This window comes from Saccostrea cucullata, unplaced genomic scaffold (assembly GCF_032062105.1).
Source record: "Saccostrea cucullata isolate Sc308-1 unplaced genomic scaffold, CSIRO_AGI_Scuc_v1 ctg2810, whole genome shotgun sequence".
Classification (NCBI taxonomy): domain Eukaryota; kingdom Metazoa; phylum Mollusca; class Bivalvia; order Ostreida; family Ostreidae; genus Saccostrea; species Saccostrea cuccullata.
The window spans coordinates 1-62804 of record NW_026935324.1 but is presented as its reverse complement, the minus strand read 5'-3'; the positions used below and the strand labels follow the sequence as shown (position 1 = coordinate 62804).

Genomic DNA, 62804 nt, shown 5'->3' with positions numbered 1-62804 from the left:
GGGGGGGGGTTCCAAACACAAAAACAAAACGATCCAAAACTACGAACTTTACAAGCGATATCTGCATGATATTTTGAATGCCCGGGCTCCATCTCCAATCCGTGCCCTGTCCAGTCCATAATGTTTTGCTTATCAATTCCACTCTGGTATAATGCAGTCTTTTCCCATAATGATTGGTGAAATTCCCCTTTAGTCCCGCACGACCATATTATATCATATTATGTTCATTATAGATTTCAGTTTGTTAACGCCGACAGTCTGAATGCCGTACCGTGGTGGTGTTCCAGCTAGCGACCGTCTGTAGAACAGACCTTTATTTCCAAGGGCCACTACGTAAAGTTTGAAGAAATTCACCATTTAACGCTTCCCTACAACATTAAAATTCCAAATAAAATATCTAATTTAAATTATGAAATGCGATAGACATATTTTGCATGTGATCTCTGATTAATAATTATACCAGGGAGTCATCAAGTCTAAGTATACATTTAAGTAAATAACGAGATGAAAAGGGGACATTACATAAACAAAGGGGGCATAACGAGATGAAGGGGGGCGGATCTAATAATCTCTATACAGTAAAAAAAAGACAATATACTTGTAAGCAATAATTTTATAATTAGAATTTAACTTACCAGGCTGGCAGTAATGTCTTATTATTTTGTAGTAGAGCTCCTTATGCGCCAATCCTCCCTTGAAAGTTTTGGTAGATCTTCCAGTGAACTCGATGAATTGTATTTTCCGGTTTCACCATCATTACGCGCGTCCATATCTTGTGACTGTCAGTCGCGCTATGCACGGGCAACGGGAAATTTTTTTCACGTAATTGGAATATTGAATTTCATTGGAGTTTGGCTGTTTAATAATGAATAATCATTTTAGAAAATCACGTGTTCAAATGTAAACTTTTTAATTGGACCATGATACAAGACAGTTATTGAATATTTATTTTGGTGTATCCTGAGTTATTTGGGCGAAGGGCGGAGACTCTTGCTTCGCACTCGTCACCGCCCTTCGCCCAAATAACTCAGGATACACCAAAATAAATATACAATAACTATTACTTACAATAGTTTAATATTTTGTAATATATGGCTAACAACACATTCCTGTATATAAATATGTGCTTTAGTGCCAATACAGAATTGAATTGAATTGAATTAAAACAAATCATTGATCGCAATGTGACGTCGTTTTGTAAAACTTGATGCAGTTTAGAAGCAAATCAACTTATACATGCATTCAGTTATACATTGTTATTATTATATCATCAACGTCCTCTCTTAAATTTTTTTTTGTAGGAAAATTCTTTTAAAATTGATTCCTAATGTTAATTAAAACCAGAAGTCTCTGTCGAGACTGAAGCTCTACTGGTTTGTTCTTATAGCAAAGGAAGAGAAAAATACTTAAGCAGTTGGGAATTGAAACTTTATAACAGCAATAAATAGAATAATAATCCTTGATTAAGTCTTTCTATGTTCTTAGTGTAGTCTACTTGCATGCCACATTATATTATAATCAGACTAAAACTGTATTTGAGTGGTATTTTGAAAGTATTAAACAGAAATTTCTATTTTTAGTAATCAAGGCAATGATGTTCATCGAAGTCTAAATCAGATAAACAGAATTGTGTATCTTAGTGTAGTCTACTTGTGTGCCAACTTACATTGAAATCAGACCAAAACTGTAGGAGACGTAGCATTTTAAAAGAATTTCACAGAAATTTCTATTTTTAGTAACCACAGAAACACTGTTCACGGAAATCCAAAACCGATATACAGAATTGTGTATCTTAGTGAAGGCTACTTGTGTGCCAAGTTATATTGAAATCAGTCCAAAACTGTAGGAGGAGTAGCATTTTGAAAGAATTTCACAGAAATTTCTATTTTTAAGTAACCAAGGCAACAACATTCATCGAAATCAAAAACCGATATACAGAATTATGTATCTTAGTGTAGTCTACTTGTGCGCCAAGTTATACTGAAATCAGTCCAAAACTGTAGGAGGAGTAGCATTTTGAAAGAATTTCACAGAAATTTCTATTTCTAGTAACTATGGCAACACCGTTCATCAAAATCAAAAACCGATATACAGAATTATGTATCTTAGTGTAGTCTACTTATGTGCCAAGTTATATTGAAATCAGTCAAAAACTGTAGGAGGAGTAGCATTTTGAAAGAATTTCACAGAAATTTCTATTTTTAGTAACCACGGCAACACCGTTCATCGAAATCAAAAACCGATACACAGAATTATGTATCTTAGTGTAGTCTACTTGTGTGCCAAGTTATATTGAAATTAGACCAAAACTGTAGGAGGAGTAGCATTTTGAAAAATTGTTTACAGACAGACAGACAGACGGACGGACGCCGGACGCATTACTATCGCATAAGCTCTTCTGGTCTCTGACCAGTAGAGCTAAAAAAAGACCATGTTGACAATGTGGCAAGTGTTCAAGGTAAATGTATAGCTTTTGTTTTATCACTCGAAGCTGCGAAATTTTCGGTCATCTTTTAATTGTTGTTCGGTTGTTTGACAAATGTTCACTGACTTAGTCATTCATGTAGACATGGCACGAAAACGAAACGTCTATTTACATGTACTTGAAATTGAAACAACCACAATTAAGGGGTGAGTCTCCTGCTCCCCACCCCCTCTGAAGCCGCCAGGGCAGCGAAAAGCGATAGACCAAGACTGAACACGTTTCTTTCTGAACTTGTTGTTCCCGGGTCCTTCGGATGAGACCTTAAAAACCGAGGCCCCGTGTCAGCAGCAGGCGTTGGCACGATAAAGATCCCTCACTGCTCAATGGCCCTGAGTGCCGAGTAAAGGTCAAAAATTTGAAGCCCTTCACCGGCATACGGTGACGTCTCCATATGAGTGAAAAATTCTCGAGAGGGACGTTAAACAATATACAATCAATCAATCAATCCCTGCCTTTTGCGTTCTCAATGATTCATCTATTTTTTCATTCTCTTTGTTCTTCCTATCATCGTGTTTAATTTACATTCAAATTTTCTGTTTTACAAAATTTATTTTAACTCATATTTTAACAGTGAACATACAAAACCACAATTTACTTATGATGATTAGTGTTATTAACCTAGGTCCTACTAGTATTTAACAAACATCCCAAAAATAAAATTTTGGATCTACATGTATGCGATGTTGAGTGATATTGAAATCGTTGATTAGGCCCCCCACCTTTGAAAAACGAAGATTCATATACAATTTTTAAGTAGAGACATTCATTTTCTTTAATTCATGAAAGGAATAGAGGAATATTATAACATCAAAATTCAATTTTTTATAGTTTTAAGTATGTGTATAAAAAAGTTAAGACATACTTAAGTCACCTCTACCGACCGCCTTTAGTTTTGCTAAGATTGTCAAATCTAAGCATGCTTCTTGTTAAGGTCTTCAGTTTAAGACTGAACTTAAGTCCTACATAAGCATGGTCTTCGACTTAAGTACCCTTTATGTTAGACCCTCTGGTCTCTGATTAGTACAGCTAAAATCAACTCTAGAAGTATTAAGGTTTCTGAAAAGTGCTGCGATCCTGATGAAATCTTGAAAATAATTTATATTTAGATATATCAGTATTGCATCCCGTGGACCAGCAAAAAATACAACATTCGGTCATATAAATGTTTTTAACAATGAAATTGCAGAATCAAAGCTAAAGTAAGCATGCTAAGTGAATAGTTATGATGAGCACTGGTGCTTCTTTCCAAATTATGAATGTCTTGGCCTCTGGTTTCAAAAGTGAACCAACTTCTATGGTTGGATGTCGCCCGCGTGGCGCATTAGTTTATTGAGCGGATGCTCTAGAGTAACGAACGTCTCCATTTGAGTGAAAAATTCTCGAGGGGACGTTACACAATATACAATCAATCTAGACTAGCGAAGTAAGGAGTTGATCCTTATGTCGCGGGTTCGAATCCCACTGTGGAAACCGGTTTTTCGAATATGACCGTATAAACCGAGGTCCCGTGTCGCAGTAGGTGCTGGCACGAAAAAGATCCCTCCTTGCTCAATGGCCCTTAGTGCAGAGTATAGTACAAAATATGCAGCTCTCCACCCGTGACCGGCAAGTGTTGTTTCCAAACTAGTGAAAAATTCTCGAGAAGGACTCTAAACAACATTCGAAATCAATGGTTTGGAAGTTGTTACAGGATGCTCAGGTTATACTTAAAATATAGTTCTTTAATTGATATTTAGTTTTCTATATATTCCGATTTGACCTTGTTACTCATAATCAAGAAGAGTCATCTTTTCTTTACGATGAACCGATATTTGTCAAGCAAATGATTTTCAGGATATTGAACTGTGACCTTTTACCTTGTTACCCCCAAAATCAATGTAGGAGATCTTCTCCTCTGGGGATACGAGTTAATTAAATGATTGCAAAAGTCAGCGCTACTCGTAAAAGTCCAATACCGAACAATAATGCGCACACATAAGTCTTATTCAAGTTCCAAAACAGTCCATCAAACAAGAGGCCCGCGGGCCTTATAGGTCACCTGAGTATCATGTAACAACTTTCCATCAGTATTGATTGAATTTGCTTCGTGTCTTAAACCAGAGGCTATGAAATTCACAATTTTGAAAGAGGCACCAGTGCTTATCATAATAATATACTTAGCATGCTTACTACAGTTAACTAAATACCCAGAGATAGGAGTAACAAAGAGACCAGAAGTCTCTGATGAGACTGTAGCTCAACTGGTATATACGTGTATAAAAGAAAAAGTAGCACTTGGATTTGACTTTTCAACAGGCAGAAATAAATAGAATTATATATCTCTGTGTAGTCTACTTTTGTGCCAAATTGTACTGAAATCAGACAAAAACTGTAATAAGAGTTCAATTTAAAGGAATATTACAGAAATTTCTTCATTTAGTAACCATGGCAACTGCATTCATCGAAATCAAAGACAGATGCACTAAAGAGTTCGTTTTAAAGGAATATTACAGAAATTTCTTCATTTAGTAACCATGGCAACTGCATTCATCGAAATCAAAGACCGATGCACTAAATCAAGTATCTTAGTGTAGTCTACTTATGTGCCAAGGTATATTGAAATCGGACCAAAACTGTAGGAGGAGTATTATTTTACAGGAATTTCACAGAAATTTTTATTTTTAGTAACCATGGCAACACCCATCTAGCAATCAAAAACCGAGACACTAGATTATGAATCTTAAGTGTAGGCTACTTGTGTGCCAAATTATATTGAAATCAGACCAAAACTGTAGGAGGAGTAGCATTTTAAAGGAATTTCACAGAAATCTCTATTTTTAGTAGCCATTGCAAGACCGTTCATCGAATTCAAAACCGATGCATTAATTTATGAATCTTAGTGTAGTCTACTTGTGTGCCAAGTTATATTGAAATCAGACCAAAACTGTAGGAGGAGTAGCATTTAAAAGGAATTTCACAGATATTTCTATTTTTAGTAACCATGACAACACCATTCATCGAAATCAAAAACAAATGCAACAAATTATGAATTATGGTGTAATCTACTTATCTGCCAAGTAATACTGAAATCAGACTAAAACTGTAGGAGGAGTAACATTTTATATGAATTTCACAGATATTTCTATTTTTAGTCACCATGGCAACACCATTCATCGAAATCAAAAACAAATGCACCAAATTATGAATCATGGTGTAGTTTACTTGTCTGTTAAGTAATATTGAAATCAGACCAAAACCGTAGGAAGAGTAGCATTTTGAAAAATTGTTTACAGACAGACGGACAAACAGCTAGACGGACGGACGGACGACGGACACCTTACTATCGCATAAGCTCTTCTGGTCTCTGACCAGTAGAGCTAAAAATGCACTTCCACTTTCTAACCAGTTGTGCACCCTACCCTACGGGAACCACTGACCCTTGGGCAACAAATTTCGAAATTTTATAATAAATTTCATTTCATCATAAATATTTAATGGTTGAATTATACGAAAGAGCAGATTTCAAAGCATTAATTGAATTTTAATTCACTTTCAGACTATGTACCCCCCTATGCCGTGACCCAGGGGGCATGAAATTAACCATTTTGCTAGATGCACCATTCTTCGACATAAATATAGAAACCTAAATTAATGGCATAATACCAAGGAGCAAAGGAAAAGATTTTTATTAATTTTAGTGGTTTTGCCCCCCCCCCCCCCCCGGGTGGAGGGGGGGGGGGGCTGGGACCATAAAATTCACAATTTTTGTTCCCCTTTACCCATAGATGCTGTATACCAAAATTGGTTGAAACTGGTTCAGTGGTTTCGGAGAAGCTGAAAATGTTCAAATGTTAACAGACGACGCACGACGACGGACAAAAACGGATAGCAAAAGGTTACCTGAGTGACTCAGGTGACCTAATTACACATAATTAAATAACAATTCTGCAATAAAATAACATTTAAGTATCAATTATTAGCATCTGATGACTCGGACAGTGTTATTTTGATCTTACAAGTTGTAAAACGTCTCGTGTCTCTGCTACTTCTCTCTCCATCTCTTCCTCTGCGATTATAATCCCTTATGTTGATGGGCTTCCCAGTGGTGTTAAATGGGGTCTTCTCTGAAGTATAAGCCAATCGAGGTTTCTTCCTTTTCCAAAAATCTGACTCCGCCTTCATTACTGCCTAAAGCAACTTTCCTTCCACCCCTAACTTCGTGTCAGTTGTTAGTATATCTGAGTTAAGGTCAACCTTCTTGAATGATACTGTAAAACGATAAAATTTGGCGCATACGTATTTTAGCGCAAACGCAAGTGGGAATGCATTGGCGCAAATAAATTTTAGCGCTTGCACTTGTCAGTAAAATATATAAATGTGATATTTTGTTTTCTTTTAACCACACCCGTATTTAACTTTTTGGTTAGTCAAGCACGGAAACACATTATTCGTATATCAGTAAACATTCGTTAACTTTACCGCGGTACGTGTTGCTACCACAGGGACGTGGTACAATGTTAAAATTTATTTCATTTCTATTTTCAAGTAAAAGAAATGGAGTATTACTCATTTGAATTAAGACATTGCATGCATCGACAATTTATTACTTAGATAAAACGGTAATCCTAATCAGGTATTGTCTGCAAGCCCGATTGTCTGCCATGCTTGATTGCATTGTTTACCTCGAGGCGATAGATGATTGACACGCCGAGAAGCCAAACTTTGAAGCTGCTAATGATAATAATCGGGTAACAACTACCGAGGTAACAATAGTTTAATTAAATTATAATTTGGTAGAACTTTCTGTCTTCCGAACATGTGCAGTGCTTAGTGTGTATATATAAAATCCAATGACCCTTCGACATTACGTAATCGCGCTTTCCAGTTTACATGTACTTATATAAAGGCTTTGAACACACACAAAAAAAATGATATTTAGAAATCCTTTAGCGCACAATAAATTTTAGCGCTCAGGGGCTCTTGCGCCAAAAGCGCTAAAATTAGTAGTGCGCCAAATATTCTCGTTTTACAGTATATCATCTGGCTTGCAGCTGGTATCAGTGCCATGCGCCTGAGGAGATTGTCCGTTGACCGCTTGTCACGCAACACATCATCTGAAAGCCCTGCTTTGTAGCATATAGCTATGTCACCCACAATTCTAGTTTGAGGTATGCCGTATTGGATCCTGTACTGCGCCAATGTTTATCTCTGCAAGATCTAAATCCTCCAAGACACTCGGGCGGCTGGGGCTGTACAGTCTTTTCCTATGTGATTGAACCCTGGTAGGTCTCTTCTTCCAACCTTCTTCCCATTCCTTGGCTGTTTTTGAAGGTCTCCTCAGGGACTGGACGGCTGCCAGCACCCCTATCCTGGCCTTGATCGCTTCCACCGAGTCCTCTGGAGTTGGGGCTATGACCTCGCAGTATAATTCTGGTGGTATGCCAGCCAATATCCATTGTTCTCACTAAGAAGTTACTTGGCATGAGTTCCAACCTTGGCCTGTGATCGAAGAAATGTGTTCCTTCAAATCCACCATACGGCAATATGCCTTCTCTGTTGGACACCAAACACACACCATCAATAACTTTCCTGTGGAGCTGCAGCCATATGGTTTTTCAGTGTTCTCCGGTTGTTGAAACTGTTATGGCACAGCTTACAAGACACCTCTCCCTCTGATGGTCTCGCGTTGCATATAGAACAGAGATAAGAAATACGCACGCTAACTCTCCATTCCCGCCTACATTTTGCAACCTTTTAATTCAATATAAATGGCAATTTGGCCATAAAATCTTTGGTTAATACAAAGAACAGTTCAATGGAAATTGATGAATTGTCTTAATACCAGCGTTAAATAGTAAAATATTTTGAAATAGTTTTGGATATGATTAAATGTTTCTTATATCTTTTCTTATGTTTTAGTCACATAAAAGAAAACATAAATATATATTAATAAAATATATTGTTGCAGTTGTTAATCGCTTTGAAATTGGTGGAAAATAAGCATTTTGTTGATTTTTGTCAATAAACATACCCCCCCCCCCCCGTGACACATAAAAAGCTTTGGTATGTAGTCCATATTACCTGTAAAAAATAATTTTTGTGTCGAGAGGGGATGTTTTAAAAATATTTTCCGTTTTCCGTTGATTTCTATAGTGAAAACACAAGTTTTACCAAATTTAGAGTATCTCTCGTTGTTTTCCCAAATAAGTAATGTTTTATGAAAATCAATATAATTATCTATAAAAATATTAAGAATTCATCGAATATGTTAACTTTTGAAATTTAATTTGGAATTAGTCGGGAGAACAATACTACCGTTCGCATTTCTTTTTTTAACTGATACATGTATTTGTATATATGAACTTGTCAGAAATTGCCTTGCCTGGGATTTGTATTATTTAGCCAAGAAATTTTAAAAGTCAACCATCCATCCCAAGTATACGGTATACAGCCACCCTATGCATATTAAGCTAGTACAAGATTTGGAAATTCTTTTTAGAATTAATTGTAGTTAGTTGATACAGGTAGGTTCCCAAGGGAATCAGTCAGTCAATCAGTCAGGTCCAATCCTTCATTGTTTTTGTAGAATCCTCCCAGGATCAGGAAGTCACATTTATTATTAGCTGACATTTATAATTTTATTCCAGTAGTTGATTGAAACCAATAAAAGTATACAGTCCGGTCCAGCCCTTGACAACTGTTTTCCACTTACAGTCCGGGCTAGCCCTTGACAACTGTTTTCCACATACAGTTCGGCCCAGCCCTAGACAGCTGTTTCCACATACAGTCTCTTATATTTAATTTAGCTAACATTTGAAAAAATTTTCAAGTCTTTGATTGTGTAAAAATTATAACTAAATTTGATCTATAATTATTTTGAGAGGCAGAAAAGAAGATATTTTCTTACGCCACTATCCCGCCAAAAATATAGTCCTAGCTAGTTTTCGAACACAATTTACCATTACTATTTAAAGTTGAACAATTCTTTTTTTACAAACAAATTTCACATCAACAGAGACAGACATGAGTTGAACGACAGTGCCACGTAAGCCAATCACTAAAGAATCACTTAAATTTCAGACAAGCATCACTGGACAACCTTCTTTAAGTTCTAAATTTTTGGAGGCTAAAAAAATTGCTTAAAGAGTGGTTTCATCCTACATCGGTTTGCTTTGTACAGTTTGAGTTCTCCTGGTCAATTTTGTAATTTGTTATAATTGAAAATGTCTACATCACAATATCATGCAGAGATGAGTACATTCTTTGTCATTGGGAAGTGGTCGGTCTAAAGACTTCAGGAAAGCTACACTTTCATCCGACGGATCTCCTATCGGAGTTTTGCGAAGACACTTGACTTTTACGGCTTTTTTTTTTTTTTTTTTTTTTTTTGAAATTTATTTTAACTTTCACACGAATTACACAAATATGAAACAGACGTATATATACATACATATACAAAAAGGTTTATAATAAAGCAAAAACAAAAAAAAGAAAGAATAAAAACTAGTGTGAAAGTTTATGTGGAAAGAGAGAGGTAGGAAAGAAAGGGGGAAAGAACGAGAAAGTGAGCGAGAGAAAGATGAGAGGGCACACACTTTATTGAACAGGTAACAGTAAGAAAATTTTAAAGTTTTTTAACTATTTCCTGCCAGTGTCTTTCAAATTCATCATATTTACAATTTCTTAACAAAAGAAATTTTTCTACTTTTACGGCTTACTGGAACATTTAAACCTGCGTCATGTACGGAGGTACGGACTTGAAAATAGATAAGAAAACATCCATTGAGGTGAAAGTTATTGTATTCGGGGCTTTGAAATAATTTATCAAACAAAAAGAAAATATTTTGTGGTAGAATAAAATTTGTTAAGATACTTTATTCACGAGAAATTAATATATCCTTTTATTTTCAATAACTAAAGAAATGAGATTTAGAAGAAAACTTCGGTAGGAAAACCCGGCAGGAGCTAGTCAAGACTGGAATGGAGGGTGTTGAGGGTAGGAATGTTACCGTTTCCTTCCTAGACAACGTACAGTGTAGTATGATCTTTGAAATAGCCCATTATTTTCGTTTTGTTAAATGTTAAGATCAATATTTTTTCACAAAGAGCCCCCGTATATATTCCTGGTGTAAAAGTAAGCCGTCAACTGTAAAAGTCAGTGTCTTCGCAATTTTTAAAAGTCCATCTCTAGCTCATTTATACATTTGATAAGAATGGAGTCACTCTGTCTATGCACAGGAGTCTGAAGTTTTTATCGAAAAAAAAAAAATTCCCACACTTAACTAAAATAAAACACCAGGATGACCATGTGTTTTGCGGGGGACCCACCTAAACAAATAGACCTGGGCATGGCCAGAAAAAAATCCCGAGTAATTCATTATCCGTAGTGTTTGTGTTATTTATTCAAGTTAAAAATCCAATCTGCTTGACGACTACGGGCCGTTTCTGGCCCTTTTTCCACATTGACAGCTCATCCTGGATTCCATGCCACTAAACCGGAAGTGAAATTGCAGTGTATATTTGACTTCTATAAAAGGTTGTTCAAATAAAATAGATTAAATAATTGTTCAACGTAATTTGATTCAGTTATTTTAAACATATTTAAAAGAACTTTATAAAGTTATAAATTCTTTTCCTTAGTTATATGACGATATGTACCAGGGACAGATAATTCAGTTTTTACAAGGCGCCAAATTTAAATCACTAAATAGCCAAGTTGACAAAGAGCCAAACAGAAGACTTAGCGACCTTTTCAGGCATTATTTTGTATCCAAAAATTGTTTTTTTTAATTGATCAGATATGGTAACATAATATTACTGTACATGAATTTTTACATGCAATTATTTTTGTTTCTTTTCTTCAATTATGTCAAATATTGAATGCGGAGTTCACTTCCGGTTTAGTGGCACGGAGTCGAGGATGAGCTGTCAAAGTGGAAAAATGGCCAGAAACGGTCCGTAGTCGCCGAGCAGACTGGATTTTTCAACTTGATTGATTGATTGATTGTATACTGTTTAACGTCCCTCTCCAGAATATTTCACTGACAATGGAGACGTCACCATTGTCGGTGAAGGGCTGCAAATTTAGTCCTATGCTCGGCACTTACGGCCTTTGAGCAGGGAGGGATTTTTATCATGCCACACCTGCTGTGACAAGGGGCCTCGGTTTATACGGTCTCAACCGAAGGACCGCCCCATTTAGTCGCCTTTTACGACAAGCAAGGGGGTACTGAGGACCTATTCTAACCCGGATCCCCACGGGGCTTTTCAACTTGAATAAATAACACAAACGCTCCAGATATTGAATTAGTCGGGGGATTTTTTCTGGCCAAGCCCAGATCTAATTGTTTAGGTGCCCCCCCCCCCAAAAAAAAATGTTGCCATCCTGGTGGGGTTTTTTTTAGTTAAGGGTGGGAATTTTTTTTCCGGATTTTTTTTTGTTTTGTTTTTTTTTTTCCGTTTTTTTTTTTTTTTTTTGTTTTTTTTGACGGTGAAAACTTTAGACTCCTGTGGTCTATGTATTATGTTTAATTTTACTTGGGAAGCAGTTATTAAACCATGGTAGTTTATAACAATAGTTACCTGGATCACCAATAATTTCATTAGCGACAGGGGGTACTGATAAAAGTCAACGGCAAGAGTAACTTGCATTCCCCCAAAATATCTCTCATTGTTTCTGATATTTCTACACAGCATTTCTAACTGATCAAATGCTTTGGCTCTAATCATTGATATTTCGTCAATCACAAGAAGTTCTGTGATTTTTTCAATATTATTTTTACCTTTCACAAAACGTTCATCTGTCAAAACAAGGTCGATAAGTTCCTCTGTGACATGCTTTCAATCCTCTATTCCCGACCATTTGCGTAAAGAAACAGCCCCCAGGTCACCATAATGAGTGGCAGCTATTCCTGTGGAACACACGATGGCGACACTTTTTTCTTTTCTATATTTTTTTTTTATAATACTCTTAACAAGAATGTGTTTCCTGTACTTGCTTGGCTACTTATAATCAAGTTATGGCCATTGGAAAGACGGAATGCCAATTCCTGGTCTTCGTCAAACATTGTGAACTCTAACAAAGCTACTTTTACGGGCATTCTGTTTCCATATTTCGTAATTCTCCTACCTTTTCGTTGTTTCTATGTACATTCGGAACTTCTCAAATTAGCAGCAGAATTATTACCGGCCGCCAGGAGGCGGTCGGTTATATGATATGAAAGTTTTAAGTCGCTGTGCGTTTCTGCGGAGTTAACAATTTAAATAAAAATATTCAACATTCATATCGCCGGCGAATCAATATAAAACAAAGATTGTCTAAATGTTTAGGAAAAAGCACAATAATCGTAAAATTAAATTTTATAAATACTGGGGTGAATATATATTTCATCCAATCCTGATTGATAAACTCTGATATAACTGAAGTGCGGAGAAAATTAGTAGGAGTGTTAGGCATAGTCTAAAACAAAGACCGCGTTGTAAATCAACAATTTTACTTTCTCTTTTTAAAACAGGATCTGCTGTATATGTTTGAAATGAAGTGTATATTTAAACATTTCCTATGAATGTTTCTCAAAAAATATGATGAAATATTGATTTCTTAAAAGCAAAGAATATTACGACATGTTAGTCCAGGAGATTAGGATAGAGCGCGTTTTACAATGTGCCAAACATTTTCCCTCCACATCTCAACACCAAAACAAAGAGATTGAAAGAGAAGAAATGTAGTGGTGGATCTAGAAGGAGTTGGGGAGGGTGGTTAACATCCTCTAAGAGAGAGCGAGGAGCCCCACATATTATATATTTGTTGCGTTTTTCTTAAGGTAAAACTATAGCTAAGTTTAAACTTTAGTTTTGTACGTTTTATGTAAAAACTAATTAAACAGCAAATTCACCAGAGTTCGTTAAGTTGTACCAAACTGAGTGCAGAGACGCAGAGGACTATGCACAGTTTATATTGCCTATACATGTAATATTGTACATGCATTATGCATGAAGAAAATCGGCATTGTCGCATGCATTTTTTTTCCGTGTCACGAGGATATTTTAACAGATATATAAAAGAAATTTAAAAAAAACCCAACAAATTTCAGTTTCTGAAATAATTTCAACAGTTAAATAAACTGGTTTGCGGCCGATTTTTGACGCTTGCGTCAATATGTTTCTTGTCTTCCTTGTGATATGTGGCGTGATTTCCTCACTTCCGTTCATTAAGCTATGGGCAGTTCAAAAACGGATAACTTGTCGGTGAAAATCATGTCATTTGACCCAATAAATTAACTTGTATTATTGTGACATGCAGAATTTTAGTGAAGGAAATATTCAAGGCACGGCGTGATATCACCGTTTTTAGTGGTAAGTACCGTTTTATAGGACTTTAGAAAAAACAAGAGGCCCACGGGCCTTATAGGTCACCTGAGTAACATGTAACAACTTTCCAACAACTGAATTTGGTTTGACTATTTTAAACCAAACGCCTTGAAATTCACAATTTTGAAAGAGGCACCATTGTTTATCATAACTATACACTTAGCATGCTTATTTTGGTTACTTAATACCAAAAGCAGATCAGATTAACAGAGAGAAAATGCATTTCCACTTTCTAACCACTAGTTGTGCACACCAACCCAGAGGAACCACTGACCCTGGGGCCACATATTTCAAAATTTTGGAAACTTTATAAATTTCATTTCATCAAAAATGGGTGATTAATATCAAAGAGCAGATTTCAAAGTATTACTTTATTTTCAGACTATGTACCCCTCCCCCCCCCCCCCCGGCGCGTCTGCAGTACCCCTAATGCAGGGGCCCTGAAATTAACCATTTTGGAAGAGGCATCTTTCTTCATCATAAATATATACTTAAATCATTGGCATTATACCAAGGAGCAAAGGAAAAGACTTCCAAAGAATTCATGCGTTTTCACAATATAATCATTATAGAGGTCTAAAGACTTCAGGAAAGCTACACTTTCATCCGACGGATCTCCTATCGGAGTTTTGCGAAGACACTTGACTTTTACGGCTTTTTTTTTTTTTTTTTTTTTTGAAATTTATTTTAACTTTCACACGAATTACACAAATATGAAACAGACGTATATATACATACATATACAAAAAGGTTTATAATAAAGCAAAAACAAAAAAAAGAAAGAATAAAAACTAGTGTGAAAGTTTATGTGGAAAGAGAGAGGGGGAGAGAAAGGGGGAAAAAAACGAGAAAGTGAGCGAGAGAAAGATGAGAGGGCACACACTTTATTGAACAAGTAACGGTAAGAAAATTTAAAGTTTTTCAACTATTTCCTGCCAGTGTCTTTCAAATTCATCATATTTACAATTTCTTAACAAAAGAAATTTTTCTACTTTTACGGCTTACTGGAACATTTAAACCTGCGTCATGTACGGAGGTACGGACTTGAAAATAGATAAGAAAACATCCATTGAGGTGAAAGTTATTGTATTCGGGGCTTTGAAATAATTTATCAAACAAAAAGAAAATATTTTGTGGTAGAATAAAATTTGTTAAGATACTTTATTCACGAGAAATTAATATATCCTTTTATTTTCAATAACTAAAGAAATGAGATTTAGAAGAAAACTTCGGTAGGAAAACCCGGCAGGAGCTAGTCAAGACTGGAATGGAGGGTGTTGAGGGTAGGAATGTTACCGTTTCCTTCCTAGACAACGTACAGTGTAGTATGATCTTTGAAATAGCCCATTATTTTCGTTTTGTTAAATGTTAAGATCAATATTTTTTCACAAAAGAGCCCCCGTATATATTCCTGGTGTAAAAGTAAGCCGTCAACTGTAAAAGTCAGTGTCTTCGCAATTTTTAAAAGTCCATCTCTAGCTCATTTATACATTTGATAAGAATGGAGTCACTCTGTCTATGCACAGGAGTCTGAAGTTTTTATCGAAAAAAAAAAATTCCCACACTTAACTAAAATAAAACACCAGGATGACCATGTGTTTTGGGGGGGACCCACCTAAACAAATAGACCTGGGCATGGCCAGAAAAAAATCCCGAGTAATTCATTATCCGTAGTGTTTGTGTTATTTATTCAAGTTAAAAATCCAATCTGCTTGACGACTACGGGCCGTTTCTGGCCCTTTTTCCACATTGACAGCTCATCCTGGATTCCATGCCACTAAACCGGAAGTGAAATTGCAGTGTATATTTGACTTCTATAAAAGGTTGTTCAAATAAAATAGATTAAATAATTGTTCAACGTAATTTGATTCAGTTATTTTAAACATATTTAAAAGAACTTTATAAAGTTATAAATTCTTTTCCTTAGTTATATGACGATATGTACCAGGGACAGATAATTCAGTTTTTACAAGGCGCCAAATTTAAATCACTAAATAGCCAAGTTGACAAAGAGCCAAACAGAAGACTTAGCGACCTTTTCAGGCATTATTTTGTATCCAAAAATTGTTTTTTTTAATTGATCAGATATGGTAACATAATATTACTGTACATGAATTTTTACATGCAATTATTTTTGTTTCTTTTCTTCAATTATGTCAAATATTGAATGCGGAGTTCACTTCCGGTTTAGTGGCACGGAGTCGAGGATGAGCTGTCAAAGTGGAAAAATGGCCAGAAACGGTCCGTAGTCGCCGAGCAGACTGGATTTTTCAACTTGATTGATTGATTGATTGTATACTGTTTAACGTCCCTCTCCAGAATATTTCACTGACAATGGAGACGTCACCATTGTCGGTGAAGGGCTGCAAATTTAGTCCTATGCTCGGCACTTACGGCCTTTGAGCAGGGAGGGATTTTTATCATGCCACACCTGCTGTGACAAGGGGCCTCGGTTTATACGGTCTCAACCGAAGGACCGCCCCATTTAGTCGCCTTTTACGACAAGCAAGGGGGTACTGAGGACCTATTCTAACCCGGATCCCCACGGGGCTTTTCAACTTGAATAAATAACACAAACGCTCCAGATATTGAATTAGTCGGGGGATTTTTTCTGGCCAAGCCCAGATCTAATTGTTTAGGTGCCCCCCCCCCCCCCCCCCAAAAAAAAATGTTGCCATCCTGGTGGGGTTTTTTTTTTTTAAGGGTGGGAATTTTTTTTCCGGATTTTTTTTTGTTTTGTTTTTTTTTTTCCGTTTTTTTTTTTTTTTTTTTTTTTTTTTGACGGTGAAAACTTTAGACTCCTGTGGTCTATGTATTATGTTTAATTTTACTTGGGAAGCAGTTATTAAACCATGGTAGTTTATAACAATAGTTACCTGGATCACCAATAATTTCATTAGCGACAGGGGGTACTGATAAAAGTCAACGGCAAGAGTAACTTGCATTCCCCCAAAATATCTCTCATTGTTTCTGATATTTCTACACAGCATTTCTAACTGATCAAATGCTTTGGCTCTAATCATTGATATTTCGTCAATCACAAGAAGTTCTGTGATTTTTTCAATATTATTTTTACCTTTCACAAAACGTTCATCTGTCAAAACAAGGTCGATAAGTTCCTCTGTGACATGCTTTCAATCCTCTATTCCCGACCATTTGCGTAAAGAAACAGCCCCCAGGTCACCATAATGAGTGGCAGCTATTCCTGTGGAACACACGATGGCGACACTTTTTTCTTTTCTATATTTTTTTTTTATAATACTCTTAACAAGAATGTGTTTCCTGTACTTGCTTGGCTACTTATAATCAAGTTATGGCCATTGGAAAGACGGAATGCCAATTCCTGGTCTTCGTCAAACATTGTGAACTCTAACAAAGCTACTTTTACGGGCTTTCTGTTTCCATATTTCGTAATTCTCCTACCTTTTCGTTGTTTCTATGTACATTCGGAACTTCTCAAATTAGCAGCAGAATTATTACCGGCCGCCAGGAGGCGGTCGGTTATATGATATGAAAGTTTTAAGTCGCTGTGCGTTTCTGCGGAGTTAACAATTTAAATAAAAATATTCAACATTCATATCGCCGGCGAATCAATATAAAACAAAGATTGTCTAAATGTTTAGGAAAAAGCACAATAATCGTAAAATTAAATTTTATAAATACTGGGGTGAATATATATTTCATCCAATCCTGATTGATAAACTCTGATATAACTGAAGTGCGGAGAAAATTAGTAGGAGTGTTAGGCATAGTCTAAAACAAAGACCGCGTTGTAAATCAACAATTTTACTTTCTCTTTTTAAAACAGGATCTGCTGTATATGTTTGAAATGAAGTGTATATTTAAACATTTCCTATGAATGTTTCTCAAAAAATATGATGAAATATTGATTTCTTAAAAGCAAAGAATATTACGACATGTTAGTCCAGGAGATTAGGATAGAGCGCGTTTTACAATGTGCCAAACATTTTCCCTCCACATCTCAACACCAAAACAAAGAGATTGAAAGAGAAGAAATGTAGTGGTGGATCTAGAAGGAGTTGGGGAGGGTGGTTAACATCCTCTAAGAGAGAGCGAGGAGCCCCACATATTATATATTTGTTGCGTTTTTCTTAAGGTAAAACTATAGCTAAGTTTAAACTTTAGTTTTGTACGTTTTATGTAAAAACTAATTAAACAGCAAATTCACCAGAGTTCGTTAAGTTGTACCAAACTGAGTGCAGAGACGCAGAGGACTATGCACAGTTTATATTGCCTATACATGTAATATTGTACATGCATTATGCATGAAGAAAATCGGCATTGTCGCATGCATTTTTTTTCCGTGTCACGAGGATATTTTAACAGATATATAAAAGAAATTTAAAAAAAAACCAACAAATTTCAGTTTCTGAAATAATTTCAACAGTTAAATAAACTGGTTTGCGGCCGATTTTTGACGCTTGCGTCAATATGTTTCTTGTCTTCCTTGTGATATGTGGCGTGATTTCCTCACTTCCGTTCATTAAGCTATGGGCAGTTCAAAAACGGATAACTTGTCGGTGAAAATCATGTCATTTGACCCAATAAATTAACTTGTATTATTGTGACATGCAGAATTTTAGTGAAGGAAATATTCAAGGCACGGCGTGATATCACCGTTTTTAGTGGTAAGTACCGTTTTATAGGACTTTAGAAAAAACAAGAGGCCCACGGGCCTTATAGGTCACCTGAGTAACATGTAACAACTTTCCAACAACTGAATTTGGTTTGACTATTTTAAACCAAACGCCTTGAAATTCACAATTTTGAAAGAGGCACCATTGTTTATCATAACTATACACTTAGCATGCTTATTTTGGTTACTTAATACCAAAAGCAGATCAGATTAACAGAGAGAAAATGCATTTCCACTTTCTAACCACTAGTTGTGCACACCAACCCAGAGGAACCACTGACCCTGGGGCCACATATTTCAAAATTTTGGAAACTTTATAAATTTCATTTCATCAAAAATGGGTGATTAATATCAAAGAGCAGATTTCAAAGTATTACTTTATTTTCAGACTATGTACCCCCCCCCCCCCCCCGGCGCGTCTGCAGTACCCCTAATGCAGGGGCCCTGAAATTAACCATTTTGGAAGAGGCATCTTAATTCATCATATGTACTTAAATCATTGGCATTATACCAAGGAGCAAAGGAAAAGACTTCCAAAGAATTCATGCGTTTTCACAATATAATCATTATAGAGCCCCACCCTAACACCAGAAACCCTGACGAAGGGGTCATGAAATTCACAAATTAAGAAGAAACATCCTTCCTCATCATAACTATGTACATAGTTCATTGGTTTTATACCCAGGAGCATAGGAGAAGATTTTAAAAGAATTTATGCTTTTATACTATATAATCAACAGAGCCCCGCCCTAACACCAGAACCCCTGACCCTGGGGCCATGAAATTCATAATTTTGGAAGAGGCAGACCTATTCAATATAACCATGTACTTGGTTAGTCTATTTCATACCCAGGAGAAGAGAAGAAGATTTTTTAAAGAATTAATGTATTTTCACTATATAAACAATTAAAGAGCCCCGCCCTAACACCAGAACCCCTGACCCATGGGCTATGAAATTCAAAATTTTAGAAGAGGCATTCTCGATCATCATAACTATGTACTTAGTTTGTTTAATACCCAGAAGCAGAGAAGAAGATTTTCAAAGAATTAAATGCATTTTCACCACATAACCAATAGAGCCCCGCCCTAACACCAGAACCCCTGACCCTGGGGCCATGAAATTCAGAAATTAAGAAGCATCCTTCCTTATCATAACTATGTACATAGTTCTTTGGTTAGATATCCAAGTGCAGAGGAGAAGATTTTAAAGAATTTATGCATTTTCACTATATAATCAATAGAGCCCCGCTCTAACACCAGAACCCCTGACCCTGGGGCCATGAAATTCACAATTTTGGAAGAGGCAATCTTATTTAACATAAATATGTACTTGGTTAGCTTTTTTAATGCCCAGGAGCAGAGAAGAAGATTTTCAAAGTAACAAAGCATTTTCACTAAACAGTCTATTTAGCCCCGCCCTAGCACTAGCACCCCTGACCCTGGGGCCATGAATTTCATAATTTTGGTAGAGGACTCAATGTTGATTACAATCATGCCAACAGTTTGACTGCTTGATGTCTAGGAGCATAGAAGAAGATTTTTAAAGATTGCACTAATTTTAGTGGTTTTGGCCCGATCCCTCAGGCCCCAGGGGGGCAGGGACCATGAAATTCACAATTTATGTTCCCCTTCACCCATAGATGCTTTGTGCGAAAATTGGTTGAAATTGGATAATCGGTTTCAGAGAAGAAGCAGAAAATGTTCAAATGTTAACGCACGACGAACGACGCACGATGACGGACAACAACGGATAGCAATAGGTCACCTGAGATTACTCAGGTGACCTAAAAATCCTAGGTAGTGCTGGATGACAGACGAAGTTGGCAACCTTGTTATTTATAGAGTGGGTTACGAATTTTTATAAACTGTTTTTTTTGTGATTTTTCGGTGTAATGGTATGGATTACATCACAAATATGTTACTAAAGGAAAATTTATGTAAAAAAAAAAATGAAAAAGGCCCGGGGGTCTATAATGGGGGAGAGGGGGTGTCTGTCCTCAAGCACCTCTGAGCAAAAAGTGGTCGAAATTATTCCAGTTTATCCTTTAAGCATTTTGGCCTTATAAATTGTAAAACGACAATGCTCCTGCCACGTGACTATTTTTTTTTTCGTAAGAAAGATGGCAGGCGCCGAATTTACAATACATGTGATAATGCTGAAAAAAGTAAGTCAATTGCAGTCGTCATATGGATAATGATGAAAAACTGACATATAACATCTTAGTATCACTGTCCCTTACTGTCTGTTCAAAAATATCTCACTAGATCGTCTAGTAACACAAAAAGAGCATTTCTTTCCATAACAATGTCGAAGTGCAATGTGTATCAATAATTTCAGTAAACTATAAGATAATAAAATATATGAACAATAAAACATTTCTAATAAATTTACAACTGGATAATACTTTACACTACTTTAAATTACTCCACAAGCCTGTAAGTATTATGCAATATTCCAATGTCCACCCCACCCCCACCCCCTTCATATTATATGGTGACTAACGACTATAACATAACAATAATCTGGATTCAACCCCCATGCACAACAAAGTTAAGTACTAAGTCATATAAAATTACAGTTCTTTTTAATTTACTGAAAATTTGGGTAAAATTGATAGGTACATGAACTCCTGTGCTCATATGGAGACGTGCCACCACTTAATTGCCGGTAGAGAGATGCAAATTTTTGTCCTGCAATCGACACTTAGGGCCATTGAGCAGGGACGGATCTTTTTCTTGCCAGCACCTACTGCGACACGGTACCTCGGTTTATGCGGTATCATCCGAAGAACCAGTGTCCACGTCGCACAGTGGGATTCGAACCCGCGACGTAAGGATCAACTTCTTATTCTGCGACTCTAGAGCAGACGCTCTAACCAATGCGCTAAGCGGGCGACGTCAAAGATAGAAGTGGGATTATTTGTCATAAACGTTGATTGTTTCTCCACAAGATCGGGCTGTGGTGAGAAGGATATGCAGATAACGAACAGTATGCAATGTAAAAAAAACAATACAAAATATGAGCAGAGGAAACACGGACCTCCGTGTCATTCGATTGCACTTTAGAGTGCAGTGTGTTTCATAGGAAACGGGCCTTGGGACTTTCGCATGACCATCGGAATTTGGCTAGGTACCGAATAAATAATAACATTCGGAGTTTGGCGAGACCACTGTATCTTGGCGTCATCATCGGACTTGAGGTTTTGCATATGTATATTGACTGTGGAATTTTATAACAGACGTGTCAGTATTTGAAACAACGAAACGGCTCCATCAAACTCGGGGCAGTTGTCTACGAACAAGAGTATGAACAACCCTCTCATCCATTTGCGCAATTCTGACTCAAATGAACTCCAAATTGAGCTTAACATCTAGTATGTGATTAAAATTTAAATTTTGGACAAAAATATAGATCTATGCCCTTTATTTAGAGCATATCCTCAACCAGAAGTCTCTGTCGAGACTGTAGCTCTACTGGTTTGTACTTATAACAAAGGATGAGAAAAGAAGCTATTGCCATCAGACCAAAACTGTTTAAGGAGTAGCATTTTAAAGGGAATTTCACAGACATTTCTATTTTTAGTAACAATGTTCATCAAATCAAAAACCGATGTACTACTTTGTGTATCTTATTGTAGTCTACTTGTGTGCCAAGTAATATTGAAATCAGACCAAAACTGTAGAAGGAGTAGCGTTTTAAAGGAATTTCACAGAAAATTCTATTTTTAGTAACCATGGCAACACTGTTCATCGAAATCAGAAACCGATGCACTATTTTATGTATCTTAGTGTAGTCTACTTGTGTGCGAAGTTATATTGAAATCAGATCAAAACTATAGGAACAGTAACATTCTAAACAAATTTCACAGAAAATTCTATTTCTAGTAACCATGGCAACACTTTTCATCGAAATCAAAAACCGATGCACTATTTAATGTATCCTAGTGTAGTCTACTTGTGTGCAAAGTTATATTGAAATCATATCAAAACTGTAGGAGGAGTAGCATTTTAAAGGAATTTCACAGAAAGTTCTATTTTTAGTAACCATGGCAACACCGTTCATCGAAATCAAAAATTGATGCATTTTTTAATGTATCTTGGTGTAGTCTACTTGTGTGCCAAGTTATATTAAAATCAGACCAAAACTGTAGGAGTAGCGTTTTGAAAAATTGTTTACAGACAGACGGACAGACAGATGGACGGACGACGGACACCTTACTATCGCATAAGCTCTTCTGGTCTCTGACCAGTAGAGCTAAAAATCGAGTTTTTAATCGGATCGGATACTATTTACCATGCATCGGACAGACGGTATTTGGACCGGAAAAACATACATTTATCCCAATGCTTTAAAGTCCTTGATATGGATATATTTTTATCTTTTATCCAAGAAGTAACCCTTATCTTAAATTTAATTGACGATATAGTTGCACAAATGTAGAACGACTCAAGATACCTCTCTGCCTTAAAATTGCTTTAAAATGCTTGTAATGCAGTAATTCGCGCCTTTTTCTCATGGGTTATCATACCCTGGTTGGTAGAAATAAATTGAGTCAGATTCTAGACGTCATGTATCAATAAATTGTATTTTGATTGAAAATAAAGAGTTTTTATTTTCTATTTCCGCCAAAAACAGCTGTCAGTTGGGTTTTGTATGAAAATGGTAGTGCTTACCTTTGCATCGGAAAATGTCCGATACATATGGTTAATTTGTGTCCGATGTACGGAGAAATGAACATACTAGTAAAAACCAGCTCTGAAAAGAATTATACGAACATAAAAGTGAATTTTTAAAAATATTTATGTAAAATTACCAATCTTTGACAAAATTCACCAAAGTCTGATATGTTCCATTGCAGTTGAATTCAAAGACCGATAACTCTAAAAATTGCAAAATCATATATTTCTGGTTATTCCCCTTTGATGATGTAAAATATGACGTAACTTCAAAGCCATTTTCGGTGTATTTTTTTTTTCAAAACATGGTAATAATAATAGGTATCATTAACAAATTTAAATCTTCAGCTTCAAGACAGAAATCAAAGTACTGAAAGTACTGAAAGCCGGGCTTAAGAACAGCACACAGGTGAAAAGAACAGGTTTCAGTTAAAGTATGAATGATATAAGGAATTATTAGATGCAGCGAATGAAAAAGCATCGTTAAATTTTATATAAGAACAATAGGTTTGACTTTGATGAAGTATAAGGGTGATTTTATCTTTTTATTTTTGAGCTTTATATACTTGTTCTTTATTGTTATTGAGCATTTTTTTTCTTGCCTTATGCCATGGCGTCAGGCACTACTTAGGATCAATATTTCCTACGTCCGAAGCTAAGAGGTCACAGTTAGCCAGCAAAATTTTGTGCATGCTGATTATCATCGAATTTTGTTACCTGCGTTTCAACAACAACAGTTAGCAGAAAAATGATCATATTACTGATAGACTGAGGATGTATTTAAACATGCATACAATCGCAATATGTCGTCCCCAACTTCGTTCGGGACGACATAATGACTAGAGAGTCTGCTATTGCAAGCAATAGCGTATGTTTCCCGAGAATTTTCATTTTGTCATCAGTAATACTATGCCCATTTGCTAAGCTTGGACAACCATCAACTCGTATCAGTCCTTTCGGTACTTTGATTTTAAAATCGGAGCTAAGCGCATGTGCATGCATATGCAAGTTATAAATCCCATCCTGTTTGGTTCAAAACTAGAGTAGTTATAGCCATTTAAAGTTATAGCCATTTAAAGTTTTAGGCAATCAGATTGCAGTGCACATGCATGCACATGTTTTCATGATTATTGTTATATATCATATTGTAGTAATGCATGACTTATTTAAAATTTCAATGTATTTCATCAAAAAAGAAATAGATATTAAAATTTTTGTTTCAGCCAATCAGAGCAAAGTGCACGTGCATGCACATCATTTCGTGCTAATCTGACAATGTCATATTATCTACACTATTAATATATCCTTATATAATATCCTTATGAAATGAGCATTTCATCAAAAAAGTGTAAAAGTTAAAGCAATATTCAGTATACGTCATTTAATGTTGCACGCATCCGCACGTAAATGCGTATGCACACAAAATGACCTTTGTTCCATACATCTACACAACATGCCTATTAGCCTTAAAAAGGTTTTAGCTCAATTGGATGGACATTTTTCTAGAACTCAAACTTGGACAACCATCAAACCTATCTGTACTTTCAGTACTTTGATTTAAAAATCGAAGTTCAAGAATTTTGACTTTTCCCCCCTTTCCATGGAAACTAATAAAAGCTTCGAATTTTTAAATCCAATGGGCACAATTAAAGAACCTAATCATTACATCCACAAAATTTCATGACGAATGTGCAAGGGTCTATGCCTACAAGTTTTTGGGATTTTAGTTCATGTAGAATAGTACTTGATGCAACAGATATCACCCAGGATGTTCCAGGGAATGATATGAGATTGCAGGCCAGCACATACAGCGGATACAAAAATTCTCACACTGTTAAAAGTGTTACAGGTGTTGCACCTAATGGTGCTTTGGTATTTATTACTAAATTGCACCCTGGCAGCAAATCTGATGTTGCAATTGTAGAACATTGTAAAGTCTTAGAACAGTTATCTCCAGGTGATATGATCTTAGCAGACAAAGGGTTCACTATTCACAAGTTGCTGCCCCCAAGGAGTACATCTAAATATTCCTCCCTTTCCAGTGAGGTCCAACTATGTCAAAGAATTGCTAAGTCACGCATACATGTTGAAAGAGCAAATGAGCGTATTAAGAATTATGAAATTTCAAGGCATGTTCCGCAGCAATTTAGATATATTTCTACAAAAGTCTTTCAATTATGCTGTGTTTTAGTCAATTTTCAGGATCCCCTTATGCAGGAAATTGCTCAGAATTTTGCAAGTGTAGATAACTAAGATATTAAAATTAAAATGTTTTCACCATGTTTAATGTTATATCTTATAGCTGTTGTAAATACGGGAGAAATTTACAGAAATAAAAGTCTGTCAAAACAGATATGTTGATCTCCCAATTGATGTCTTTGTTAATTCTCACAATCGCACAGTCTTTTGGTGTCCAGACCATAAAATCACACAAGGATTTCCCAATTATATGAAGCTGTCCTTGCACTTGATCATAGTATTGGTGGTTCTCTCATAGCTTGAAGGACTTGACTCCATTAAAATCCTGAACCTCTATATGAAAAAAATATATATGTTGAAGATTTTTAAAGAATAAGAATTTTCATTGGTGCCTCAATCATTAATATAAGACAAAACTATTTAACTAATAAATATTTACATGTATAAGTATTTTGTTCCTTACTGTACAATAAAGTGAGAAGGCAAATCATCTGCCTTGAGGACTAACATTACAACAGAAGGAAAAAACTTTTTTAACAATTGCTAAATTGTACTTAAATTTATCCAAACTAATATATTGGAATTATTTAAAGTAATATCTCAGTACATGAAACGTATTCAAACAAATACATACACACTATTACCGGTATTACCTAGGCAGACATCGTGTACTTTTTCAATAGCTTCTGGAATTGTCATATTCTTTGCTGAAAAGGGGCATTTCACCTCCAGTATTTCTGGCTTAACGTTTGACATCTCTAATATGTCAGCGAGTCCTGGATTCTGATAGCTGAATCCGAATGCAGCAGGACAACGAATGAGTCCATCGGGGCTTGACCCAAGAACCCCATTACAGTGTAGCCAGATACCTAATATGAACAGTATTATAAAGTTTCAAAATAGCATTAATATGCAACACTCTGATTTTCTTATGCATTGATGACTTGTTATAAATAGAATATACAAACAGTATATTTATATTCATTATCTTCAACTTCAGTTTAATAACTGAATTTTAAATAAATTAGCTCAAGAAAAATTTTTATTTATCATCAATTTTTATTTGCTTTAAAGAAATTGAAATTTTGCTTAGGAAAGAAATGTACCAACCTGTTGGCTCTACAACTGCATCCCCAAAAGTTCTATACTTTTCAATTGCGACTTTTTCATTGCACGTCCCCCAAATAATGGCATCCTTCTTTGACAGATCATAAGCTGAGCATAATCTTTTGTATAAGGAGACAGGATATCTGTTATATAAGGAGCAAACTTTCAATATTTTTGATTTTATAATTAACTGCTTTTACAAGTATCATTTATAATTACATATACATATAAAGGCATGTAAACTACCAGTATACCTATTTCTCTTGATCGCTGCCAAAACACAACCAAAGTTTGAAGCTGTTGATCTATTCTTCCTAACAGATGACCACATGCAATTTTCCTTTTGACCAGTGGTAAGACAGGCAATCTAAAACATGACAAAAATCTTAAAACTTAAACAACATTCATAATGAAACAGAATACATTCTATTCATTATGCAACTCATTTGTCTTTACCTGTTGGATTTCTTGCTCATTTATCATTAATTTTTGCTTCATCCAAGCGATTGGATTCTCTGCAGAAATAAATTCCTGGCTAGAGATGAGGTCTTCAACTAGAGGCACTGCAAGTGTGGGCACAGGCGGCTCGGGGGATAGTATCCAATGCATTGCTGTTGATTTAATTAAACAAAAAAATTAAACCCTCAGTGAAAAAGACAACAAATACTCAATAAACCTGTATTGCAGTTACATCACCAATTCTTAATACTGGTATATATGTTAAATATTTTTTCAAACTTATTCTATTTACTACTTCAAATAAATTTTGGATTTCAATATGTATACATGTGAAAAGAATGTACAAATAACTTCCTTTAAGTATGTATGAGAAATAGGGTGAATAATATTTAAACATTTTACTAAAGGTTGCAGTTGAGTTGAAGTTTTATATTACGTCACGATCTTCTAGTTTGACAGATGCGTTCAAGATAAATAGTATACGCCTCCTAACCGCAAGCTTTACGACTGGAACTTTCTTCTAATCCCTGATTGTTTGCTTGTACAACAAACTATTTCTGTGTCAAGGTTGATAATATGAGTTTATCAATCACATGAATTGTTTACGCTGAATGCATCTGTCAAAAAAGATTGTGACTTGATGCAAAACTTCACACTGAATTGAAATTGATAGTATAAATGTATAATTAAAAGTTTAAAACAAAGTCAACACAAAAACAAAAGAGACAAGAACAAAACTAAACATGTAAAAGACAAAAAAAGCAAAAAGAATGGAAAGACTGCACATCTTGTCAGAATTTCAGTCCAATGTCAAATAAGCCATTAAATATCTGAAGTCCAAAGTCCGGGTGTAATGAAATAGTTAGGTGTTTTGTGAATTTATATATATATATATATACATGTGTGTATATGCATTCTATCCTATCACAGTATAAATTTTCAAAAAAGTAACAATAGAATAAACTGGTAAACAATGTGACACTAAAATAAAACACCAGATATATTAACCTGAAAATCTCCCTACAGTTGTCAATTTCTGATATAGGAACTCCCTGTCCCTATCATTGACTGGCCTATTTGTTGCCCTAGTAATTTTTGACAAAAGTTGAAAAATGGAGCATAATACAACACTGAATGGTTTTACATATACCATGCTAGCTGCAGATCTGTAGCTTGCTGGTCTGAAAAAATTAGGATGGACGACCAGAGAGATACAGTTCCATCCATTGAAAAAAGTGTATATTGCCCATAAAAAATATGCTATTTCTCTATTTTTTATATTTTCACTTTTGGGGTACTGTCATTTTTTAATATTTTGCACCATTCATGAAACAGTCATAATAAATGCATACCTGTAATTTATAAACCTGTCATGTGCAGGAAAAAGTTCTTCCATCGTCTTAGTTTGACGAGGTGGCGCACTCTGGATGCTTAATCCAACTCTGGTGTACATCAGTTTTGCTGACATTTTTGTACCTGTATCAACATGTTCCATAAATTTACTAAGTTATATTATAGTCTTGGGGCCTAAAGTTAGATTTTATAGTTACAAGTATGCTTATATATGCCAAGGTAGTGGACTTGGAGGTTCCAGGGCACGAATAGTACCCTGCTACCTACAGTCACATGGTGAACTGCACACTTGTATATACCGGGTATATATATTGGTGTGCATGTTTTGATATAATTTCTATTTAACATTAAATTTGGTAAAGCATACCTAAAACAGACCAAGTGAATTTACATATTACATAAATTGCATATAAATTACCCATAGAGAAGAATGCTGGCTTTATGGTGACATTTGTCCATCCCATGTACACATTCACAGGTACTCTGTTCAACTGTGTAGTTAGAACCAAGAGTAATCTAATAAAATAAAAAAAAAATAACCACCTAGAATTTTACTTATATTATCTGATACTATCAATTTTAAAAGTAAAAAGCATGTTTACATGGAAACTTGAAAATTGTGGAGAGAGAAAAAAAAAAGAATTGTAAATTAATTTATTACTATGTATTAAGACATTGCATAGACACTTTCAGTCAAGGAAATTCGGAAAGAGGTTTGTTCTGGATTTATTGCATAGGCAGGATAAAACATATAACGTGCGAGTACATCCATTATTGCCGAGTACCCATTATTGACGATTTTCGTTTTTACGTTTAAAAATCTGTCAAACGGTATTTATTTGGAAATTTTTTGCAAAATACATAAATTACACAATTTTTCCAAACCCCAAATCGTCTCGGAGAAAGAAAAAGTTGTTTAGAATTAATAAACTCACCATTGATATATCAAGTCTTTGAAAACGCACAAAAAAGCAGTCGTGCGACAGGACATGCCATAGAATTTTCGGCTAGCTTTCCATTTTCCTGACAGAATCAGTCATGTTTTGGTGCAAATCAAATGAATATTCTCCTGCATGCAATGATACTAAACGAAATTATCCATGGTAATTTTTCTACTTGCATTATTTAACGAAAATTACGACGAGTATGAAGCGTCTGCTGTACGACGCCATTTTTGTTTTATACGGGAGCGGATCACCAAATCCACCACATGCACCTGTTCTTAATAAATCTGCAATAGGTTATTTTTATCGATTTATTTTTGCTCATATCGCTTCAAAATTATATGGACAACTTTTTAAAATAGTATAACAAGGTGAAAGTGTCTTATTTAATTTTTTTTAAATTAAAATATATATAAATGGGAAAATAAATGGGAAAATGAGGAAAAAATTCACAAGTTCTGGATGACATGAGAGTACAAAGACATATCCTGGATTCATCCTTGGAGAAACAATATACTCAATAACTTGCTCCACATTTTTTTTTCTTCAAGAGATAAAAAAAATAAATATTATGAAAAATGGAGTTCTATTGAAGATGGGGATGCAAGCTACTTTTCTTCAAAAACCCCTTTTACAACTCCCAAGTCATTTTATGGCTATAAAAAATGGAAACTAAAACCCATACAGGGGCTGGAGGGTCTAAATTCATACTTTATAATTGAACAAAATAGAGAAAAGTTACTTCCATTTACAGTTACAACATTTCTTTACATACTCCTATATATTTATAATTCTTCACATAAAACTGTAAAGCTTTGATTAAGCAGCCATAGGCAGAGGTCTGTATGACATTCATTCAACTCCTTAAAATTTCTTCAGATACTGTAGTCAACCATTTATTTGGTCATTGGCAAGGCAAAGACTTAAAAAAAAAACTTTTCTTTAATTCTTCCAAAAATCTCAAAGAAATGGGATGAACTTACAGTAACCTGTAGCTCCGGTCTCGCATGGAGGCTTGCACAATTCCCCTTATAAACTGCGCATCTTTGTCATTCACAAACTTTAAAACGTGGTCAGATTGTACGGCAGTCTCCGATTTCCGCATAAGTTTCGTTGTACCAGCTGTATAATTTGACCATGGAGAACGCCATACCGCAATCGCGTATACCTAATACCTTGTGTAATATGGCGTCTTCTTTGTTTATCTCCAGAAACGAAATCTGGCGATGTCTAGGGGGCACTGTGTAGGCCTAACACCTGCATCATTAGGGACTCCTCGGCTGATTAGGTTTGCCGAATGAGTGGAAAATTTAGCCTGGTACCCTGTCTCACCATTGCCGAGGCAGTGACGCAGACGTGACGCAGAGTAAACGAAGCAAAACAGGGACAGGGAACCAGGCTATGCGTAGGAATTTGTTAAAAGTTCTCTACTAAGAACAAATGTATTTTTGATAACTGCACAATAATAATTACAGTACAGTTTATATTCACATTTAACTAATCAGATTATGAGTATAAATTGTTTCAACAGCGATTACAAGTAGATACACTATATTTCAGAACGTCAGTTTAATTTGGCGACTATTGGGTCAACATCCTGCCTTGAACAGGAAGTTGAACAGGATCCCATAAGCCGGCTATTGCTCTTTGAGCAATAAGCCCGGCTAAAAACACGGAACTATTAAGTTGAAAGAGAGTTTATTGTCTAAAGTTGTCCGAAGCATGGTGAATTCACCCTATTGAAATTAAGAACAACGCGTCGACCGCGTGGCACAGTGGTTAGAGCGTCTGTTCTAGAGTCAGGAATTGATCCTTACGTCGCGGGTCCGAATCCCAATATGTTACTTTGAGACTGTGTAAAACTAGGTCCCGTATAACAGTAGGTGCTGGCACGAAAAATATCCTTCACTGTTCAAGGACTCCGCCAGTGCCGAGTATAGGACAAAATATGCAGCTCTCCACCAGTAAGTTTGAGTGAAGAGGTATATTGACGTTACAACAACATACAAACCAGCACAAAACCCCATCTTTCTAGGATCGACCGCAACACAGAAGTGACCTCAATCTTGGTAGTATAACTGCTCAAATCATGTGCACGTGACTGTCGCATCACATGACGATTGTAATCAGAATATCCAATCGTCCTCAAAATGATAACAACCATGAAATTTTACATTTGTCAGGTTTTGAAAGTACTTAAAAGAAACGTCATCGTGATTAAGAATGTATTGTTTAATCACAATATCCATTTGGCACATTCAGAAATGAATTCGGGAAAGTTGATTGATACTGGTGCATAGTATAAAATAAGACGGCCAATACATTATTGCAATGTGTTTAAACACATAAACATTATGCAAATATTAATTTTTTCATATGGGTTTTAAAAAGTTTAATATTGCATTCAACAATGTTGATAAATTTAAAAAAAATCATTTGTTTCACGAAAAATAAACTTCTCTAGTTGCCCATGGCTCCTCCCTAAGGGGCCCTCCCAAAATAATTTTGTTGGTTATGTCATTGCTATGTGAACACTGTATACAAAGCTATCCATTATTCTTACGAGTTTATACAATTATAACTTTTTGATGAGGTCAATCCCTAGAGATGTAGACCTTAGAGAAAGCTTACTGACCGAACACGAAGTGCGAGGTCGATATGCTTTCTCTGAGGTCTATATCTCTAAGGATTGTACAGAAACAAAAGACTACAATTGTTTTATTTATTTATTTATTTATATCAGTTAATAAGAAATGTCTTAAAACCATGTTTCAAATAACTCAGTACCTTCTCAGATAAGGCATTGTTATTTCATTTGCATTATGACGTCACAGTAATAAATAGCGGTATTATATTAATAGTTCAAAGTCAATAGCAAGTCTTTTTAAATACTGGTACTAAAAGGTTGTTCTAAATTCATAAGTATCATCCACATTTTCATACAAATTACTATACTTTTTCTGAAATAAAATCCTGAAATCAGATACATTGCTGGCCAAGTGCATCCATATGTACATTGTAGTTTCAGTAGATTTTTTGTCCCCCGCTTTCGCGAAAGCGAGGGGACATTAAATCTCATTCGTCTCTCCGTCTGTCCGTCAGTCTGTCCGTTCGTCACGAAAACTTTAACCTTGCCCATAACTTTTGATGAAGTGGAGCTATGACTTTAATATTTCACATGTGTATTCTTTGTGACAAGACCTTTCTTTGGGTACCACCAAATTTTACCTTGACCTTGGAGTTTGACCCACTTTTACACAAAAATTCCCAACTTTTACTTTGGCCATAACTTTTGAATGGTAGACACTAGGACTTTTATATTTCACTTATGTATTCCTTGTGACAAAGCCTTTCATTGGATACCAACAACCTTGATCTATTGACCTTGACGATTTCTGTACTTGTGAAAAACCTTTGGCTATAATTTTTAAATGGTAAGGGATAGGGCTTTCATACTTCACATACGTAATCCTTGTGAGAAGACCCTTCATTGGATACAAAGAACTTTGACCTTGACCTTGGAGTTTAACTTATTTTTAAAAAGCAAACCTTGACCATAACTTTTAAAGGGTTAGGGCTAAGGCTTTCATGTTTCACATATTTAATCCATGTGACAGGATCTTTCATTGGATTTCAAGAATGACCTTGACCTTGGAGTTTGACCCACTCTTAATAAAAAAAATCTTTGGGTAATAATATATTTATTTTGCATTTCAGAAAAGTTTAATCTTCGCTATGTTGCCATTAGGGGCCCTCAGTGTTTCACAAACACATCTTGTTCCTTATATTGAGAAGAGATATGGCTTTCATATGGCTTGACATGTGCATTACCTGTGACAAAATATTTCCAAGCACGCTTTGATTTGTGATCTATTGACCTTGACCTTCAGATTGAATTTTAAATTTCTAAATGACATATATGATAGGGCGTTCATATTTGAGACAATATGTCATAAAAAATGTTATCTCATCCACAAAGACACCGAAAGCGGGGGACCACAATACTTTGAATTTTTGTGTATTGATATCGGGTAATACAGTCTTATAATGAGGTTTTCCTAGTTGCACATGACATTAATGCAAAAGTTCAATCCAGCAGTATCGGTTTTTAGAATTTCCAGTTTATAAAGACTATTGTGACGTTGGCACTGTTGTTGCTTTACAGAAGAACGTTTCCAATTTTAGAAACAGCAGGTTTATAAATTTTAAAATAGAAACATCCAGTCTATTACACTTTTTATACTTGATCATGTGATCCAGCGTGAGCCAATCAGATAGGTGGCAGCAATAGAGAAAAATAATTATATAAATTATAATTGTTTTATTGACTAGCTAAATTCATTTGAAAGGAAGCAAGATATCCCCGGCAATAGTTGACCTAAAATGTACCTGTCAAAGAGAATCTTTGCAACTTCTGTATTATTATTGAGACGGATCGGTCTTCAGCTTCGTCCATCGATCTTATTGATCACCGATATAAATTATGTTTTTGTTTTGTCTAGAGTTTGCTTCTTCTTTTTTGTGTTTTCTGGCCGATTGTCAATTTACCTTCGGGCATGGTTTCGATTTTGTTGATGCCGACATCTTTCCCAGTATCATGCACTAATAGTGACTATACGCATAGGTATTTTTTTTCCAAATGAGTTCACATCCGAGGTCATATGCTATCATTTTTGTGACGGATCACGATCCATGCGTTTTGATTTATCACCTACTTAGGGTCATCATCATTTAAATTTCTTATATGAAATAAAGATTGAAAACCACCAAAATACGGCATGATACAATGGTGTCAGAAGTGGAATACTTTGGATCAAGTGGATGCTGATGGTGTTGTGTAATTGAAGACCAGTGGAGGCGAATCTTTTTGAGAATATTAGACAATGTGAATCTTTGTTTTGTTTCTTTGATTGAGTTTATGTACCCTAAAACCTTGATAATAAGATGGATTTAATAATAAGCCACCTATTTCTTGCATTGAAAATTATTCGAAAATAAGCCTGTTTTGAAAATAAGCCAGTCACGGCAATGTTTAGGAAAGAAGTTAAACTAAAATGTGTTTCTTTTTTAAAGCCTAACTCTTAGCTTATATTCTCTTTTTTAACTTTTTTCTTGGAGTAGAAGTACGTCTTGCAGTCGTTATTGCTGAAAACTCACTGTTTTAAAAAGGGAATTAAAGACACTGGAGCATTTAACTCTTGCAGAAGTTTACCTGGATCTTTTATTTTTAGAAACTGTGCAACAGGTTATTTTCAAAATATCAATTACAAGTTATTGTATTGATGATAAGCTGTGATAATGCTCTCGTCGCTTACCAGTTTTTTTGTACTGATAATAAGTCGCGTTTTGAAAATAAGACGGTTTTGAAAATAAGCCCCCATTTTCTTAACAAAACTTAAGATAAGCCGCGGCTTTTTTTTCAAGGTTTTAGGATATTACCATTTCTAATGTCCAAACCTAAGATTTCGAAGTCGATTCAACAACTTAATCCTGAAGTAAATGGTAAACGTAAGATTGCAACACCAGTTTTATTGTCAGACAGTAAAGGTTTATACTTAAAGAGGGAAATTACCACAGATTTGGAAAAAGAAATTCTATTCTGGTGTAAAAGTGGAGAACGAACAAGCGATGCAACTGACTGGTTAAAAAGAAATATTAATTCAAAAATAAGATATTATGTATACATCTGTATGTATGGTTAGGAACTTTTGATTTGGCCATTAAGTCTGCAAAATTCACATCCATTAGAACTTTTGAAGGATGACGGTGTTGAATACTGAAAGAGAAAATTTGTAGACTGAAGTAATTAATTTTATAAAGAAGCTCAAAGAAATTCTGGAAGTTCTAGTTTATTCTATTTCAAAGTGGAACAAAGCAAAGAAACACAAAGACCCGTCCAAATTTAAAGAAGACGATAAACTGTGGAGACACAGACTGAAAAACTGAACCAAATTATCCGTGAGTTGAATAAAAATGCTCGATCCTCAAAGTTCTCGCTCGATCTCTTGAGAAAAAGAAAGGTGAAGAAGGGCAAGAAGAGTGTACGAACTACATGTATATAACGATGGTATACATCCTTGTTCGTCGTTCGCAAAACTGTGGTAAAAACCAGAAGTCTCTGTCGAGACTGAAGCTCTACTGGTTTGTACTTATAGCAAAGGAAGAGAAAAGTACTTAGGCAGTTGGAAATTGAAACTTTTCAACAGCAATAAATAGAATAATGATTCTTGATTAAGTCTCTTTATGTTCTTAGTGTAGTCTACTTGCATGCCACATTATATTATAATCAGACTAAAACTGTATTTGGAGTAGCATTTTGAGAGTATTTAACAGAAATTTCTATTTTTAGTAACCATGGCAACACCATTCATTGAAGTGAAAAAATGACATATAGAATTATGTACCTTAGTGTAGTCTACTTGTGTGCCAAGTTATACTGAAATAAGACCAAAACTGTAGTAGGTGTAGCATTTTGAAAGCATTTCACAGAAATTTCTATTTTTAGTAACAACAGCAACACCATTCATCGAAATCAAAAACCGATAAACAGAATTATGCATCTTAGTGTAGTCTACTTGTGTGCCAAGTTATATTGAAATCAGACCAAAACTGTAGGAGGAGTAGCATTTTGAAAGAATTTCACAGAAATTTCTATTTTTAGTAACCATGGCAACACCGTTCATTGAAGTGAAAAAATGATATACAGAATTATGTACCTTAGTGTAGTCTACTTGTGTGCCAAGTTATATTGAAATCAGACCAAAACTGTAGGAGATGTAGCATTTTGAAAGCATTTGACAGAAATTTCTATTTTTAGTAACAACAGCAAAACCGTTCATCGAAATCAAAATCGATACACAGAATTATGTATCTTAGTGTAGTCTACATGTGTGCCAAGTTATATTGAAATCAGACCAAAACTGTAGGAGGAGTAGCATTTTGAAAGAATTTCACAGAAATTTCTATTTTTAGTAACCATGACAACACCGTTCATTGAAATCAAAAACCGATATACAGAATTATGTATCTTAGTGTAGTCTACTTGTGTGCCAAGTTATAATGAAATCAGACCAAAACTGTAGGGGGAGTAGCATTTTGAAAGAATTTCACAGAAATTTCTATTTTTAGTAACCACGGCAACACCGTTCATCGAAATCAAAAACCGATACACAGAATTATGTATCTTAGTGTAGTCTACTTGTGTGCCAAGTTATATTGAAATCAGACCAAAACTGTAGGAGGAGTAGCATTTTGAAAGAATTTGACAGAAATTTCTATTTTTAGTAACCACGGCAACACCGTTTATTGAAATCAAAAACTGATACACAGAATTATGTATCTTAGTGTAGTCTACTTGTGTGCCAAGTTATATTGAAATCAGACCAAAACTGTAGGAGGAGTAGCATTTTGAAAGAATTTGACAGAAATTTCTATTTTTAGTAACCACGGCAACACCGTTCATTGAAATCAAAAACCGATACACAGAATTATGTATCTTAGTGTAGTCTACTTGTGTGCCAAGTTATAATGAAATCAGACCAAAATTGTAGGAGGAGTAGCACTTTGAAAAATTGTTTACAGACAGACGGACGGATGACGGACGCATTACTATCGCATAAGCTCTTCTGGTCTCTGACCAGTAGAGCTAAAAATGACTAACGTCTTTGGTCGTAAATGACTGTTATAGTGATTAGTCTGTAACAATCACCATATCACATTTACATTACTGTCTGGGAAGAATTACCGATGTACGATAGAAATGTATTTTCTTTAACAACAATCACTTTGCTACAATTGAAAAACGTTTTATTTGCAATTTAAGAGCCATTCTCTGTAACGATTTGAAATGTTATAAAGGAGCTGTGGCACGCATAGTCTCAGAATTTCTCCAAACTCTCTATGATAAAAGTCGTTAATACCCTAAACTGAAATCAGGCAAAAATCGGTTGCTATGTTTTATAGTTACCATGGCAACATGTCTTAAAGTTCGAAAAATGGCATTTTTCAACATGTTTAGAGCCCAATAGTTAACATTTGCTTCAAAGCAAACAATTGGCAATGACTGTTTCCAAAAGTTGAAGGTCAGATGTCTCAAATGCATGATAAACATGTTTGGTAAATCAACTATTGCATACGTTACTATGGTAACAAAGTATTCAAAAGTAAAAAAAAAACTATTCATTGAATTTTATAAAGTCATACACGTAAAACTAAAAAGCAATTATAGGATGAAATGTGACCAAATAATAGAAAAAAGAGCCTTGAAACACATACCAAGAACAAAATATGATATTTCATTTTGGTTGGCAATGGTTGCCAAGGTTTTTATACCACAGAGAGCCTTCAAAGTAACAATCTTTATGTTTAAATCTGATCCTATGTTTTAAAAAAGCACATTTCCTCATAACTAATGATCAGTTTTATAAGATGTTGGTGTGCTCCAAGTTTTCCCATTTGAAAAAAATCAGATTAGATTCTTTTAATAGATCGTTGCTATGGAAATAAGCAGAAAATATATGCTTAAAAACCTGAAAAATATTTTTCTTTCCTTGGATACGTACCCTTAAATGTAGATTCCCAAAACTTTTATGATCGATATTTATTTACAGCTAACTTGACTTTTAATTTTGACTATCATCCAATCTCTAAGTGGATGCAAGAAGTTTGCACACAGGGTTTAATATTGATATAAAGTTCACAAAATCGAACATTTTCCCCTCTTGTTAACCATAGCAACAGTGTTGTTTTATTTATCAAATTTTATCAATATATGATATTCAACTTCAGTTCTATCAGATAAGTACTATTCAAGCTGACTTCTTGATTAAATGGCAATTTAATTCTTAATGCAGCGAAAAATAATTCACTTTTAAGCACTGGTACTTCGTTTCCATGGTAACACTGCAAAGTAGCAATTATACCCAATTTTTCTTATGGTTTTCGTGTTGGAAGGTCCTAAGGATGCATATTTGCAGGTCTTGAATTTTCATGTTTTTCCTCAAGACAGTAGCATTAACTCAATCTTAGTTACTGGTTTTGCGTGGTTACACTGTGTTACCATGGCAACCATAAAAGTTATTTGTAGAATAATATTGCTTATACTTATATACTTAAGGTCAAACATTTTCATTGTTTTTCTCAAGTAGTTGATTGAGTTTGAGCATGTTACACCTATCATTAGTGAATACGGAGTGTTTTTCAGCATATTTCAGCATTTTAAATGTATTCCAAATGTACCCCTAATTACCACTTACTAAGAGATATATTTTAAACAGTTTCTTTACAGTATAAGTGACATCAAGGTGTCATTTTTTGTGAGAATGGTTTGTTTGCTTTTTCTAGTTTTTATTAAGCCACAGATTTAAAGTGGCTGAAAATCTCGATTTTTCAAACTTTTCCGGCTGTTGCCATAGCAACCGAAACACATAGCAACGAATTTTTGTTTGATATTTGTTTCTGGTGTCAAGTACTAAGCATGGGTGAAGTTTCATCAAAATCGGTGACCATGCGTGGCAACGAAGTTTAAGTGGTTACAGAGAATGGTTATTAATAATTATTTAACATTGATTTAAAATAAAATTTGATTAAAAATTGTTTCAATTAAGATTTATTATCACTGTAATGCGTTGGGCCACTTGTTTTATTCCATGTCACTTGTGGTGACTGTTTTTTTTTTCAATTAATGGTTGCGCGATTTTTCCTTTATTGGCAAACTGCTCTTTAAAAAGTGATTGGCATATTTATTTGTCTTCTGTAAAATATTTTCATTGTTATCAATAAATAGTTCAAGTGGATAGACAGTGTTTAAGATTTCTCTTTGTAATCCAGATATCTGTTCAAAAAAAAAGAAGAAACCTTAATTCAATAATTCATCGTCCAAAAAGTGTTATTTACATGATAGTGAATAATTTTTCACAACAAATCCATAATCCCCTAGTAATATTTTCTAAAAGATTACCTACATCTGTGAAGGTGTTGATTTATATATTTTTTAGAAAGTATACTAAGTACAGGGAAGACGAAGAAGGTAACCTACCAATACTTTCGTACCTTAATTACAAAAGAAGATAAAGTCTTGATAATTAGACTATTAGTAATAATCACAGGAGTTCGCGTACCTATCAATTATACCGAAATTTTCATTAAATAAAAAAATACGTAATACGTATAATAACTAGTGCTAATTGTAACGGGGACCGTTACAGATGTTCCCCAAACGCTCCCCAACTCCCTTTTGGTACCATATTCCCTGTTATCTCTATCAAATAAGAAATACTTTATGGAATTTAGACTTAATCAAGGTCTTCCAAGAAAAATACAAAATATATTTAAAAAATAGGCATTGCACGCGTGTTCATGTGCGTAACGACCATATTATCTTGTCTACACTATCTTAAATTTTAATTATATCAAAGCATTTAATCCAAAAGTATTTAAAAAATGCACTCATTCGAGTGTATTTTTTATTTTACTCATTTCACGTGCACGCACGTGCATAATGACTACACCTTCTTGTAGGAGTCCCTTATATTTATCCAAGTTCTAAATCTCATCCTGTTTGGTTGAAAAACAAGAGAGTTATAGCCATTTGAAGTTTCAGCCAATCAGATTGCAGCACACGTGCATGCGCGTGATTTCATGAATATTTTCTATATCATATTTTAGGATATCTTAATGCATGACTATGTTTTAAATTTCAAAGCATTTCGTCAAAAAACAAAGGAGATATAGCCATTTAAAGTTTTAGCCAATCAGATTACAGCACGTGCGCATGCGCATGCTTTTATTAAAATTTTAATATATCATGCTGTAGATCTTCATAATGTAGGACCATGTTCAAAATTTCAAAAGATTATGACAAGAAACAAGAAAGATATTGAGACTTTAGTTTCAGCCAATCAGAGCAAAGCGCACGTGCATGCGCGTGAGATCTTGCTATTTTGACCATGCCATCTTGTCTATACTACCAATGTATCCTTACATTATGAGTTTCAAAGCATTTTATCAAAAAATAGAAAAGTTCCGACTATATCTATTATATTGGTTATTTCAAGTGTTGCACGTGCGCGCTCTTGCAAGCACGTGCGCGCAAAATGACCTTGATTCCGCAAATCTGCATAACATGTCTACTTACCCTAAAAAGGTTTTACCTACCTCGGACAAACAGTTTACAAGATCATTCCCGGACAAAAAAGTACCCAGGAAGAAGAAGAAGAAAAATAATAATAATAATAATAATAACTAGTGCTAATTGTAACGGGGACCGTTACAGATGTTCCCCAAACGCTCCCCAACTCCCTTTTGGTGCCATATTAACTGTAAGCTTCATTAAACAAGACAAACTCTATGCATCTGAGATTTTAGCAACATTTACAAAGAAGTGTACAAAAATCATTTAAACTTTAGCATTGCACGCGTGCACATGTGAATGCATTTGCGTCATGACCATATCATCTTGTCTACACAATCTATATTTTTAATACACTCAATATTAAAGTATTTAATCCAAAAATATTTTAAAAAACACGCTTATTCAATTGTATGTTTGATTTTACTCATTTTACGTGCACGCACGTGCATACATGAGCATGGTGACCATACCTTTATGTAGAAGTCCATTACATCTATTTATGTTCTAAATTCCACCCCGTTTGGGTGAAAACTAAGGGAGTTATAGCTGTTTAAAGTTTCAGCCAATCAGATTGCAGCACATGTACACGCACGTGTATGCATGTGCATGGTGACCATACCTACTTGAAGAAGTCCATTATATCTATCTATGTTCCAAATCCCATCCTGTTTGGTTGAAAACCAAGGGAGTTATAGTTGTTTAAAGTTTCAGCCAATCAGATTGCAGCGCACGTGCATGCACGTGTTTTCATGATGATTGCTTTATTTCATGTTGTAGGATATCCTAATGCATGGCTATGTTCAAAATTTCAAAGGATTTCGTCAAAAAACAAGAAAGATATTGAGACTTTAGTTTCAGCCAATCAGAGCGAAGTGCACGTGCATGCGCGTGAGATCTTGCTATTTTCACCATGTCGTCATGTCTATACTACTAATATATCCTCACATTATGAGTTTCATAGCATTTCATCTAAAAAAAGAACAGTTGTGGCTATATCTATTATATTGGTCAATTCACGTGTTGCACGTGCACGCTCTTGCAAGCACGTGCGCGCAAAATGACCTTGATTCCGCAAATCTACATAACATGTCTACTAACCCTAAAAAGGTTTTACCTACATCGGACGAACAGTTTACAAGATCATTCCCGGACAAAAAAGTTCCAGGAAGAAGAAGAAGAAGAAAAATAACTAGATCTTTTTGTCGTTCAACAAAAACGGAGGGCTTTTCGACCCCTAAAAAGAAGAATCTTATATTACACATTAAAAAAAACCCAAATAATACAATATCGCAAAAGTTCTTTTGAAATCAATATTGAATAGAAAACATAACGATTCTCTTTGTCCACCAGTGTCTACTCAAAGAGAAATAACTCTTCCATCAACATTTAAAACATACGAAAATGTACTGTTTTTCAGTCCATTAAAACTCTTATAAGGGGTCAAAAAGTGACCCCACGGCCAATATTTTTTTAAACTGCACTCTTTATGCTTAATGCCAAACCAAAATTTGTTTGAAGATTGCTTGAAAAATAAAAAAGTTATGGAGAAAAGGCTGTTTTCTGAATTGACCCCTAAAGTCCCTTCAATATAAGGGATTTTTCTTTTCATGACCTTACCAACTGGAAACAATGATAGAGTTATTATTCATGTGAAATATCACGAGCACTGCTTGCTTCCCTCTTGATATATGGGACATTGTATGATTTCATATTTAACATAGAAATCTCCATAGACAATTTTAAGGGACTCATAAAACCGGAAGTACTCTTCATATGCATATCAAATTTGAAACATAGGGAGCGTATTAAACTCCAAACAGGTTGACAAAGGGAGATAACTCTTGCATTATTATTTTTTAAATTACTTAAAAATACATAATTTCAGGTCTCTAAAACACCCATAAGGGATCAAAAAGTGACCCCACGGACCATTATTTTTAAATTGCCCTTTTTATGCTTAACTCAAAACCGAAATCAGTTTGAAGATCTATGGACGAATAAAAAAGTAATATACAAAAAAAACGAATTTCTGTACTGACCCCTTAAATCCCTTTTCCTTTAAGAAATTTTATTTTCATGACCTAAACTCCGAAAGGCAATGCTAAAGAAATTTTTCATGTGAAATATCATGAGACTTGCTTGCTTCCCGTTGAAAATAATGGACATTACATAATTTCAAATTTAACATAGAAATCTCCATAGGCAATTTTAAGGTATTTATAAAACCGGAAGTACTCTACAGATCCATACCAAAATTTAAACATAAAGAGTATATAGGACTCCAAATAGGTTGACAAAGGGAGATAACTCTTGCACAGCTATTTTTGAAAATACATAAAAAAGCAAAATTTCAGGTCTTTAAAAGTCCTTTAAGGGGTTAAAAAGTGACCCAAGGCCCATAATTTTCTAATTGTTCTTCTTATGCTGAACTCAAAACTGAAATCAGTTTGAGAATTGGTTGACAAATACAAAAGTTACAGGGAAAAAACGAATTTTAGATTTGACCCCTAAAAATCCCTAATTTTTAGGGATTTGGTTTTCATAACCTTTTCACCTGAAGACAATAATAAATCAGTTATTTCCTGTAAATATTACTAGATTCGCTTGCTCTCCTTCTGAGATAATGGAACATTAATGAGTTTTTTTTTACTATAGAAACTCCCATAGACAATTTCAAAGCCTTATAGAACCGGAAGTTCTGCTCCGATGGACATGATACTTACATTATAGCCTTTTATTACTTTGATAAGCAGTATGTAATCATCAAAATAAATTTCCGATATTGTTTTCAAAATTTTTAATTTCAATCCCCCTTTTTCTTAACTTTGGAGCCTTATAACACAAAAATATACGATAGGTGCAAAAACAGTAACGATGAATTTTTTATAGATATTACTTTGAGGAATACACTCCTAAATTTTGAAAGAAATTGCATGTAAAATAAGGAAAGTTTTAGGCTTTAAAGAAAATTTAGTTTCTGACCTATAAATACTGGAAGTGACGTTGACGGAAGTACAAAACCTAACATATGCAAGACATTTAAAATTTCTTTTTAATGGTTATAAAGGTATATCCATATGTTCAAAGACTTTCTTCATATCCATGACATAAAAAACGCTAAGAAATAAAATAATAATAAAAAAGGCGAAAACAATAGGTCTTTTCGACAAAAGTCGAAAAGCCCTAAAAAGACGAAAACAATAGGTCTTTTCGACAAAAGTCGAAAAGCCCTAATAAACAAGATGAAAAAAATAGGTCTTTTCGACAAAAGTCGAAAAGCCCTAATAACTAGATCTTTTTGTCGTTCAACAAAAACTGAGGGCTTTTCGACCCCTTAAAAATCAAGCGCTTAAAAAAACTTACATGATATAAAACTCATAAGGTTCAATTTCACAAAAGTTCTTTTGAGATCAATACTGAATTTGAAACATAACGAGTCTCTATGTCAAATCAGCGTCTACTCAAAGAGACAATTCTTTCATGAATATTTAAAACATTCGAAAAACTGCTGTATTTAAATTGTCTCAAACTCCTATAAGGGGTCAAAAAATTACCCCACGGCCCATAATTTTTAAATTGTACTTTTTATGCTTGATGCAAAGCCAAATCAGTTTGAAGATTGGTTGAGAAATAAAAAAAAGTTACAGAGAAAAGCCGTTTTCTGTGCTGACCCCTAAAATACTTTCTATTTTAGGGATTTTTATTTTCATGATTTAACCACCTGGAGAGAATGCTAGAGTCAATATCCTTGTGAAATATCAAAAGAATTGCTTGCTTCCCTTTTCAGATATTGGACCTTGTGTGTTTTCATATTTAACATAGAAATCTCCATAGGCAATTTTAAGGGACTCATAAAACCGGAGGTACTCTTCATATTTATACGAAAGTTGAAACGTAGAGAGTATATTAGACTCCAAACAAGTTGAGAAAGAGAGATAACTCTTGCACAATCATTTTTTTAAAAGACTTAGAAATACAATATTTTAGGACTCAAAAACTCCTATAAGGGGTCAAAAAGTGACCCCACGGACCATATTTTCTAGACTGTTCTCTCGATGCTTAAGTCAAATCTGAAAACTGTTTGAAAATTCATTGAGAAATAAAAAAGTTACACGCAAAGGTCTGTTTTTAATACTGGCCCCTAGAAATCCCTTATTTTCCAAAATTTCAATTTCATAATCTAATGATGTCATAACTGTATCAAAGTCATTCTGTATTCAAAATATTACAAGAAAATCTTGATTATTTTAAGAGAAAATGTACCATGGCTGATTTTATTTTAACTCAAAACTTTCAAGAGCCATAAAACCGGAAGTTCTGTTCTGATTGATATGAAACTTACAGGATATGTTCTACTAATTAGTTCTAATATACTTCTATGCTCAAACTAATTTTTGGAACGTTATTTTGACTTTCTAAAATTCCATCCCCCTTATTCAATGTTTGAAGTCTTATATCTCGAAAAATATCTGTGGTCAAAATTTACCTACACGCACTTTTTTTATTGGATTAGGTCTCTAGAATTTATATCTTAAATTAAGGAGTCTAGACACTAAAATTAAAAATGTTTTAGGCTTCTTTAGAAATTTCAGTTTTCCTTTAGTAGAAACCGGAAGTGACTATACCGGAAGTTCTTCATGTTTCACGCACGTAAGATTTACATTTGCTATTTAGTGATTATAAACTAAAATACCTATTTTAAAAGGTACTCCCTAAATGCTGAACGATAGAAGTGTTCAGTATAATAAACAACAAAAACGGAGGGCTTTTCGACCCCTTAAAATAAAGAATCTTATAAGAAAAATCAATATTTTACAATAAAAAAATCATAGAATACAATATTGCAAAAGTTCTTTTGGGATCAATATTTAAATTGAAAACATAACAATTCTCCTTGTACATCAGTGTCTACTCAAAGAGACATAACTCTTTAGTAGTTATTTAACACATACGAAAATATACTGTTTTTCAATCCACTAAAACTCCTATAAGGGGTCAAAAAGTGACCCCACGGCCCATAATTATTAAACTGTACTCTTTATACTTAAAGTGATGTTAAAAATAGTTTGAGGATTGGTTGAGAAATAAAAGCGTTACAGAGAAAAAGCCGTTTTCTGTACTGGCCCCTAAAATCCTTTCTTTTTTAGGGATTATTATTTCCATGACCTTACCACCTGGACATAATGCTGGAGTCAATATTCATATGAAATTTCACGAGAATTGCTTGCCTACCTTTTGAAATAATGGAAAATCATGATTTCAAATTTAACATAGAAATCTCCATAGGCAATTTTAAGGGACTCATAAAACCGGAAGCAATCTTTATGTGCATACCAAAATTGAAAGATAGAGAGCATATTAGACTCCAAACAGATCAACAAAGAGAGATAACTCTTACATTATCATTAGTGAAAAAACTTAAAAATACAATATTTCAGGTCTCTTAAACTCCTATAAGGGGTCAAAAAGTGACCCCACGGACCATATTTTTTAGAATGTTTTCTTTATGTTAAATTCAAATCCGAAACCTGTTTGAAAATTCATTGAGAAATAAAAAAGTTACAGGCAAAGGTCTGTTTTCAATAATGGCCCCTAGAAATCCCTTATTTTCCCAAATTTTGATTTCACAATCTAATGAAGTTGGAACAGTATCAATGTCATTCTGTATACAAAATATTACAAGAAAATGTTCATTACTTTAAGAGATAATGTTACATAACTGATTTCATTTTAACATAAAACTTTCAAAACCCATAAAACCGGAAGTTCTACTCCGATTGATATGAAACTTACAAGATATATTCTACCAGTTTGTTTCGACATGTTTTAATCCTCAAAATAATTTTTGTAACGTTATTGTGACTTTTAAAAATTTCATCCCCCCTTCTTCAATGTTTGAAGTCTTATATCTCGAAGAGTATCAGTGGTAAAAAATCACATTTGCGCACTTTTTTATTGGATTAGTTCTCTAGAATTCATATCTTAAATTTGGAAGTCTAGACACTGAAATTGGAAATGTTTTCGGCCTCTTTAGAAATTTGAGTTTTCCTTTTGTAGAAACCGGAAGTGACATAACCGGAAGTCTAAGTTATTACAGACAGGATATTTTTACATTAGCTATTTAATAGTTATAAAATATAATACCTATACTTAAAGGTACTCCAAAAAATCTGAGCAAAAATTTGCTAAGTATAATAATAATAATAATAATAAACAAGACGAAAACAATAGGTCTTTTCGACAAAAGTCGAAAAGCCCTAATAATAATAAGAAACAGAGTAAAAACAATATGTTCCCCAACTTCGTTTGGGGAACATAATAAGAAACAGAGTAAAAACAATATGTTCCCCAACTTCGTTTGGGGAACATAATTACACAAGGAGTGCAACGCATTTTAGGTCACCTGGGAACCCCTCGCTTAATATCAAGGCTGTCGCACAATTAATCGAAAATTATAAAACACAAACAAATCTTTTTGGAAGGGACCATTCTTTATGGCGTTTTGCATATGATTTCAAACGCATGTTTTACAGCAGCAGCGGTGACATTTCTCCACAACTTCGCTCAAATATCCGTTGTCCGCGACACCTTGACGTGACGTCACGGGCGCGTCCATTTACCCAAAAAGGAACAAAACTGCCTGAAATGCTTAATAAATCTAAATGATTGAGGTCATATGCGAAAAGAAACTAGAGAGTTAGTAGACATTCAAGAAAATTTAAAACGGGGGGTACAAGTACTTGTACTCGTATCTAAACGTAATATCGTTATCTCTAGTTAATTGTGTATGATCTTTTTTTTGTTCCTTTTGGGTAAATGGACCGCCCGTGACGTCACGTCATGGCGTCGTGGACAACGGTTGCCCTCCTTGTGTTATTATTATAGGTATTACGTATCTTTTATATTTACCGAAAATTTCGGCAAAATTGATAGGTTCGCGAACTCCTGTGGTAATAATTGAAATTGCAATTCTAAATAAAGGGGATGGAAGGTGTTGAGCTTTCTCTAGCTGCACCTTGTGAGAAGGGTGCTTAATATGATACGGAAAGTATAGTGTTTCTATGTAAGTTCTTACATGAAGTACTAAAACATAACATGTAAAACCTAAGTTCAGAGCTATAAATGTTATAATAATGGTTCAAAATGTTCACCTCCTGATTGGGAAGTGAAGCTGAAAAAGCTGCTGCTGGTTTATATTGTTGATTCGACTGAATTCGAAGTTACAACACCTGTTTTTTAGGTCGGGTCGACTTGTAATAGTGTTTAATGTAGGAAGATGGCATTTGCAAAGGAAAACATTCCCAAATTCTGCCTCGAGATGTAGCCTGAAACAACTAATACAAAGTTTTTAGCGATACGCTTTAACTTTCAGGCGTGATTGATTGATGTTTTAGGTTGTTTTACGTACCATTCGAGAGTTTTTCATTCATGTAGAGACGTCACTTAATACCGACGAAGGGCTTCAAAATTTGACCTTTATTCGACACTCAGGGCCATTGAGCAGTGAGGCACCTTTATCGTGCAAACGCCTGCCACGTTACAGGACCTTGCTTTTTAATGTTTCATCCGAAGGACCCGCACCGACTTTTAACTTTACAATCGTCCACTTCCCTTACTTGTGCAGCAATATACTTTCATCGTTATATATCTCGGTTGATTCGATACGCAAGAGCATGCTCAACTTATGTGCCGTTTCTAGAACGAGTTAAATTATTGACAAACAAGTTGATGAAACAAGAATATCAGCAGTCTCGTTTAAAGTCATCATTTCGTAAGTTCTTTGGTTGAGACAATGACCTTGTCAGCAAATACGATTTACAAGTATCTTTGAGGAAATGCCATCTGACGTTTTTGAAAACGGATTTTTCCGTTATTTCCAGGTCATGAAAGGAGCACACAGCGGGTGTGACTGGTCGACATGGGATGCTTACTCATCGATGGCACCTGATCCCACCTCTGAGGTTCTAGAGGTCCGTGTTTGCTCTGCTCCTATTTTATGGACTTTCAAACTTGAATACTGTTCGTTATCTCTTTTAAATTCCATCTTCGTAACCAATTCTTAGCTCTACTGATCAGAGACCAGAAGAGCTTATGCGATAGTAATGCGTCCGTCGTCCGTCCGTCCGTCTGTCTGTCTGTAAACAATTTTTCAAAATGCTACTCCTCCTACAGTTTTGGTCCGATTTCTATATAACTTGGCACACAAGTAGACTACACTATGATACATAATTCTGTGCATCTGTTTTTGATTTCGAAGAATTGTGTTGCCACTGTTACTAAAAATAGAAATTTCAGTGAAATTCTTTCAAAATGCTACTCCTCCTACAGTTTTGGTCCGATTTCAATATAACTTGGCACATAAGTAGACTACACTAAGGTACATAATTCTGAATATCAGTTTTTGATTTTGATGATCGGTGTTGCCGTGGTTACTAAAAATATAAATTTCTGTGAAATTCTTTCAAAATGCTACTCCTCCTACAATTTTAGTTTGATTTTAATATAACTTGGCACACAAGTAGACTACACTAAGGTACATAAAATAGTGCATTGGTTTTTGATTTTGATGAACGGTGTTGCCGTGGTTACTAAAAATAGAAATTTCTGTGAAAGTCTTTCAAAATGCTACTCCTCCTACAATTTTGGTCTGATTTTAATATAACTCGGCACACAAGTAGACTACACTAAGAACTCGGCACACAAGTAGACTACACTAAGATACATAATTCTGTGCATCGGTTTTTGCTTTCGATGAACGGTGTTGCCATGGTTACTAAAAATAGAAATTTCTGTGAAAGTCTTTCAAGATGCTACTCCTCCTACAGTTTTGGTCCAATTTCAATATAACTTCGCACACAAGTAGACTACACTAAGATACATAATTTTGTGCATCGGTTTTTGATTTTGATGAACGGTGTTGCCATGGTTACTAAAAATAGAAATTTCTGTGAAATTCTATCAAATGCTACTCCTCCTACACTTTTGGTCCGATTTCAATATATCTTGGCACACAAATAGACTATACTAAGATACATAATTTTGTGCATAGGTTTTTATTTTGATGAGTGGCAAGGATCATTATTTTTACTTATTGCTGTTTTAAAGTCTCAACTGCTACTTTTCTCTTTCTTTGTTTTAAGTATAAACCAGTAGAGCTACAGTCTCGACGGAGACTTCTGGTTATATAACGTCTTGCTATACCTCCCGTGTGAAAATTTGGAAAGTATACAACAGTGCGACATTTAACTCCGGACATGACATTTGTCCGGACTTTCGCCAACCACTTTTCCAAAGATACATGGAAACCATTTATGTCATCCGGTGGGATTTTTTTAATCGCACAACATGGACTAACCTTTACACCTGAATATCTTCCAGTTTAAAGGATATTACACCTGCAATCAAGGAATCCCATGGGATTATGGTGGGATTTTCTCTCCTAACCAATATCCCACCATTATTCTGTGGGAGAAAAATAAGTTCTGTGGGATTTTTTCTCCTATAGAATCAAAATTCCCATTTTTAACCTTACATGGGATTTTTTATCCCATAAGTTGTGAAATGGGACAAGAAGTTCCATAATTGTCACAAATAGGATTAAAAGTTCTCTATCATAATGATTTATAGAATATATTATCCTACAGGAGAATGGAAATTGTTTTTATCTCTTTAATTTTTCCCTTTGAAAATTTCAGTCCTAACTCTTTCCATTTATCATTTTACATTTCAAAAGTGCATGCTATTGCAAGCAAAATAATACCAAATTGGCAAAATTTCATTGAGAAATAAAAAAGTTATGACCATTCAAGAGAACACAGCAGTACGATTAACAGAGAAATTTGGCATGATGATGGATTCTCCCTATAAAAATTTCAGTCCTCTTACAATTTATCATTTTACATTAAGAAAGTACATGCTACTGCAAGCAAAATAATACCAAATTCGCAAAATTTCATTGAGAAATAAAAAAGTTATGCTCATTCAAGAGAACACACCAGTCCAATTGACAGAATATAACATGATGATGGATTCTCCCTATGAAAATTTCAGTACTCTTTCAATTTATCATTTTACATTTAGAAAATACATGCTACTGCAAGCAAAATAATACGAAATTGGCAAAATTTTATTGAGAAATAAAAAAGTTATGCTCATTCAAGAGAACACACCAGACTTAAGTACAATTATCGGAGAAATATGACATGATGATGGATTCTCCCTATGAAAATTTCAGTCCTCTTACAATATATCATTTTACATTTAGAAAGTACATGCTATTGCAAGCAAAATAATATCAAACTGGCAAAATTTCATTGAGAAATGAAAAAGTTATGCTCATTCAAGAGAACACACCAGTCCGATTGACAGAGTATAACATGGTGATGGATTCTCCCTATGAAAATTTCAGTCCTCTTACAATTTATCATTTTACATTTAGAAAGTACATGCTACTGCAAGCAAAATAATACCAACAGGCAAAATTTCATTAAGAAATAAAAAAGTTATGCTCATTCAAGAGAACACACCAGTCCGATTGACAGAGTATAACATGATGATGGATTCTCCCTATGAAAATTTCAGTCCTCTTACAATTTATCATATTACATTTAGAAAATACATGCTATTGCAAGCAAAATAATACCAAATTGGCAAAATTTCATTGAGAAATAAAAAAGTTATGCTCATTCAAGAGAACACACCAGACTTAAGTACAATTATCGGAGAAATATGACATGATGATGGATTCTCCCTATAAAAATTTCAGTTCTCTTACAATTTATCATTTTACATTGAAAAAGTACATGCTATTGCAAGCAAAATAATACCAAACTGGCAAAATTTCATAGAGGAATAAAAAAGTTATGCTCATTCAAGAGAACACACCAAACTTTCTAGTCCGATTAACAGAGTAATGCTCATTCAAGAGAACACACCAGTCCGAGTGATAGAGTAATTAACATGATGATGGATTCTCCCTATGAAAATTTCAGTCCTCTTACAATTTATCATTTTACATTTAGAAAGTACATGCTATTGCAAGCAAAATAATACCAAATTGGCAAAATTTCATTGAGAAATAAAAAAAGTTATGCTCATTGAAGAGAACACACCAGTCCGAGTGACAGAGTAATTAACATGATGATGGATTCTCCCTATGAAAATTTCAGTCCTCTTACAATTTATCATTTTACATTTAGAAAGTACATGCTATTGCAAGCAAAATAATACCATGTATACATGTATAGTGATCGGGATGTCCGTCTGCACGTCCGTCCGCCTGTAACGCTTTGGGGTTCCCTTCTCTTATCTGCAATTCCTCTTATACTGAATGAAATTTTATGAAACTTTCACAGAATCTTTGTTACATAGTGCCATTGTGCACCTCCTTTTTTAACTTTTTTTATCTGACACTTATTTGGGGTCTCCCAGAGCAAAACATGGACGTCACCATTATAAAAATATGGGAGGTAGAGGTATCATTTAGTTCATTCATTCATCATTTTTTCTCTATGAAGAGATTTTAGGTAGAATAAAATAGAGCATTAAATTATGTACCTATCGTAATGCATTAATACAAACAAAGGAAGGTAAAGTGTAAAAAATAATGTCAACTACATGTACAAAGTGGCTCTATTTCTATTAACTAAAGGAGGTTTGGTTAAAACCCGAAAGATGAAGGTAATATAAAACAAGGCATTAAATTGATGCAAAGCATCGAATTGGCCGCAAACAAAATTCAGCATTTAAAAAAGCTCTTTCACAATTTTAAAAGCCAGCATGCAAGAAAAGCACAAGATATTTAAAGCTGAAATAGTGATCATTTTCACAAACCAAAACAAATAATTTTTAAAATAGAAAAAAAACCCAGAAATTTTAGTGCAGCAAAAAGATCCATCAATGTAAAAAATTCAATGATAAATGATTAGAATTCACCAGAGACCTACAGGTATATACTATTATTTTTAGTGTAAAGGTCCATGGAATTTACTATAATTTTCACTGACATCAAAATGATGATGTAGGCCTCTCAGGATAAACCACGTGCTGATTCCCTGGATCCTTGTCACGCGATAATGGCAATGGTTTCTGCAGAGTTGACTATGCTGTCAGTCTAATTTAAAATCAGAATTCGAAAGACCAAGAGAATATCAAACAATCTGAAGAAGATGAGGAAAATTGAAGATACTTACAGAGCAGGGAACTAAAAGATTTGATGTACAAACACTAGGTCCTGATAAGTGAAGGTAATTAATCCAGTCCTATAAAACTTAAGTCTAAATGATTATTCGTTATGTAAGATTTCAAAAATTTTAAATTACTTATAAGGTGTTTAGTATTTTTGAATGAAATTAAAAAAAATAATGAAACAAGACATCTGTGAGCCAATGCTCACTAGTAATTAGGGATGGGTATCGCCAAAAATTTCGTATCGCGATATATCACGATTTTTTCCCACAATATCACGATAATATCATGATATTCTTAAAAGCAGTTTTTACCGTGATTTTATATGAAAAGTCATTATTTTTCTAAAAAAATATGCTAGAAAAACAAAATATTGCTTTCTTGAAATTTTTATGTATATAAAATCAGTTATGTTTGGACGGTAAGATGTCGTTCTTTTCACTTTTTACAACATTTTTTATACTTTCTGTAATTGTAATTTGAAAGATTGAACAAATAAATGAATAATTTCTGGACTTTATAATATGTACCTAAAGACCGGTATTTAGGTCTCCGTATCACGATACGTATCACGCAACAAAAATCGTGATATACCGGTATACCGATAAAATCGCACATCCCTACTAGTAATACCCCCGCTCTTATGTAAATAAGCACTATCATGTTAATATACACAAGTTCAACTAGTAAACTAATTGTTCAGAGAACAATGAGACGTCTTTCCACCTTTTTAAGTGTTTCAATATTATTTGGGCTGGAAAAAAGCAAGAAAATAAAACAGCAAAATTCTCATTTCTCTACTAGGAATTTAGATCGGGCTCGCAGTTGGTGTAATTTTACCCTAAACAGACTTCCTGGATTGTTTGTAGTCGACTCGGGGATAACCACGATTTCATTGATCACGCAAAGAGAGCACGTTAAAAACATTGTAACACGCTCCTATGTGTATATATGAGCTTGAATTAGATTGTTTTCAAGTTTAGATGTAAGGGGTACGTGTCTGATTAAAATTATGATATACCTATTAATATGAATAACATGCATTTGATCTGCGCATCAAGACGGAAGCGTAAGTGAAAACGTTGTGAAATGTCCCATGTGTACCTGCATCATAGGTGCATTATACATGTATTAAAGAGATGTTTGAAAATATCCGATTTGAGTTGTTTTATGTTTGAAATGGATGGCGATAAATTATTTAAGAGAATTTAAAAGAATTTGAGAGAAACATGAGCGAGAGATGCAAGGCAGTTTGTAATTATGGAAAAGGAAAACAGAGAATCGGGTTCGGATTTTAACATTCCTGACCGAAATAGGCATGAAATTCGTTGTAAGTAACATGAATAAAATTCCAAACATATAATTCTAGATGGGAAACACAGGGAAGAAACGTGTATTTCTTTTCACTATGCTGAAAGTCGCTATTTCTTGGAATTGTGCTATTCTAGAAAAAAAAAAATCAAATTTCAAATGAAATCAAGATTCATTCCATTAATATTAAATCTAAATAAAATTGAAATAAATTCCACATACTAAAGAAAGCTAGAATACTTGGTATTAAAATGTCGTATTAGAACAGGAGAATGGAATGGTATTAACAACAAATTGAGAAATAGCCAATACAAGCTTTAATTCATCTTATGCCCATCATACTTTAAATTTCAGGCCGAAAAAAAAATGTAGTTTTTGCCGATAATCAGTAGAATTTCATTATACTCAAGAGACTCACTGTAAAACTCTTAGGACAGTTTCTTTAAGGTGTCTTCTACTCAAATCCTCAATCTTATGTCGATCTCTGGTGTTGTTTGAGTTGTAAAAATTTTTTTCTACATAGCCATTGATTTTTTTTTTTTTTGAAGGGACGGGGGGGGATTTATTTCATAAGCATTTGTTAAGGTGAGAGTTGAAAATACCTCCACATACTTAAGCTTGATTGTGACCTTTGGGTCAATGGGGTTAAAGGCCAAGGTCATTTATTAAGGTCAAAGGCCAAGGTCATTAAACAAAAAAAAAAAAAAAAAAAAAAAAAAAACCTTATAAATTTGAATTTAAAATTTGAAGCTGAATCAAGGTAACGGTAATGAATATATCATTTAACTTTTGGGTCAAGGTCAAAGTAAAATGTCAAAGGTCAAGGTCATTAAAAAAAAAAGCATACATGAGCAATTTTAACATTTTTCGAATGACCTTGACCTTGACCTAATCTTCGAGGTCAAAGGTCAAAAGATCTCATGCAGTTGGGCCCATGTCTTTACGACTTGTCGTTAAGTTTTTAGTTCCTCGTAAACATCATAAACTGGCAGGGGCAATAACTACTTAAAATGGTTTACGAATTCTTTCGCACTAATAGAATGAGAAGTGTTCTAAATTAGTCGCAGACATTGTTGAAGGTTTTGTACCTCTACGGTTTACGGTTTCGGAGGAGTAGCGATAACAAGGGTTTACACTGAAAGGGGCACTAACTTTCAGAGGGTTCAATTTTAGGGGACAAGCATGGAATCTCTGAAATGGTTTTAAGAGTACATACTAAAGATGCAAAGATGTTTAGAATTTGGTTAAGAACAAAAGAGCTATAAAAAATGCTTAATTTTACATATTTTGAATGACCTTGACCTAGATATTAAGGTCAATGAATCTTTTGCAGTTGGTCCCATGTCTCTATGCCTTGTCGTTTTAGAAAAGTTCTTGATATTCGTAAACATTGCAAACATTCAGGGGCAATAATTCATTATAGGAGTTTACGAATCATTTTGCAATGTTTGATTGGAGAAAGGTGGAAAGACCTAATAAACAGAACAATTTCAATAGGTCTTTCCACAGAAAGGTGGAAAGACCTAATTACAGGCAGATGCACAAAAAATATGAAGTTGATATCAGATTCATATCAAAATTAATCCCACCATATGGCATGCCTCAACAAAGTCTGTAATAAAATTTCAAGCATTTGCTATGAATAGCTAATGAGAAAACTGCGACGAAGATTTGATATGTATGAAATGGACAGACGCACAGACAAACAGGAAATTGATATCAGATTTTTAAAAAATGTATCCTACCATATGGCGTGCCTCAGATAAGACTGTGTTAAAATTTCAAGCATCTGTGATGAATAGTTTCTGAGAAAACTGCGACGAATTTTTTTATGTATGAAACAGACAGACGCACAGACAAACAGGAAGTTGAAATCGGATTGAACAAAAATGTATCCGAATGTATGGCATGCCTCAGAAAAGATTGTGTTAAAATTTCAAGCATCTGCGATGAGTAGTTGCTGAGAAAACTGCGAAAAAAATTTGTTATGAAACGGACAGACGCACAGACAAACAGGAAGATAACATCGGATTTGAACAAAAATGTATCACACCCTATGGCATGCCTGAGAGAAGATTGTGTAAAAATTTCAAGCATCTACGATGAATAGTTGCTGAGAAAACTGCGACGAAAATTGGTTATGTATGAAACGGACAGACGCACAGACAAACAGGAAGTTGACATCGGATATTAGCAAAAATGTATCCCACTATATGGCATGCCTCAGAAAAGATTGTGGTAAAATTTCAAGCATCTACGATGAGTAGTTGCTGAGAAAACTGCGACGAAAATTTGTTATTTATAAAACGGAAAGACGCACAGACAAAAAGGAAGTTGACATCGGATTTGAGCAAAAATGTATCCCACCATATGGCATGACTCAGAGAAGATTGTGTTAAAATTTCAAGCATCTACGATGAGTAGTTGCTGAGAAAACTGCGACGAAAATTTGTTATTTATAAAACGGAAAGACGCACAGACAAAAAGGAAGTTGACATCGGATTTGAGCAAAAATGTATCCCGCTATATGGCAAGACTCAGAGAAGATTGTGTTAAAATTTCAAGCATCTACGATGAGTAGTTGCTGAGAAAACTGTGACGAAAATTTGTTTCGGACGGACACACAGACAGACAGACGGGCACTCAAGGGTAAAACAGTATACCCCCTCTCCTTTGGAGCGGGGGTATAACAATGCTTGATTGGATATTAAATTAAATTGTGAAAAAGTAATCTTTGTTATATACCCGACACTCTCTAATTTCAATAATGCTTCTTTTGTTGTTGAAAAAAATTCCTGTAGGAACTCCTTTTTTTAATTTAATTAAAACGAACAAACATTACTTCTTTTAAGCCCTGTTGCCCCTTTGCTCTAAATCTCCTTTAAAAAGTTATATAACAAACGTTTATTTTTATCAGCATGTGGCCTTCGAGATATACGTAACAAGACTGTAAGACACGACAAGAGCAATAACTCATTTCGGAAGAGAAGTCCCGTATACGTAGTTGCTTCGCATAACCACGTATTTTATACTTGATGTATTTATCAGAGAACACTAATTATCAATTGAAAGGTTTTAGAAATGTTTATTATATTGAAACAAAAATATGTTTGGTCAGAAGAAACGAAAAAAAGCAATTAATTATTTTATATAAACGAGGATTTTCTTAATAGTGGTTCACAGTCCTTGAAAACCATTTCGGTTAAAAACGGATCAATGGCTTTTACAGCGTGCAATTAGCATTTTCTTTTAATTAAAGTAAATTTATAACTAGAGGTATTGAGAGGACTAAGCTCACTTAATGATACCCCCGCCTCCAACATTATAATAATGGCAAAGGCCATGTTTTGTTCTGGAAGACCAGAAATAAGTGAACGATCAAAAAGTAACGTAGGATGTGGACAACGGCGTTGTGTAAAAAAGATTATGTTAAAGTCACATTAAATATCATTCAGTGGTTTAAGAGAAGTTGCGGAAAAGAGAGGAGTACCCCAAAGCGTAACGAAGCTTGCTACGGGCTGACATTCCTATCACTGTATACAATCCCACTTGTCAAGCGGGGGTCTAAAAATCAGTGATTACAAAAATATGAAACGGCTAAATATAACGAACAGACATTGATCAACCTCGAAAACTTTTTCTAAAAATACAAAGCACCTCTTGATATTCCAGAGGTAGGTACAGAAAATGATTGAGTATCCGCTGTCGACGGACTTACCCGCCGTAAGTATATCAAATTCAGTATAAAAGCGAAGTCCGAACTTTTGATTTGAAGCAAGTCGGTCTAAAAAACTCATTCTCTTGATTTTCATTTTACTTGCAGTGTACAGTTTTCTTCGAACCACATTTTGGTTTAGGGGCCTCATAGGTACAAACTAGTTAAATCTACATACACACTCCAAAACATTACAGATACCAAAGAACACAAAATAAAACACCGCGTCATCTGCCAGGTCGTTTTCATATATTTGAATGTTTGACTAAAAGAAGACGATACGGGCCAACTAACAACAAAACTGTAAGACAGACGAGATGATTTCCAGAATTTCCATGTCGATTTACCTTATTAATGTAGTAATATCCCGTTATCACCAGCATATTGTATGTACACCTCCAGACTTTTTATGGAAGAGCATGCTCTGAATACGATCAGATTTCAAACTTAAATAGGTTACCAACAGAAATGTGGTTTTATTATATACCCATCATTTTCCTTGTTTTTTTTTACTGTTACTTTTACAGAGTTTGATCCGATATTCCGGATCACCACACTGTGTTTTCGGAATCCATATCAGCACTCTCTGAAACTGATGACGTAGTACGCAAAAACATGACGTTATTTTTCTTGCGCGTTAAAAAGTCCCTTGTTATTATGCTTTGGTTTATGGATAAATACTATATAATTGATCTTCAATGTTTTATTTCGATATATTTAGCTATTTATTAGGGGGTTTATAATAAATTTATCATTATAACAGTAACTTGATCCGAAGAGCATTTCATTGATCATACTGAAATAAACACAAGTGAGACCATTAAAATTTATTAAATTGATAAGTAGATATTTAATATACAGATATGGTATAACGTTTCATTCCAAAGTGTTTATTACACAACTAACAAGATTTGTGAAACACTGATGCCCCCGTACTGCAGATTTTGGTGAAGGTTGAAGGTTCTATAATGCAAGTTTTACTCCAAAGTCTATGTGAAAATTGTTTGTACCGAGAGAAAGGTCTATACGAAAGAAATACACCTGTGAAATACAAAAGACTTAGTGTTTATCGTTCAAAATTTATGGCCAAGGTTAGTTTTTATAAAGTGGGTCAAACTCTAAGGTCAAGGTCAAAAATATTTATATCAATTGAAAGGTCTTGTCATAATGAATATACATGTGAAGTATTTTTTTTTTAGTGAAAGTGCGTCAAAGTCCAAGATCAAGAGGTCAAATTTGGTGGTACCAGAAGAAAAGTCATGTCATAAGGAATATGCTTATGAAATATGAAGGTCACAGCCCCACCCATTCAGAAGTTATGGGCAAGGTTAAAGCTATGTGGACAAACAGACGGAAAGACAGGGCAAAAAACCAAACCTTACGGGGGCAATTAAAATCTCACATTCCCGTCACAGAACGTTGCGCGTTTAAAACGGTGGCTGACTTCACTTAGTATCATTGTTGGTGCTATCATTAATTGGTGCTAGGTTTTTGATAATATATTTAATCGCAATGCAATACTTGACGCCTCGAATGATAGGTTAAAAGATAATATTCAACGTTTAAATCAAATACCCCGGTATCAGATGTTTGTAAATTTAATTTTTAATAATTTAATTTTGATAGTATTCTAGCCTCTAATTTGTTGATTCCCAAAAAGGAACGCAAATTATTTTGTATAATTTGGTTTGGTATGGGGACACACCCCCTTGACAACCAGCTGAAACATCTGTATCTATGAAATTCCCTCATTTCCAGTCCTCGAGATCCATGGAAAATTGATTCCAGATTTAATAAATGTTCTTTTAACTTCAAACAGTAGTTCGATCTTTCCTCATGTAAACAAACATCATGGCTGCTAGGTCTATGTATCAGTACCAGTTATACCCCCTCGCTTCCCTTCACTTCCGTTACTATGGTTGTATTATTGAGCGGCAAATTTGTACTCATAAAATGCACCACAATTTTACATCCACAGTTGTTTAATTATTTTAAAATTAACTTCTAAGGAATGTCTCTAATTCTTGGCCAAATTATCGAGTATAACCTGCTTTAGGTCAGTTTACGCTTTTTTATAATCCGCATCGCGGATTATAAAGCGTAAACTGACCCAAACCAGGTTACGGGGGGTTATCAAAAAGTTCGTGAACTGAGTATCAGTTTTACTGTTTTCATTTTTAGCTCTACTGGTCAGAGACCAGAAGAGCTTATGCGATAGTAATGCGTCCGTCGTCCGTCCGTCTGTCTGTCTGTCTGTCTGTAAACAATTTTTCAAAATGCTACTCCTCCTACAGTTTTGGTCTGATTTCAATATAACTTGACACACAAGTAGACTACACTAAGATACATAATTCTGTGCATCGGTTTTTGATTTCGATAAACGGTGTTGCCGTGGTTACTAAAAATAGAAATTTCTTTGAAATTCTTTCAAAATGCTACTCCTCCTACAGTTTTGGTCCAATTTCAATATTACTTGGCACACAAGTAGACTACACTAAAATACATAATTCTGTGCATCGGTTTTTGATTTCGATGAACGGTGTTGCCGTGGTTACTAAAAATAGAAATTTCTTTGAAATTCTTTCAAAATGCTACTCCTCCTACAGATTTGGTCCGATTTCAGTATAACTTGGCACACAAGTAGACTACACTAAGATACATAATTCTGTGCATCGGTTTTTGATTTCGATAAACGGTGTTGCCGTGGTTACTAAAAATAGAAATTTCTTTGAAATTCTTTCAAAATGCTACTCCTCCTACAGATTTGGTCCCGATTTCAGTATAACTTGGCACACAAGTAGACTACACCAAGGTACATAATTCTGTGCATTGGTTTTTGATTTCGATAAACGGTGTTGCCGTGGTTACTAAAAATAGAAATTTCTGTGAAATTCTTTCAAAATGCTACTCCTCCTACAGTTTTGGTCTGATTTTGATATAACTTGGCACACAAGTAGACTACACTAAGATACATAATTCTGTGCATCGGTTTTTGATTTCAATGAACAATGTTGCCATGGTTACTAAAAATAGAAATTTCTGTGAAATTCTTTCAAAATGCTACTCCTCCTGCAGTTTTGGTCTGATTTCAGTATAACTTGGCACACAAGTAGACTATACTAAGATACATAATTCTGTGCATTAGTTTTTATTTTGATGAGTGGCAAGGATCATTTTTCCATTTATTGCTGATTTAAAGTCTCAAGTCCCAACTGCTACTTTTCTCTTCCTTTGTTTTAAGTATAAACCAGTAGAGCTACAGTCTCGACAGAGACTTCTGGTTCAATGTTATATTTAAACTTTAAAAGTATCGCATAACTTTTATAACATCCCTCCTTCCGACCATTCAATTTTACCGCGATTGACTGCCAGAGACAACAAATGCAGCTCGATTTCTACGACTCATAACTTCATCAGTCTCTTGATCTGCGATGAAAAAAAAAATCTTAGGCATTTTTAATTAAGTGCCTGTTTTTCAGATACTGAGGTCGAATTTTCTCTAACCAGCCTGGCGTAGTGTAGTAACCCTTGGACTTCCGGTCAAGGAACTGTCATTCATGCTTTTGAAACGCAAGAGTCTGTTAAGTCGTTATGAAGTTCATACTTACAACTGCAAATCTCCTTTTTCTTTATTTTAGAATTTCCAGCATGAACAATGAAAATGTGTGCTCTCAGTAATTTTGAATTTATCGCATCACATCCGGGAAAGAAAGATCTTTCTTTCGGAATAATTGTACTATGCTTATGATTAACAGCTACAATTTTAATTCTTGAAAACTCATATTATTGTTAACTGTTCAATTAAACGTTACTTTTTTTTATTTCTATTAAGAGGGTCAAAATTAACTTCCAGTAATGGTATGAAAATCATTCAACCATTTTATGCGTTACAGATTTAGCAAAGTTGTTGTTCTTACTTTATAAGGTATAAAGTTATAAGTAGTAAACCCGCATATAATCCCCCTTAAAATAAGGGCGTTACGTTTCAGTATATATACTCAAACATCACCAACAATTTGGCCACAAATACTGCAATGTTTTAAGCATATTGTTTCATAATTGCTTTTATGTTTTTCTAAAATAGCAAGAATTGAATGTTCAATTCGAAACAGTCATTACTTTAAAAAAACAACTTGGGGAAATAACTTAAAAATCGCCAACTACATAAACAAAAATAGTACGTAATGAACTTTCATAGAGCAATTAATATCAGTCCGAATCCTTTTCATTAAGACGAAATAAAATCACACCTCAGCACATTTCAATATGGGCAGGATGGGAATGTATATCGATTCGATCAGAAAATCAGGCAAATAATTAGCGAGCACTTTGTCACATATCATCTCATTTTTACGAGATGTCCGAATGCGATAAAACTCCGACGTCTTGCACGATAGAATCATCAATACAACGGTCACTTATTGAGGATTCCAAATTGTCGTTTTCAACTGCTTCACTGATCAGGCATAAATACACTCAAGACGCCAATTCTAAAATTGCGAACCTTGATGATTCCGGAAGTCTATCCATCTTTTCTGAGATACGTTATCAAATTAAGGTTGGCAATAGACAAGAAGTAATAAATGTTGTAATGTGCTGAAACAGTTATTGGCGATCCATCGATACTTGCTGACAAATACTCCAATTTGTCTGTTAACGAAGATGCTGTGTTTACCACAAAACTTGGCTGAAAATAATACCCTTCAACAATTAAAAAATGTAAAAGTAATACCGTATTATGTAATGAATCGGTGCAATCCTGGGTTGAACTGGTATACGGTAATGATAGAAAACAAATTTCTATCCTTCATTTCTAAATTAGGTTGAAAATTTCTTTTTTATGTTACCGTTCAAGGTAGCCTACTGGTAGAGCGTTCGCTTCGTGATCGGGAGGCCGGGTTCGATTCTCGTTCGCGGCGCCGCGTCAAACCTAAGACGTACAAAAATAGGTAGTGACTGTTCCTTTGCCAAGCGCTAGGCATCCAGAAGTGAAAGTCACGAGTCTTCCGGATATGACCTTAAAAGCGCTGGCACGATAAAGAACCTTCACTGCTCAATGGCCCTGAGTGCCGAGTATAGGTGTACATTTGAAGCCCTTCACCGGCATACGGTGACGTCTCCATATGAGTGAAAAATTCTCGAGAGGGACGTGAAACAATATACAATCAATCAATCTTTTTCAAGTTTTTAAAAATCTGTTTCTTTATGGAAATTCTTTGTTTGGAAATTCA

The 62804-nt window shown here is 34.7% G+C and overlaps 1 protein-coding gene across 3 annotated transcripts; it reads right to left on the bottom strand.

The window, feature by feature from the left end:
* Window positions 1-25431: 25431 nt before the first annotated feature.
* On the bottom strand, window positions 25432-30577 carry LOC134242483 (uncharacterized). 3 transcript variants are annotated; one of them, XM_062724571.1, is made up of 7 exons: window positions 30214-30577; window positions 28705-28802; window positions 26931-27085; window positions 26729-26841; window positions 26478-26617; window positions 26040-26236; window positions 25432-25700 (listed from the first exon to the last, which is right to left on the bottom strand). In XM_062724571.1, the coding sequence occupies exons 1-7, from the start codon at window positions 30333-30335 to the stop codon at window positions 25614-25616; spliced, it is 912 nt and encodes a 303-aa protein (XP_062580555.1). In that variant the 5' UTR covers window positions 30336-30577; the 3' UTR covers window positions 25432-25613. The 3 variants fall into 3 exon arrangements, with proteins under 3 accessions (XP_062580555.1, XP_062580557.1, XP_062580556.1); XM_062724573.1 differs by lacking the exon at window positions 30214-30577 and adding an exon at window positions 29222-29485; XM_062724572.1 differs by lacking the exons at window positions 28705-28802; window positions 30214-30577 and adding an exon at window positions 27942-28211.
* Between the last annotated feature and the right edge of the window lie 32227 nt (window positions 30578-62804).

Bases quoted from the DNA above. Each gene is read 5' to 3' on its own strand.
- LOC134242483 (XM_062724571.1), bottom strand. From the start codon at position 30,335: ATGCGGAAATCGGAGACTGCCGTACAATCTGACCACGTTTTAAAGTTT. The intron at 27,086-28,704 runs GTAATTTATATG...TTAAATCAACAG, and splicing joins GCCAGCATTCTTCTCTATGG to CAATGCATTGGATACTATCC. The intron at 26,237-26,477 runs GTTGGTACATTT...TGTTCATATTAG, and splicing joins TGCAGTTGTAGAGCCAACAG to GTATCTGGCTACACTGTAAT.